The sequence below is a fragment of the Pyxicephalus adspersus genome, chromosome 3 (genome assembly GCF_032062135.1).
Source record: "Pyxicephalus adspersus chromosome 3, UCB_Pads_2.0, whole genome shotgun sequence".
NCBI lineage: Eukaryota > Metazoa > Chordata > Amphibia > Anura > Pyxicephalidae > Pyxicephalus > Pyxicephalus adspersus.
This window is the reverse complement of record NC_092860.1, coordinates 48401018-48473106: the sequence shown is the minus strand read 5'-3', so window position 1 is coordinate 48473106 and position 72089 is coordinate 48401018. Positions and strand designations below refer to the sequence as shown.

The window sequence follows — 72089 nt, the reverse complement described above, 5'->3', positions numbered from 1 at the left end:
TGTTGTATGTGGACAATGTGCCTATGTCAGACAACAATAGAAGGAAAATTACTCTAGGAGGAGAATAAAGTCCCCATTGTTAGCATCCTCAGAATTAAATAGGACTGATGGTGAACATTGGAATAGTACAAAAATGGGGTTTTGCTGAAAGTAACAATTTTTTATTTAGTCAGCTGGTGCAATGAAACAGTTTTTCTTGTTGCTCTGGGCAATGCCTGCAGTTTTATAGAGACAAAATAATACAATATGAAGAGCTAGCCTGGATGTCTGAGCAAAGTCCCAAGAGTGTAGTAACAACACTTTGTTTCTCACAACATGTCCTTTGTACTATGAAATCACTTGTGCTTACAGAGTATATTTATTTTAGTGGAAAATTTTCAGTTCTATTTAATAGACACAATTAAAAATGCATTTGAATGTATGTGCGTTCTAAAATTCTGGTAGACTTTGTCGCTTAGCATAAAAAAATTTGCCTAACATTTTTAAAGTTGAAAGCCTCGAGCTATTCTATGTTGTACATGTCATAGATCTCAAAATGTATTACATATAGATAAACTCTGAGAGTTGAAAAGATTCCTTTCCAGTGTTACTTAGCAGAAGACTTTACAATGAAAGCTCAGCAATTATGTTTCTTTTTTGGTAACAAAGTGGGGAAAGTAAGAGTAGGGTCTTAAATGAGAAGAAATGCCACCTGAAACATCTGGACAGGAGTGCACCCTGGGAGTCTCCCCTCACTTCCTCTTGTAGTGAAAGCTGTCAGTGGTAGGATTTCCTATAATTTTCTATCTATGTGCACCAAAAATTAACACTAGATGGAGAAAAAATACACTGTCCCTGCCTTCAAAAGCGAACTTTAAGTTTTTTGCTTGTCCATGTCCTACATTACATACAATTCACACTTACGTATTACCCTTTTCGTTAGAAGACTTTTATTTTTGTTTGGGGTACAAACTGCAAATATAGTTTGCACTTATACTATTTTCTACTTTTCCTCACTTTCTCCCTATTTAAGATGTAGGAAATAAAATGTATAGTATGTTGTCAGACCTGCTTCCAAATAAAATTCCTACTGGTCCTGAAAAATTGCAATAAAATAGGCAACAATGGCTAGAGGCTAATAAATCTAAAAACAGCACTTCTGATATGGGGGAAAAAATAAAACCTTGTGGAATTTAATTGGAGAAAAGTCCCTGGAACTGAAACGATGCAGTACACCCAGTTACCCAGTTGTTCTATTGGAGAGGCTGCTTGGGAGCAGTTGATAAGGTAGCATGTGATGGCTGGTTACAATAAAGGTCTATACCATGCTGCTAATGTAAGTATGATTTTCTTGCCAGTTTGTTTTTCCAATGCTGGCTTGTATTATTTTTGCTAATGAGGTTTAAAAATTGTGTAAAATAATTGTTAATGTTTCTTGTTTTAATCTGTTTATATGCTCACAATTTATGTATTTTACCAATATAGATTTCTTGTTAGAAATGTACCAATGTGTCCTTTATTTTAGAGCTCTCTTCCTTTGTGTCTTGTAGTCAGAATCGTACCAGGAAGACATTTACCCAATGACAGCTGGAACACAGCCAGCCCTCACTGCACATGAATGGCTGAGTGGAATTAATAGAGGTCAGATTGGGATATCTTTGAAAGTCTTGCCTGTGCTATTATCTCAGCACTTACTTGATTTCATTTTTATTCTTGCTCTAGCCTTTATAAGTGCCTGCCAGAAAGGTTGCTCCACTGAGCATTTATCAGAGAGAATAGAAAACGAAGAAAATGTGTGAAACTAGTCTGAGCGTTCAGACCCAGATGTTAGTGCAATTATACAAAGTACCAGGAGATAGAGGAAAACTTGGTGGCAGGATCTACTTTAAAGAGCAGTCCTCATTAATAATAAAATACATCATGTCTGAAAGATATCCAGTGAAAGGCCAAGCTGGGTGCATATTGCAGCTATCTCGGAGCTGATTTTTTTGTCTGTCCGTAAAGCAGGATTTGTGATAGTAGAGAGTAATTCACCTTCAAAACCCTTTATTTTTATTTACACTGTCTAAGAGCATTTCTGAGGACTATTGGTACACCAACAGTGTACAGAATCCAGGTACATATATTGTATTTTTACAGTTTTAGAAAATTACAGTTGATGTGGAATAAAATGGAAAGGCAGTGTTTATTAACCTTAATATATAAATGGTTGTGTGTCAACTTTATATGTATTAATATTTTATTTTTTATAAAAGGTAGTGCTTTTGTTGAGATGTTTGTTGGCTTGGTTTTATGCAGTGCATGCATACGTCTGTTATATATAGAAGTATATGTTTCTGCTGCTAGCAAGACTGCATTCCTTTTATAGAAAATATCCCTACATTTGGAAACACGATTTGTCCTGTTATTTGCTGTTCTGTTATGATGTATTTAGATTCATAATATTATAATATAGATGTAGGTTAAACATGCACAGACAAAAAATAACTTTGGAGATGCACCCAGCGTGGCCTATTGCTTGGTAAAAGAAGAAGGCGTTGTAAGCACAGACTTCAATGACAGAGTTCAATCACATTATACATCACCTTTCACCATTCTCCTTGTTGTATGTGGACAATGTGCCTATGTCAGACAACAATAGAAGGAAAATTACTCTAGGAGGAGAATAAAGTCCCCATTGTTAGCATCCTCAGAATTAAATAGGACTGATGGTGAACATTGGAATAGTAGAAAAATGGGGTTTTGCTGAAAGTAACAATTTTTTATTTAGTCAGCTGGTGCAATGAAACAGTATTTCTTGTTGCTCTGGGCAATGCCTGCAGTTTTATAGAGACAAAATAATACAATATGAAGAGCTAGCCTGGATGTCTGAGCAAAGTCCCAAGAGTGTAGTAACAACATTTTGTTTCTCACAACATGTCCTTTGTACTATGAAATCACTTGTGCTTTTATAGTTCACATGATAGGGAGGCAATCAGTAATGTGTTTATTTCTCTGCTATTATTAAACTTCTATTTTTGATTCAGACATAGGACATTTTTATTACCTCTCAATACTGACTTCCCAGTGACTGTTCTAGAACTGGGCAATTGAGTTTATTATCTTTTCATCTAATCTATATATATATATAAAATTGTTTGTGTGTGTGTATGTTCCACCATCACTGAAAAACGCATGGAGACATTTCAACCAAACTTGCCATACATATGATTGAGACTCATGTGAGTGCACCAGTCATCTTTGTACAGCGCTGTGCTATGTTTGCATGTATGTTTTATGTGAGTATGTCATCACTAGGGAACGCATCGACACATTTGAGCCAAAAGTGCTAGACATATGACTCAGACTCATGTGAGTGCACCGCTGATCTTTGTACAGCGCTGTGCTATATGTCAGAGGTATTTTTGTATGTATGTAAGGCAATGAAACAACACCGTAGACAAGAAAATCACTATAGCGGTATTTGATTCTTTTTCCTGTATAATATAGGATTGCAATAAATAATTACCCGGGCAATGCTGGGTAATCAGCTAGTCCTATTAATAAGGAAAATAGCAATTTCAAATTGTAATAACATTTAGCAACTAATCAGAATCTCAGATTCAATAATTAGAGTTTGTTGTATTCTTATTTGTTGTCACGGGTTTTTGTTTAATTACATGATAATTTTGTAGCCACTGAACTGCTTGTTATGTCCACAGAGCTTTTACTTGACTTATTCTGCCAACAGCCAGTTAACATCTAAAGCCTTTTCATGCATTAAAGATTTCCTCTTTCTCTGTCATTTTCCCTTAAGATCCCATTCTGATATCCTTAAAGCCTGGAGTGAAAACATCTCAGACATCTGTACCCAGTGAGGAACCCAGATTTCCTGCTAAAGAGCCAAAGAAAACATATGAAGAGAAAGCTCCTACAAAGACACTCTGGGAAATTGAGTACAAGACAGAGATTATCAGAGAAGACAGAGTAAAGAAAAGGAGCATAGAAAGAAGATTAGAGTCTAGGAACTCCTTCATCTCTAACGGGCTGGACTTGTTTGAATGTCCACCACCTAAGACAGAAAATGAGGTATGGGTCTATTCACATATTTGGGTATTAAAGCTGAACTCCAGCATTACCTTCAGTCTTGCACAGTTGTACAGGCTCCTGTCATGCACTGCACTCTGTAATCTTCTTATCAAGCTATTTTTATTGTATCTGCATCCAGGCTGAGGGCTCCTGAGGATTGCTGAGGGTGCTGCTCATGGCTTCCTGAAAATATCACAGCACCCTTCTGGCCCCCCTCCTGTTGGCTATGTCTTGCTTCCATTGCATACAGAAGTTCAATGAAACATTGATGATGTCAATTGCTTTTTAGGTTTTTTGTTTTAAAAAAAGTAAATCATGAAAGGCAAAAAAATTAGCAATTTAAAGTTATAAGTTGCATGGAAAGTGCCTATAGAATGTGATGTATGGGTTTTGTTTTTTGCTAAAATAATGAAACCTCCCAACACAAAGATGTGCTCTTCCTCTAACTCTGATATAAATGTGAACTATTCTGATGCTTTTTACAATACGAAAGAATTTAAGAATTATTGCAATTATATTATTAAGTTGTAATGAAACTTCAGCAGCAGTACATGCTCCTGTATACTCAATGATTGCACTAGCCCTAAAAAATTCCTTTAGCTTTCCCTATATTTGTCTTAAAACGTGCCTGCTGCAAAGCCGTATTCCTATTGTTACTTGACACATCTGCCTAATAATAATCTAGTGATGTTTATCTGCGTATGGAAAGTTTAAGATGGGAGCCTGGTAATATCTTATGTTTTACTCAGTGGTAATATTGTGCTCCATCTTCCTAACACTAATATTTTCTTTTACTGTAGTTATTGCAAATGTTCTACAAGCAGCAGGAAGAAATCCGCAGATTACGTGAGCAGTTGAGCCAAAGAGATATTCAGATTCGACAACTCGAATTAGAAATCAAAAACGTTCGCAACAGCGCAGCCTCGTATTGACTCTACTCCACTTGCAGCCAATAGAATGTAACTCTCAAGAATGCCTACAGAAAACCATTACATTTTATTTTTTATGTACAAAGGAGAAACTTAGCAATGCTACATGGTGCACGAAATATTTATCGTCATTTGTTACCAGTATTTTTAATATATATATAATATTTTTAATTCCAATCATTGTCAATCCTAGAGGACTCCTAAGCCTATTCACCAGAGGTTAAAATAAGAGGTGAAATAAAATGTCATTGCACAGATGTATCCCGAACTGTCCACTGAAAACCCAGTAGAGAAAACATGGAGAACTTGTATAGTAATAGATAGATAGCTTGCTAAGCCTGAATGCTAATGGGTATTCATTGACAAAAACCCATGATTTGCCTTCTGTAACTGGAAATGTATTCCTGTGCCCTACAGTTTTCATGGCAAGAAGAGGAAGGTTGGTCACATCGGTAAAAGGCTTACCTACCTGACTCATAACCTTATTGATTAAGTGATCAGGATGAACATAGACAACAAACATAGATGCAATGGTTGTATCTAATATATAATTTCATTGAATTTGAATACCTGTTTTCAGGTCACTGATGCTTATATTTTTGTTTTATTTGTGCGACACTTTTTATGATTTTATTTATCTAAACTTAATTGCACTGTATACATAGAGCATGATTTAGTAAAATACAAGACCCCCTTTACAAATTAGCACTTTGTTGCTGTGATACAACACACCCATTAATTTGGGTCCTATCACACATTACACGGTGTATTGGAATACCATTCAAAAAAAAAAAAAAGCACAGTACACGTATTACTGTATGTTGACTCAACGCACACGTGCAAATAGGCGTTAAAGCGAAATTGGGCCTGGTTTATCAAAGGGTAAATTAGTACCAAGAAGAAAAGATTCTGGGCCTGATCACCAGTCAGTATGTAGCTAGAAGCAAATGCATATCAACCCCTTTTTAGACTTGATGAAATTGTTTTTTTTGTTTTACCTTCTCCTATTTTACTAAAATCAGGCCTTTAGTTAGCGATCTGATAATCCAGGGCTTGCATTATTCCTAAATAATTGTATAATTTTCAGGCAAAGCATAAAACCACAGAAATGTACAGATTTATTCTATCCATGTCTGTATTTTTTTTTTTTGATGCACTGCTTGGAATTAAAGAATTATGTTTAGTAAATATTGAGCCTTTTGCTGGAAGTGAAACATGTCTCAGAAAACATCTTTTTTTCTATAGCTCCAGTTATTAGGATGACGCTTTAACACAGTGCAGTACTATACAACCGTAAACCATTTCCAAGTCATCTAGAAGATGTGGGCTTATTGGAACATTTATGGAGGTGTATCTGTGCAGCTAGCAATTATATATAGGAAAGTGACAATCAGTACCCATAGCTGGCTACCATACATTACTAAAATACTTGTGTAATTGTATGTCAGTCCACATATAAATATCCTTTAGGATTGAAGTCCGGTATAGTACATCATCCTATTGCAGTTACTTTATTAATAATAATGATGATTAACTTACATTTACCACTATAGAACTTAAACAGGCTGTCACTCACAGAACACCAATATACTATTTGCTAGCATTCGCTAACATAATGATAGAACAAAATGTATGCAATTTCTTTTTACTATAAATATTGTTAGATTTTAAAAATTACATTATAAAACCATTTCTATGCAAACTGTAACCATAGAAAACATTTGCAAGTTATTTATTTGTAACTCCCTATAGCATGTACAGTGATAAATTATGCAGTAACAGTCACTTTTGATGGCAATCTAAGTTTACGAATTCAAATGCTGCATAATCATATAGATTGAATACAAATAAACCATTGGTATAACTTTCACTTTTGTTGTAGATGGGCTTTTGTAATCTCCTTCAAACCTATGGGAACACAAATTCCACTTGATAGAGCGTCAGAAGGAGGTCTGCGAATTCCAAATGAGCTCAGAAGTATCCAATACGACTCCATCAACAGAGCCCAAAGCCTGTTGACTCAAGTCCATATAGCAACAGAAGTGAGCCATTCTTGCTCATTGCATGTCCTCATGTCCCTAGTAGTGTATGTGACATGGCGATAATTCAGGAGCACAATGGTTAGACAGTTGTACCCTCATAACCAGTCTAGTCTGTGCGAATACCTCTAAAGCACTTTCACCTGGTATGATAATAATGTAATGTCAAATGTTTACTAATGCAGCTTTCACTAACACATAATAGCCTGTATTCGTCTGTTTTTATTAGATTTGCTTGATTTGTGGCATGCAAGCAGATGGGATGTTATCTGTCTGACAAGTAAAATAAAGATTTTACATGGCTGTAGCAAAAAAAAAGTAAAGATATAAAATGTAATGATGGAGAAATATACTTTTTAGAGGGTTTATTACTACTTTATTCAAAATAAAGTAGCACCTTTAGAAAATGTGTAACATTTAATGACAAAGAAGTTGAATAACTCCTTTACTGAGAGATTATGAAGTCTGCCATTATTGTCCTTTTGAACGCTAGTTGCCTTACTCTCATGTTAGTATGCAGAGCTGGAGTTCTTCATTAATTCTGGCTTTCTAATCCATATGCTTCCTTTGGGTCAGTGATAGTAATAGTTTATGAAACCCCAGATAGGGATTGCTACCCATTTCCGGACGGCTGTGATGTGTTGGGCAATGAATTCAATTAATGAAATGTGTGGTAATGAACTTTAGGAACTCGCATCTACACAAATACTTGCAGCAGCTCATATATGTAAATTGGCCCTAAAGGTTAACATTGGCTGTTTTTAGCACTTTTGCAAAACCTTGTGTTACAGAAAAACCCTGTTTTATATGGTGTAGTTACTCATTGCTTATTGAACCGATATTGTTTACAAAGCAACAGGATTTACAAGCAGAGCTTCATCATCCAAAACCTACAGAACAGTCAGGGAGTTAATGATTATGCAAGAGCCCCGATACAACAATCATCAGAAAACCAGGGAAATGATTTATTGGGTCAGAATTAAGCACTTGCCCTTTTAAAAAGTAGGATGTACTTGTAGGCATTTTGTGTTTAATGGGCTCACATCACTACCTTGCCTAGGACTCCTTTCCCCTAAACCATGTATATACTCCCAAAACAAAAATGTACCATATTGCAGTTCACCAGTCAGATGACTAGATTAGATTTGTTTCCCTTTCCTTAACCTGGTACTTGTTTGAACCAATATGTCCTCTCCCTTTGTTCATACACTATATTCTCCGCTCTATATGGATATAGCCATGGTTGTCACACAGTCTGGATACGTTCATCCAAAAGGTTTTAGTGCTTTCTATGTCCCAGGAAATGATCAGAACACTGCAGTTCAGAAATAAGTAACAGTTATTTTTTATGTACTTGGTGAAATCTAACACACATCTAGGGGATAGTAAGCTGCAACATATATCAGATTTTAGTTTTTAAGGTTTAAAACACTTTATCATTTATCCTATGCACGGTGTAGACCTTTTTATCAAAAACAAATCCTGGGTGGTAAATGTAATTCCAGCCCACACTGCCCTAGTATACTTCTGTGTATTCTTGGATCAAATTTTTATACTTTGGTAAACTTATTTTTTCATAGTGCTCACTGTAGTGCATTGTGTTTGGCTGCTGGTTGGTGCAAGATGGTTGTTTCTAATGGTGAATTGACGGCTTTTATGCCTTTTTATTTAACAAGCTGTTAGCCTAACACTACAGATCTGGATTGGAAAAATATTACTATTTAGCAAACATACAATTAGCTATTTTAATGCTTTCTGTAATACTTTTCCAAGTGACCAAATCAAATGTCCTATCGAACCTATGGTTTTACAAGCTTCTCGTAGTTGTGATAGCATTTTCTATGCTACATTGATGTTTAATACTTCATTTATAAAGTTCTGTTTTCCATGGCCTATCAATCTATTTGGCTTATCGGCCTTACAAATATACTGCAGGAGTGCAGTAACTAGTTACAATGAGATTATACTTTACTGAAGTCAGACCAGCGAAGGAGAAATTCTGATTTCAATAGATTAAAGGCCTCAAATAACTTGCCTTATTGGATACACTTGTATCTAAAGCATTTCCAGTTTACTTGGAATAAAATATTGGATGGAAAGGGAATCCATTTTCATTTTACATTGATATATATATAAATAAGAAAAATCGAACCATTCTGTGGGATTCCTTATGCACGTTATAGGCTTAATATCAATATGCATGGACTGCATAGCGGCAAAGAGAAATGATTTTATAAGTAAGCAAGCTTTTATATTTTTTAAATTCAATTAAAGGATTAGCTGTAGACATTACGTTCCTTAGCACTATTTGTACAATAGAAATCCTAGGAATTTTTGAGTTGCATTTCTAAGCAGATAGTTCAGCCTGAACCTTTTTAATAAGTTTCAGTAACCTGCACTGCACTTGACAATGGCTGTCCCCAAATTGCCATTTAACCCTGCTGATTCATTGTACAGTTTTTTTTTTTCTTTCAAGCGTATCACTGTATGACATGAAGCCTCACTCCTTACAATTAAGGAACTTTAGCTATGTAAGAAGACAGTTTATATATAAAGCATGGTATGTTGTCTTTATATCAAATGAATTATTTTCTTGTAGAATATAATATTTAAATTATTCCTATTCTATCTTGAAATTACGTATTTTTTAAGATACATCTCTATAGAATGTCTTCAAAATTCATTACTACATCAAAGTAAAAAAAAATAATTCAATACAAATCCAAAAATCCATTCTCAGATGTAATACTTGAAATGTAAAAATCTAACATTGTTTACAATGTAAGCTTTGCAAGATCAAACAGTTAGCACTTGAACATGAAATATACATTATATGTCATACATTACAGCAAATGTTTATATACTGAACATGCAGAAAAGCCAATGTTTATATATGTTTGAGTGCACAGACTGTTCTCTTTTATTTTCTGGTTATTAACTGCCTTTTCAAAATTTGTTAAATTTTGTTTTATTTGTATAAAAGAAATATAATTAAATAGATTTTTTCTGAATATGGTACCGTTGATTTTTTTCTGAATACTTTTATTAAATGTTTTATGAATATTTTCTAAACATTAAAAGAGGAGCACTATCTTTACTACGTCAATTATAATTTTGTAATGCTCAGAGACACATAGGGCCTGATTTACTAAAGTTCTCCAAGGCTGGAGAGGATACACTTTCATCAGTGAAGCTGGGTGATCCAGCAAACCTGGAATGGATTTTGTTCAAAGTCTTTTGCTATTTCCTAGAAAATGTTTTGAATCCTGGACCAGATCTATTCCAGGATTCCAGATTTTGGGCTTGGGTCTGTTTTAGCAAAACTTAAGCAAATTGATTTTATGGTCCCTTTCAATCTGAATTTAAACAGCAACTCTACTAACAAGTAACATGAGCTACTGGTTTTGTTTTTGCTTTATACAGAATATTGGAATATAATTACTCAAAGCCTTTTTTAGAAGAAAGACAGACTTGGCATTTAGTAAAATAAAATACATCAAGTCCAGCCTGATTTCAATTAATTGGAGACTAAGACTAAATTGGCTTTTAGGATTGTTGCGATTACCAAAATCATACAAAGATGCCATATCCTAAAAGTATAGCTGAGAATGCAGAAGTGAATGCCAAAATGTCTTTTTTTTCAAGATATCAAAGCACAATACCTCTTTGATACCAAAAGACTTAAAGCATTTTAGGTAGAAATTTCGGGAGAAAAACTCATTGGTTTATCGAGCTGAAAAATGACCGGACCATGGCAACTGTCTCAAAACCACCATTTATGACATTTTATTTTATTACCTATAAAATAGCTTGATTTTATGAGAATCACACATTTATGAACAACAATGAATACAAAACAGGAAAACTCATGCTCGATATATCACTACCTTTTTGTCACACCATGATATCAATAAAATTCTCAGACAAGATATGTACAAGGTATTTGTCAAAAAAAATATACATCGAGCTGTGGGATTACAATATGAAGGTTGAAAATTAAAGGCCTTCGGGTTTTGGTAGTTTATCTAAATTATTGCATGCTTTTGAAAGATGAAAGCCATTTCCCTCCCTATATGGCAGTAGCTTGAACTTTCTGCATTTTTGGAGTACACTCTTTTTCTAATAGTTTGATTTCCCTCTAGCCTTTGAACTACTGCTAGGAATTTCTTAAATATTTTCAGACACTGATAGACCAACTTGGAAAGTTAAGAATTTACTAGTTTTTATTTTCAAGTACAAGCAAAATAGGATTTAGCCATTTGAGCATCTCTCTTGATCTTAAAGTTCCTTTAACAGGCAGTCCAAGAAGAGTGCTATTTCTTCTTTCATACTGGTTAAGTGGACCTTAGTTCCCATTTTGTTAATGCATATCATATTTTTAAGACCTCCGCTGTCAATGGGATATCATTCTTTGCTTCCCAAAAAAATTAAAACTTGCTTGCTGTTTTAGCGATGAATAAACTGATCTTTATGTCCAGATCTCACAATAAATGCAGCCAGTTTTCATCAAGCTGAGGTTTCAGAAAATTATTCCACTTAACAGAACTGGTAAAGCTGGTCAAATAATTTTGGACCAGTTTACCATTTCACTGGGAAATAACATAATCGCATCATCCTGGCTCACTTGAGCTCCAGCTTATTTGGCCAGTTTGGTAAAGATACAACTATAGGTAGTTTAGCAGAGGCCATTTGTGGGGATATAGTATATAATCACATCATCACAAATCACATACTTCATGAATAATACCAATACTATTTCATAACATGAACATTAGGTATGATATTTTCATGTTATGATCTGCAGTATCATGCAGATCATAACACACACACATATTTTCATAACCAAGATATAGGATATTCCATGATTAAATATAGCTCACTGTTCCAATCAAGTGACCAAACTTCAATGGTGTCTAAAAGCTATACAAAAAAAAATGTATATAACAAACCCTTTGTGTAGTTTCACCCTGCTGTATGGATGAGCAGTTACCCAATTGTAGACCCCTCATTTATAGAGTAGGTAAAATTCTTAGAGGACTGAATGATAATCATTCTCAAACACTACCTCCAATAAACTAGATAATATGCTCTCCCATTGCCACCTAAACAATATTCATTTATCTGGAACTAAACAAATAGCTTTATATTAAGGAAGGTTAAAAGAAGTCCAACTGGGATCCAAAATATTATCAAGTAGGGTTATAACACAAAACAGGCTATAACAGCATAGCACAATTTATTTATTACAACATTGTAATACCCACAAGGCTAACATACTACCATGAGGATTAGATATTCTTTATGTGGAATCCTAATTTGTGTCTTGCTAATCAAATAATAAAAGCTTACAAATAAGCACTAATTATGCAAAAATGTGTTAGTTTTTCTGTAATACTAACTGGATACCAATGCATATGCTTCTTTGATTGAATAAAGCACTCGTTGATCAACAAGTGTTCCTTGTATTTGCTTTATTCACAGTGGAACCTGGTAAGGTCTGCAGACCATTGGACTCCCCAGCAGCAACAGAAGTGCATTTGTATTCAACATCAGGAGAAGGATTCCTTGTTTCAAAACAACTTTATAGGTATATTGGGATTTTAAAGGTACTATTCAGCTTCAAAATTGAAAATCAGAAGGATACTTATTTTGCTGCTGAGGGCAATGAGAGTTAAATAGTAGAGTCACATGGCTTAAAAGTTCATTTGCCTTGTACAAAGTGAATTAGGCCTACCGTGAGTTCTTGAATACTGTATAAGTCGCCATGTTGTTTTATGTATATTTTTAATTAATAAATGTTGCTGATGAATCAGTCATTGTTCATCTATTACAGATAAATGACTACTAACATCACTAAGGTTATTCAATAAGTATAAGGTAATGAAAACCCCACCTTTACAATATAAGGGTGAGGGGTATGTAAATTAATTCAGATTGTATTGCCCACAAAATATGAGGATAGCCTTTTTACCTATTATCACTAAGAAAATTATTTTTGCTACATTTGATCAAAGTAAATTGTATGCCTATCGTTTACTTGATAGAAAACCCCCAGTTATGTAGAAATGGTATCTCCACTTTATCTTTTTGCACCCTTTCTCTATGGAATTATGTATAGAGATAGATCTCACATTTGTAAAATCTATTAACTGTAATAATGTATATAATTTTGTATTTTATTTAAAAAAAATGAAAAAAAAAAAAAAGAACATGTTTGTTGGTAGCTCTAATAAAAAACACTTGCAAGTACTAAAAGTTTTAAGCTCCATGGCACTGCAGCCACAAAAGAAAAATTGACCCAAGAATGGGCAGACCAATAGTGACAATGGTAGACCAAAGGCCATGGATAACTTCTAAAGGTACAGATTGAACTCCAAGGTCACCAGAGGACTCCACGGTGCAGGAAACAAAAAAAATCTCAAGTGTATGCATACATTTTAGAGTTAAACATATTGCCCTGTGTGAGAAAGCTCTTTTGCTGTGGTCCATGAGCTCCGAATTCTATCAAAATGTACTGATGTTTTGAACTGAAACCACTCAGGAAAAATGGGGCAAACTACTAGCTGACTGGTACAAAAGTGTAATTAGGAGCTACAATGGCTTTTAAGGTGGCGCAACAAAATATCGGGTTAAGAGTCCCATCATTATTGTCCATGCTATTTTTATGTGTGTTAGCATTGTAATTCAACAAATATTTCAAATAGGTGATTTTTGTAACACGAACAAACAATGAGGGGTACCAATTACTTTCAGCAGTTTCAGAGACAAGAGTGGGTTTTTCCAACATTTGTGTCCACACTTGTCAAAGTTTTTTTTACCAAAGTCGTTTGAAGCTTTTTTGATTCATTTTTTTTTTTTTTTATTACTAGACACTAGAACGTTGTTTTCTTCCACAGTCTTTCTTGTAGAAGAATCAGTTATTTTCATTATAGACTTAAAATAACTGAAACCTAATCAAAGAAAAAAAAATCACATACTTAAAAATAGGACTACATATTTAAGAATTATTTACTTATTCAGAAATGTAAACATACAACTAGGATTTACCAAATAGTAACATGTTTATTTCACTCATGTTCTTAAAAATAGTTCATCTGCAGTTGTCGCAAAAACATCCTACTGTAAAAAAATATTGAACTGTTAGGAAAAAAGCAAAGCATGAAAAACAGACCCAAAAATGTTAAGATTTTATTTACAAAGTTTTTTTTTTTTTCTCTTTTTGCTGTTTGTTGTACAGAAAGTAAAAATGGTGCTCCAATGTCTATTTAATAGGTAGCCATTGACAATCATGACTCACCAATCACACCCTCAACTTAACCCTTAAGAACCCCGAACATAATAGTAAAAGCATTGACCCAGTTTGTTTAGCTGGACATTTTGAGAATATATATATTTTAATCTCTGTATATATATATAATTTTTTTTTTTTTACTTTTTGCGACTTAATTATAAACCATGATGTAAGCTTCCAGTAGGGTTTATAGGCTGTAGGAATGTCACAGTAACGACTCTTTGGCTCTTTTTGGGTGTTCAGGGATGGGGCTTGTTTTCATTGTTACAATTTATTTGTAGCATGTTTTTCAATAATCCATGAATGGGGCCAGTTCAATCAATACTGTATAATCCAAAAAGGTCCTTTTTTTCCCAATTTTTCCAAATTACTTTAGTCATCCTCTTCATCACCTTCGTCATCTGTTTCTCTCTTTCTCTTTTCTCCTTTTCCAGTTTCCTCTTCTGTTGAAAAAAACAAAATCATGCTTAATTAAGCATCCCACACAGAAAATCATTCATATAGTTAATTTCCAAAATCCAGCTCATCACACTCCAGCTTCTTACAAATGTAAGCACAAAACATAAATATAAAAACTAGACTGATTATTTTTTTTCTGCTTTTGGGCATAACCCAATACCTATGTATAGTTTTTTACATTGGGTTTGTACATTTTTATTGATTTTACCCTAAAGAAAAAACAGAATTGTTTTGGTTGAATGTTAACTGTATCCATATGTCCTGTTTTCCTCACCATTTAAAAGTATGTGTGTGTATACATATGATTTCCCCCCCATAAACTGCCCGATTTGTAGTGCCTCTAACCTAAATTCTAAAAGTCTGTATGAGCTGGATTTGGCCTCAACAAATTAAAGAAAACTTAGACACAAATCATTACCTTTTAACATTATCTGAACAAAATGCATAACTTGCCATTGCCAACAACCTTATAAAAATTATAGTTGCCTGGCTTTCATGCAGATGCTCAATGAATGTTGCCTGTAACAGGATTTATAGGAATAGGAGGGATGAATAAGTGCTATAGTCAGGGGCTGGGCAGACTATAGTCATGAGAAAAAGAAAGCACATCTTCATATAATACCATTGCTTGTCACTTCTGTGATAATGGACCCGTCTCCTTACATTTATTTTTACTTTTGGTTTAGCTTTAAATTTACTCTTCGTTTACATGCAGCATTCTTATCCCTGGTCATTGACTGCCAAGCAACTTATTCTTCTAGGAAGATGACTTATTATAAATGTCTACACGTTTACCATAGTTTATATTATGGTATAGAGATTATTGAATTATTTACAATTTTTACTTATTTATCAATAACCTTATATTCAACAAAATCTAAATAAAGCCCTTGTAAAATTATCAGAAAGTTAAACAGACTTGGCGCTAAATTAACAAGAAAGCTGTGCCAAAGCTAACTAACCCCTTTTAGAAGAAGATTTTCCGCCTGGCTGTTATGCCGAGCCACAGACTTGAATACTAACCAATAGAAATACGCACATCACTTGAGCTGCACTACTTTATAAACACAAGAAAACTAAGGCACCCTAACTAATTTTTAAAGAGGTTTATGAAGAAGCCACAATTTTTTTTAAGTTGTTTGATTGTTTAACATTATAATTTAGTGTACAGTGCTGTGTAATATGTTGGTGCTATTAAAATAATAATACATACACATAACATATATTGTTGTATATACAACAATAAAAAAAAGTGTGGTGTCCATGATTACAAGTATTGAACATATACAGATAAAGCAAAATATGAGAATCTTTACACTACACATCTTTGGTTAAAAACATAGCAATTAGAATGCTGTAAAAACAAAAAGCTAATTGTTAGTCACATATAATTTAATCATGTTTGACTAGATGATTATAATCCACTCAGGTGTGAGAGCAATACTGCCAACAGGGTGTACAACCCTGATTTGAATGCAGTGATACCAGTCATAGTCAATCAGGCAATGGAAACTTCAATGGCTATGGATGCATTTAAACTAATCCAAACTGACAAATTAAAAATCCTATAACAGTCTTAGCTAACTGAATACCCAAAAAATTAAAATGTAATGAGTACTGCAGGTTCTTGTAGCATACAGCCATAACTTGTGCTGGTATAATAAATATGCCAATGTGATATAATTAGTTTTTAAAAGGAAGTTGTCAGGTTATATTGGCAGAGCTGGCATTTTCACATGCCAAGGGCTTAAGCCTGGCTGACTAACAAGTATTTTTTTTAAATCACTGCACTCAGTCATTGTACATGTTATTTAATAGAGCTTATTGTAACACTTGCCTTGTCACCTGCTGAAAGAAATCCAAACAGTAAATTGGACCAAGGCTACGTACACACGTCAGATAATTCTCGTCCGATAATCACCGCAAGGCTGGTGTGGGACGAGAATCTGGCAAGTGTACAGCGCTCACCGTTCATGGATCTGTCCTGGCAGATACACGAACGATCATAATGGAAGAAAAGGGGAGAGAAAACAGCGGGGTGCTACTCCGTCGTTCTGCAACCCCCCCTCCATAAAGCAGAAAAGCGCTCGTTCATGCATCGTTCAGTCTTTTGTTGTTGGAAAGGATTGTGAAAGATCCATTCCAACTACAATTATTGAATGAGTGTACGCAGCCTTAATGTTTAAGAAAAGCGTTTTAGAAGAATGTCTGACAAACAGAGGAAATGATTGGATTTACAATAGAGGCTAATATTTAATTGCATATTAAATGTTATCATTATCAATGTTAGAAGCCAATATTAGTATTGCGGGGGACAATTATGAATAAGACTAACCGTCATCATCGTCGTCATCTTCATCATCTTCCTCGTCTTCTACCTCATCATGTCCAAAATCTTCCTCCTAAAAAGGGACACGTTCAAATAAGTATTCCGCCAACTTCTTAAACATATATTTAGATCAAAAAAGTTAAACCATTCAAATAGACTTCACTGACAAAATAGCTTGAGTTTAGTTTGAGTTAACTGCACTTGGCTTGATAAGAAAAAGAAAAAACACTTTACTGGCATTTAAGGAGAAGTGATCAGAAGTGGTCTGTAATAAAGGAAAGAATAAATGTCTGCCCAGTTACTAGACTCTAGAGGGGCCATTGATATGCAAAATATTCTATCCTCAGTGCAGTTTACAAATCAACTATCAATTACTTGTTGGTCTTATTAAACCGTCATCAAACAAAGCCCAAAGTCCAAGGTTTAATTATTCCACTAATGGAAGTTTTAGATCACACTAATATTAAAAAGTAAAAAAACTAAAGCAATCAGGTGACCACTTTAAAAAGATCAGCAACTGCAAAACGTTGTGTAAATAAGATAACGTGTTGAATCAATTTAAATTAAACCCAAAATAAAATACATGGGCTTTTAAAACACTGCGTTTTTACACTGATGTAAAATACGCCTTAAGGCTGGTACCCTAGACTGGTAATATACTGAATGTAAACTTTCTAGGTAAGTTTCAATCAAAAAAATTATAATTACATCATCATCTCCGCTTGCATCTTCTTCATCTTCATCCTCCCCCACTTCATCATCATCCTCATCATCTTCTTCATCTATATCTTCTTCCTCCTCGCCCTCTTCCTCTTCGTCATCATCTTCTTCTTCCCCTTCTATAAAGCAAAATACAAGATTTAAGATTACAAAATCCAGAGGAGAATGATGTTTTTCAGTAAATCAAAGCTAAAATAGATCAGAAAAAACTGATTTAGAAAAACAATTTAGAATTTAGCATGTTATAAGGAGACTTGTTGGCTGCATATCAGGGAAAACATTGTGACACAATTGAGTACAAATCATCACCTAAACTTATGGAACGCTAAAGCTGCATGTGGTATATATTTATATTTAAAGAGTAATCCATATATTCTACAAATATATTGCACTGTGGTATATTCATAAAACTGTTTTATTTTTCCCCATTTCAAAGAGACTTTTTTTTCTTTTTTAACAGAGAAGCCTAGAGTTGCATGTATTTGCTTAAAACAATAGAAAGTTAAAAAAATCCAATAGGACCTATCTGTGTATATAAAACGTACTATATATATTCATTTTTTTCTCAATAAAACATACCATTACTGATTGAACACTTTGCTTTTTCTATAAAAACATGAGATCAATATAAATATACAGCATCACCTTTTCTTCATGAATTTACCATTAGTTTTAATATTTGAATTTACAACTCAAAAGGTCAAAAAGATCTGCATTTAGAGGGGACACTTCCACCATCACAATTAAAACAGGAGCTGGTCATCAAAGAAGAGGAGACGTCATTATTAGTTTGGTGATTACAGGCAGTAAGTGGGTGGTTGTCAGGTGGATGTCAGACCTGATGTATTAGACCTCAGTAAGTTTCCAGTTACTCTACTAATGAACCCAGGAAGGGAACAGCCTGAATATTAACTGCATTTATAATAATGGAAGGGAATGCATCTTGAAAATGTGAAAACAATTATTTATTTGAATTTAAAAAAAAAAATGTAGTTAATTAAAAAAAAAAAAGTCAGATCCTGTTTGGAAGTATGTTTTCCCCCTCGATTTGATTCTTGAATATTGGCACATATGCAGGTAGCCATATTGGGTACGTACGTTCAAGTTTATTGCAGTGTTTAAAAACACAGAACTTAAAGCACCTGTTCGTGTTTTGGAAATCTTCGGCCATCTTGATTGGCTGGGCTGGGGTGACGTAACTCCAGCGCAGGCATACAGTTCATTTTTACCCAACAAGCGTAGAGAAAGCTGGGATTGTTGAGTATCCTGATAACCAAAGCTAACCTATACATGCGCAGTTCAACTTTTCTTGACAGTTTTCCGATGCCATCAGGTGGATAATGTCCTGCCTGATGCAACATTTTGATACAAGTGGAACTTTAATTCTGCTTAGGCTTTAATGAGACTTTCACAACAATGCACATCTCCAAAAACAGATTGGGAGCTTTCTACTAGACAGCTCTATGGGGCATTCCATGGCGTTTCAATCACAGTAATTGATTCTCTACCAGAGAATGTTTCAGGGAATGTTAGGGTCTATTTATAAAGCATTGAATCTAAGTGTCTCATTGCAAGTACTTTACAATCAGAAAACAAAAACTATTAGGGTGCACTTACAAAGAGTTGAACAGTAAAGTACAACCACTGTGTAGAACTAGTATGCAGGAAGCAGCGCTTGCATATGTAAAGTGGAAAGGTTTGCTGCACCTACAGTCATGTAATAAAATACAAATACATACACGGAGATGCAAGAAATCAAACACACGGAGATGCATTTTTCAAACATTACACAAACAATAATGATTTAAAATGAGCTAAGTTTTAGACTAGCCCTACTGCCTTTCCACATATAAAGTTATTATAAAACATATTACAAAGTTCAGTCATACTACTAACAGTCCTTCAGAAGGGCTCAGTCTAATGCCCCTACCATAGTCAATTTACACAACTACAATACAAATGTAAAGTTGCATCACACACCTTCATCATCTTCCTCTTCATCGACACCATCACCATCAGCTTCAGCGTCCGAGTCTGGGGCTTCTTTATCATCTCTGTCATACCCATCCAGATAAGTCAGCTGAGGAAGCAGTTTAAATACACTTTCTCTGTAGTCATTAAGGTTTGTTACTTCACAGTTGAAAAGGTCGAGACTCTTTAGATGCTCCAATTTTTTCTGCAAAATAAAAAACATTTATCAGTGGTGAAACATCATATTATGAATGCTGATTGAACAGAATGCAGAGATGAGGAAATCTATCCATCTACAGAGCGTCCGATTTCACTCTATTACATTGATTTGTACCCAATGAATTTTGGGGAGATTTTTAATCTGTTGTCTTAAAAATAAATAAATAAAACCACAAAAAGTAAGAACTATTTTGTGCATACATATTTCAAAACTAACCACAATTACTAAAAAGTATTAAAAGAATAAATGAAGAATGAGAAGTTCGTTACAACGCACCTAATTTTTTAGACTGATTTATGTTTGAGATACTTTGCACAATATAGATAAAGGTGGTGTAACTTCAACCCTAGAGGGGGTATTATAGGCACCCTATACCTATATAGCCAGCCCTCTTATTCTGTAGCTAGTTGTTGGTTCACATCAAGTGAAGCAAATAGATGAGAATCTCAGACAATGAACTGGATTTTTTCAGTATTGAATAGTGCTCACAGCATATGACTGCTTAAACATGAATAGAAAATGCATACAAAGATGGAAACTGAAGACCATTTCCTGGTAACCCATTTCTAATAAAGTGGTGAAGGTGCAGACACATTTTAATAGGTTTTTGACAAAGACATAAGTTTGGCCCTCTTGACTCCATATTTGGATAATTTTCATGTTCCTTTGCATGACTTGCAGAAGAAATCTTTTGCTAAACACAGCTGAGGTTGGGTGATCTTAGGGGGGTGAGCTCTTTCTGCAGCCTCTTGTAACTCTTTAATGACCAATACAAACTCTGCAGTTGTTTCTTTCTGCATAGCAAAGCACAACTTGCTGCAGAGAATAAATGAATGTCCAGGCTCCATAAAGATTTTTTTTCTTTTTTTTGCTTTGGTTGTGAACTCACAGTGAGGATTTATACAGTAACTAAGACCACGTTGCCTAATATGTTGAGAGAAACATCTGTGCTAATTTATTAAAATAATGTACCAGTTCCGACTTACATACAAATTCAACGTAAGAACAAACCTACATTTGTCTCATGTAGAGGGTTGTACTAGTTTGTTCAAACCACTGATTACATTTCACCATAACGTTCCTATCGAGATATTTATTTTATGAAACCATGTTTGTTTTCTAAATACCTCAAATCTCTTTTGGTAGTCCATGAATGAAGACAATGCATGAAAACACAGGAGTTATGCTACTTGAAGTATGTACAGGAAATTATCAGCAATTGGACTAAAATTCTTATCCTTATTCCTAAATATTATCCAACTTACAAAGATTAGATGTATGCTCAGCACACAGAGAAGCTTATTTTAAAGCAAGGTAAAGCCTAGTAATACAGTCACTAAACTTTAGTTCACTATAGTTCAGAAATGAATATTCACTGATCTGTCGTTATGAATTATCACATTTTACTCTTTGTCTGTTGAATGTCCTTTATTCTTTGGGAAACAAAACATTTCACTATATAAACATGTACTTTTGACCTTACATAATTGATCAAACCACTGTAATGCAAATGCAATGTGAAAACGACACAAACACACTCAGAAATCTATCTAGACTGATAGGGCTGTGTGTGCGGCCTCACCCATACTTTGCATTCCATAACCTTGGTCTAACAACATATTTATGTGTATTTCTGTGACCCAGCTGGGGTAAAGTTCATGCTTGATGACAACAAACTGACACAGGAAAAATTGTAGTTAGTCACGATTCTAACAGACTGCCCTTTTCACCTACATTTCATGATCATCCTATACTAGTTTCATCCCGATACAGAATGAAGGTTCGAAGTAATAAAATGGTTTGATTTGATTGGAGGGTAAATGATAAGAAGTGTTGTATTTTTACAAAAGGAATCACAGAACAATTTTTGACTTCTAGAAAATGGCTGCTGTATTAGAAAGATTCTGTAGTATAAAGGTGGTGGAAGGGTTTGGTTTTCTAATAGCTTCTAATGTTACACACACACACACACACACACACACACACACACACACACACACACACACACACACACACACACACACACTCTTGTTTGGAGGAAATCACCATAACAGTCACTAAATGCCAGGTCAACCTTGGGGTAGTGTATAATCAAATTGAAGTCAATATCCGGTGCATACACAGTAAAGCCGAGAAAGGTAAAAGTGTTTGTCGCTACTACATATATGTGGTAGCATCAACATTTAAAGGTAGCCCAGTCTCATGAACAACAGCCATACCCAGTGAAGCACATTTATAATGATGCAACAGGGGAGAATGTCTTCCGAATAGACAGGACCTTTACAATTCTGGCCTTACTGGTCAGCCTTACCGGCCTTACCAACCCCTTACCTACTGCCTGCCTCCCTATCACCCCCGCACCATACTGCCTGCCTCCCTATCACCCCCGCACCATACTGCCTGCCTCCCTATCACCCCCGCACCATACTGCCTGCCTCCCTATCACCCCTGCACCATACTGTCTGTCTGCCTATCACCCCTGCACCATACTGCCTGCACTGTAACAATGCTTACTTCTGAGTTCACTCCCTACAATGAGTCCTCCTGTATTCAGCCCTTCAATGAATGAGAACACTTTTGCTAGGTTTACTAGCAAAAGAAGTGTGTGTGTGTGTGTGTCTCAATGCAAAAAAGAATAAAAGAAAAATAATGCAACACTTTTATTTCTCATTTAGCCATGCTGTCCGTAAAGCATATGTGCAGCCTAAAGTATATACAGAGGGGTTAAAACCCCCCAAAAATAGAGTTTTAATGTAAGCATAAATATGTTAGAACTTCATAATTTCTATTAGTTCAACATACTCTTCCCTAATATGAAGCACACTATATTTGCCCACTCTGTTAAGCAAAGAGAAAGGGATATAAAAAGAAATATAAAGAGTGTGTGGGCTAAGATTAGCTTTCTGGGTTATGAAAATACCTTTCTAAGCAACCTAAAATAGAAGCTGCCGCTCCTCTTGGACTGCATAGTAGCTTTGTGTCAGTGATCGTAAACATGAAAGGCTTCAGCTGAACTTCTTTGGAGCCGAGGAGTGAAAGAAAGGTGGCTTCTATCTAAATGTAAAAACACGTTTTACATGCTAATAAACTATTACTGTTCCAAAGCTACCTTAGATGTATTGAGCTTTATTGTTTTTTTGGCCAGTATAGGGTAATAAAAATCTTTTCCAATGTTGACCTACTTCATATCATGGAACAATCAATTTAACTTTACACACTAGGGGGCGATGTTGTAGTGTTAAATTCAATATTTTCAATTAGAAATAAGAAAAAAAAATCCCGATATAAATCGTTCTGTGAAATTAAAACCTATTGAGTGTATTGGTATAGTATATAAAAATAATCCCCAGAATACCATTTGCCAGCATAACCAGTTTTCATTTACTAGAATCTTTTGAACACAACAAAATTAGGGCAAATACTTTGATTCTCCATTTACGTTCCTTTTTTGTATAAGAACTATTGCTAAAGGGATATTCTGTTTAGCCATTATTGCATGTTAAAGACATAAAAAGGACAAAAAAGTCTGTTTTGTATTTTTCTGGAACTCCTCCCCTGCATGCCTATTATAAATATAAGATGCATATTATTGATAGGTTATATCTTCCAGAATTTGAGGTCATTTAAAACCATTGACCTATTTTGTAGGTAAATCTTTTACACTACTAGTACAAATATGATAGTTATGTTAATATATGCAATAGATTACACTGGGAAACAGTTTTCTTCTATCACGTCAGGTTTTTTTCTCTACCGCTTATATTAATGTGATTACTGTAGCATGGATTTGTATAAGCTATTCATTTACACACAAGACAGCGTGATCAGAGGTTGTGCGCTGCTCCATGTAGTGAATAAGCAAAATTTATTTTTCTACCTACACACGTATTTCCTTTCTTTCAGATCATGTCTGTCTCTGCTTTTTCTCGTCGTAAGTGCCTAAACAACCCTGATTCATTTTGTTATATCTGTGGCAGTTTCACCATTCCCAGTCAAAGGACGAACATCAGCACAATTGTAGAGCAAGCCTATTTGGCATATTTTAAACTTGGTGATCAAGAAGTCTTGGGCCCCTCATAAGGTGTGCAAACAGTGTGTCAAGGGTTTACAGATGTGGACAAAGGGAACACGTGTTAAGATGCCATTTGGTATACATATGGTTTGGGGAGGACCAGGAGATCATTTCAGTGACTTACTTCTGTCTAGTGAAAACTTCAGGAGATAACAAGAGAAATAAATGTAACATGGAGTATCCCAGACTACAATCGGCTATACGCCCAGTGGCTCATTCAGATGAAATCCCAAGGGATTTGATCAGCATGAGTTGAGTGATTTGGCACGTGATTGGGGACTATTGAAGAAGGCTTCAGAACTCCTAGCATCAAGACTGCGTGAGAAAAAACTTACTCGAAAATGGAACGAAGGTATCGTACTTTTGAACCAGAGAAATTGCAATTCTACAGTACTTTAGAACTGACAGTGGCTTTGTGTATTGCCATAACCTACATGGTTTAATGGAGGAATTGGGAATTCCAATCTATATTTCATCTGAATGGCGACTTTTCATGGATACCTTAAAGTGGAGCTTAAAGTGTGTCCTCCTTCACAATCGCAATATATTTGGGTCAGTGCCAATTGGCCATTCAGTTTCTCTTCATGAAGAATATGCAGACATACGGAGAGTCATTGAGTTGTTGCAATACCACCAACAAAATTGGGTCACCTGTGTTGACCTTAAAATGGTATGTTACCTTCTTGGTTAGCAATGCAGATAGACCAAGTATCCCTGTTATCTGTGCATGTGAGAGGCATTGGGTAGATAGGAATTGGCCTCCAAGATCTGCGCTAAAACCTGGTGATCCAAACATTCTACATGAGCCACTTATTGATAGAAAGAATATTATATTCCCGCCTCTGCACATGAAACTGGGCCTGATGAAGCAGTTCGTTAAAGCTTTGCCAACTAAAGGAGACTGTTTCAAATACCTCATTTTGACATTTCCTAGCCTGTCATTTGAAAAAATAAAGGCCAGTGTGTTTGAGGGTCCACAGATCCGAAGCTCATCAAAGATGAACATTTCATCAGGACAATGTCAGAAGTGGAAAGAATGCTTGGTTATCATTCAAAGCCATTGTCAATGATTTTCTTGGAAACACACGGGCAAATATTTACACAGAAATTGTCCAGAAACTCTTGGAGAGCTACAAAATGCTTGGTTGCAATATGAGCATCAAGGTTTATTTTCTGCATAACCATCTTTCTAACTTCCCAGAAAACCTTGGTGCAGTCAGTGATGAGAAAGGCGAACGATTTCACTAAGATTTGAAGATGATGGAAGGACGGTATCAGGATAGATGGGATGTACAAATGATGGCTGACTATTGTTGGAGCATCCGGCGGGATTGTCCTAACACTGAACACTCCAGGAAAACAATACGCATACATTTTTACCTTAACCGCTTACCCGATTAATTTTCAAATGTTTTACTGTAAATAAAAATGTCAGAGTAACAATAAATCCTTTGTATGAACAAAAGAAGTTTAAAAAAAACAGTACATTCAAGTTATTATATAAATATTTTTCATTGTATGTAAAATTTCTATGTTTTTTGACTAAAATAGAGGGTATCCTGTATCAAAAAAACTGGATGTGATAGCAAAAATCTGGGGTCATTTCTGAATTCATCGCCCAAAATTAGTAAAAAAAAACAAAAAACAAATGTAGGGTCTAACTGAACAAAAAATGCATTCTCCGGTGTTATATTTATAGAAGCAGTTGTGGTTGAAGTGTTGCATTCATTTTTCAGATTGTATCTGACCAGTGTGCTAAATCACCCACGTACTCTACAAAAACTATGTTTTGCAGAATAGTAGAACTTAATTCCAGCAAAAATTGAGCTTTAACAAAGACCCATCAGCTTGAAACATGTATCTGTTTTCCATTTGTACTGTGTGGTGGGTATACTGTATTATAATTTAGAGAAATGAAGATGAATTCTGTTGATGATCAGTGCTGTCAGTTGTAAGTTTTATCTCTTATTCATTAGTTTTGATTTTTGTACTGTAATACTGCAATTTTGCACATTTCCCTAACTTTTCTCTTAAATGTAATAGTGGTAGGCTGTGTGCAGAGGACATGCCTTCATGCACAGAGAGCTACTGTTCTCTATACATTTCATACTCTGCACGGTCTCTCTCACCCATCCCTGCCTCCCTTCTCCTTGAATTTCCCCTAAAAATGTGTGGGCAAGAGGAATGAGGAGACTGCAGACATCCATATAAAACAAGGGTTTAATTTAGCAGTTTTTTTTTAGAATGGAAAACACTACTCTTTAGAATAGATGAATCTTTGGGATAAGTATTTGAAAGTACTAGTGAATACAGTAGGGTATCTTCCAAGTAATATTTTTAGAACGTCTGATTGTTGGGGGATTAGGATTCCCCTGTTGCTAAACCTATATCTAAGATGACCTATAACATAAACCCCTTACTATCATTAAATTAAGGCAATACCTTAATATAAATCATACCAATCAACCATTAGCTTTATTGATAATTTGCAAATTTCACCAACTTTCAATGATTCAGTTTTTGAAGGTAATGTAATAAATATGATATATTATGGGATTTATGTTAACATGTAAGATTCCCTTACTTCGATATCTATAATTATCAATCAAATATAATATATATAGATAACATATATTCTATCGCATGCATTTACTTTAACCACATGATACTGAAATATAACAATATACATTATAGAACATGCACAATGGTCCAATAAGAATGTTTTCATTATAATAGGGTCTACACAAAGAATACATTACTTACCAATGGTTCCAAGGTGCTAATATCCTTTAATTTATTTCCGCTGAGATTTAGATGTGTGAGGTTTGGGAGCTTCTCTGCTAGTACATCTAGACCTCCAGAAATCCTATTGTCGCTCAATTCAAGCTAAACACATAAACAAAAAAACAAACATGCTTATTTCAGACAAAAAAAATCTTTACCAGGCTTAAATTTTGTGTAATGAAAGTCACCATGCGGCTATATGCATTTTACCCTGTCAGATGTTATATGTAAAAGTTGAATGAGTACATTTGTGTCAATAAACTCATTGTGCCCTGGGCACCAGGGACTGCTTAGCAAGTTACACTCATTGAGTGACACTGTTTGGGATGTGTTTCCACAAGTCCTGAAACCTTTTCTCGGCTGTTTCAAATATTTATTTTAAGTATTTATTGTACATGACAAATTCACATTCTGTATCAATCAATCTGCATTTGGACAGTGTAAGCACTAGTGCAGTCAACACAATGAACAAGGAGAAGATTTACCAGATGTGCCACACAGCAAATCAGAACTTTAAAAAAAATCATTTTTTAACACACCATGGCTGTGCAAGAGTACATTACACAAATATAAACCATGCATCTAATCCCTTCTAACAAGAATATGTTTTAAGCAACAAAAAAAAAAAAATGTTACAAATCTGTTTTTAATGTCATTAAAAACCCTCACATCACCACTGTGACAAATACTATGTATTCCCTTTGATTTGCAATCTTTAAAAGGCAGACACAAATGTTCTAAAGTTTTTTTGTGTTTTATTTTTTAAATCCAAGTTGGGTTTTTTTACACCACATTGTGAATATACAACAAATCTGTTCATGTAAGTTCATATACATATTGAAAATTAAATCTTGTGTTAGGTGCTTGTCAGGCCACAATACTAAAGTGACAAAAACAAGACCTAAAAAGACTTGAACAAGACCTGAAAAAGGGTGTTGCAATTAAATTATTTTCAATCAATTACATTTTACTTTACATAAAAGGGTAGATACCCTTTTATGTAAAGTAAAAATGTCGAGTTTAGGTCTGCTTTAAGTGAAACGCCCACTTTAAAATTTGACATCAAAGAATAGTTGTATATTTTGTCAGATTTATTGGGAATAAATTTCCTGTTGGGGTCATTTCATTTCCTCTCCGTTCCTTATGATTATTTTCAGGGAAGAAAGTTTGAGTCCACATAATGTCCACAAAAAATCTAATGAGAACATCTATTTCTAATTAGGATTTACTTTCACCTCCTGCTTGGTCCTTGGGACATAGTAATGGAAAATCCAAAATCTTACAGTCAGCATTTGAAGAGGCTTTAAGTGGAAAATCTCTCAAAGGGGAAATCATTTATGGTAGAAAAAAACTGTAATTCTTCTCTCTGCAGTTTTCATAAACCAAAGACCCTCTTCCGGCAGAACATTAAATTATCTATACAAGTTCAAAAGTTGTAAAGTAGACAAATTGAGAGATACATGGAGACATTTGTACAACAATTGAGCAGAGTATTCTGAAAATAACCTCAGAAGGCCAGCAATGAAAAGTTTAATTAGGGAAAACTCTTGTTGTAATCAACAACCTATGTTAGCTCACATGCACTGAATGGTGTAAAGTAGGGATAATAGCTTTACTTTTAAATTATCAATATAGCCTCTGCTGGCTCATAAAGGTAAAAAAATGCAGGCATTTTTCTTTTCCCTGCTATCTTTACCAAAGTACTTGAATATTCCTCCAATATGCAGTTTATCCCTACTGGAATAATTAACAACCAGAAGATGCCTTTTATAAAAGCTGCTAAAAAAATGAATATGTGATAATCACTTAAACACTCCTGTGAAAATAATTGTGGTGCATGTCCTTACTTTTATCAAGGATTTTTTATCATGAAACCAATATATGAACTCTAAAGTGTAGCAAATATATTACATGTTCATGTGCAGAATACTGATAGAAAACTAATAGGCAGATATCCATGTTAGTAAGGGCTGCCTGGCAGAACCCTGTAAAGAGATTTTAACTATTTGATATTTCCTTTCCAACGAATGTGTTTTATTTCAGAATTCATAACTGCAAATCTTAGATTAATTATCCTTACAAAATGGTTGTATCCAAGGGCAGTTCAAGCTAGAAAAATCTTACCTTTTTTAACTTGGGTAATTTTGGAAGATTTGAAACAGACATCAACATAACATTTATAAGGCTGAGGAACTCTAGATTGACAAATTCTGCCGTTAGCCCTTCGATTTTGCCATCTTTTGCCCTGCAGTTGTCCAGAACCAGTTCCCGTACCTGTGGAGGAGCAATAGAAAACCTTTAAAAAGCAGAAACGTAATTTGAAAAGTCCTAAAATGACAATAACAAGTAGAATATAATTCACAATTTTCAAACTCCAGTATTTGCCCCTAGAAAAATATAGTTCTGTTTTTTTTTCTTCTCTTTTCTAAGTTATAGCAGAAAGCATATTGCAAAAACCAGGGTGTGTAAAGGCAAATAGGCAGTAGCCACAACCAGAACTCACATGCAAACAATGAACCACAGAAAAGGTCTTTACAAAACTGCATATAAGGAAAAATACTTGCACAGTTGGCAGTTGTGTCTTTAAAAACAATGTATTTCTCAAATAAAGTCAAACTTCAAATAAATTGCTAGCAGGAAGGCTTTTTACAAAACACATACTATGTTCCTTATGCAATAAAAGCTGCCTACCCAGAAAATAAAACTATTTTTTAGAAAATGTGCAGCATAATTAATGCATTTTACATACAACCAGCCTAGGTATCAGAAGATTTTTTGGCATCCCCTGCCAAATGGAACCTGGACTTTAAGAGAAGGAGGCAGCACTGGGATCTAATCAGTCTCTGCTGCATGTGCTGACACATCAAAGGAGAAATAGAACCGGATGGCTTTATTGTGTTTCTACTTTATTGTCCATTCAGGTGACAGTAAATGGAGAAGTGACACTCCTTTATTTTTTTTAAATTAGCTAAGAGTTTACATTTTTTATAAATCTTTGCATTAACTGAATTTCTAGAGCTCTAGAGTTTGTTTAAAAAAGCCAGAAGTGAATGATGGGCTGCGACACACCTGGCTCTCCTCTAATTTGGGAGAAGATTTGTTGCTTGTACAATCTGACTAATGAACTGAAGAGGGAAATACATGTTTATGTACATCCTACCCTTTTCTTCACTCAGGTTACAATGTTGGAAACCTGTAAGCAAAAAGGAGTGTTTCTAACAACTGGAAGTGTTCGTCATTATCCACTGGGGTAGCTCTATACAACTAGATCCTTGCTTGATTGAGTTTGGCAATTTATGGCCATCCTCAGCAGAATAAAATATTTGACCATCTGTATTGAGAAAAGTACTTGATTTGATGATCTTTATGCTAAAAAATGTCACTAAAACACCACAATTTGAAATGAGGGCCTTGGAGGTCATTAAGGCTTTTTCCACAAAAATGTCAAAGCTGTCGTGCAAATAAATGGATGCCTGTTCTATAACCAATACAATATGTTATATTCTCTTGCGATGCCATTAGCACAAGAAAGAAAAATGTTACATTGTCTCCTATGAAGGGAAAAGGATAGGGATAACATTGTATTGTAAGGCAGTCAGTAAACTGACACGATGGAGATGTTAGAAAAAGCTAGCTTCTCAGCAATTACCTGAGCAAATTAAGCAAATTAAGGTAACGGGGACAACTCCTGAAATACCCTATTAAGGTATACAGGAAGGGCTCCTGCAAGAGTGGAAGCTGCATAAAACCAACACATGTGGAGCATCACTCCTGGGCGGATCAAAAATTAAATTGTGTTGCTTATGGTCACAATGACAGCAAAAACTATGACATCTATCTGCTGCCTAAACTGTTGCTAGTAATGTGTTCAAAAGGGAGTACATATTGCAGTAATACAGTCTAGTGTTATAGCATTCCAGCTCAACAAAAATCTATTGGCCAATGGAAACACTAAGATTCAATAGAAATATCATCTGATGCCACCGAGAAAAGAGGAGGACTTTTTATTTGCATGAACATTCTTGCTATCAAATGCTCATGTATAATCCAGTTTTGGCTATTCTTTCAAGCATTTTGATCTTGAATATTTTAAATTACAGATATGGAAAATTAAACTCGAGTAGCGGCTTCTAACTCTTGCTGCTCTGGTTTATTTACTTGGCTGAGCGTTTCCTCACAAAGGCATGCAGCCTTGAAAAAAAAATTACATTGGTATTTTAATTTGTATAAAACTCAAGCACACATTTAAAGAACACTATGTAGTACAAAAGCACTGAACTTGTTGCCTGGATGACAAGCCTTACAAAACAATGGCTGCAAAGAGATATTGGGTAGTTAGAGATGACTTTCCTGATAGTTTGCTGGGGGGTATTCAATGGTAGTGGTAGGATTTACAACAGCAGAAGCACAAAGCTTTGTTTTAATATACATATGTGGACTATACTACCTTTGTGATATCAGTCATTTTATGTATTCAGTCTTGCTATGACAATGATACCATGATTTAAATCCCGCACCTTTGGAACTTCCTGCTTCACTTTCTTGTCTCCAGTGTACCTTGGCAGTGTAACAGCTTGCAAAGGGATATTGCCACACAGATTAGTTCTTTCCTTTTTCTTTCTCTCTCTTGCAAGATGCTTACACATCACTCCCATAAACCGCCAGGTCCTGAAACATTTCAGTATGACAGCAATGCACAATACAATCGCTTTTGGCTGGCTGACAAGGCTGTCATCCCCACCTTCAGCCTAATGCCTAGTTTGTAGGAAAAGTCAGATTTTTTTTTTTTTTTTAATTATTCCATGTCATATGAGAAACGTGTGGGCTGCTATTGCACTTCTTACAATAAATAATAATAATTCCCTTGCTGTGATTGTCTAGTTTTGAGTAATTGTAATGAAAAATAGCAAATTAAATTCACTTTAAAATCAAAATGACTGATCTCAATGTTCGTTGTAGGTCAATACCTCAGCCAGCAGTGAAGTATGACATAAGGGAAACTCCTAATTTCACACAAAATGCATTTTCTTAGCAGAGCAATGACTGCAAGTTAGTAGCCCAAAACATTACAAAAACAAAAATTGCCAGACGTATATTATTTTTAGATGAAGAAAGCAATGGATGCATGCAGGTTTCTCTTAATGGGTACCCATTGATTTTAAAGCAGATCTAAACTAATTATGTTACCAGTATTTTGATGGCTGTATTACATGGATAAGCTAAAGGGCATGTTAAATATGTCTGGCTGCAACACTTGTGGCCTTTTTTGTTTGATGTAATTTATATAATAGTATAAACATATATGCAAAAACCTTTAGAGTTAAAAAAGCTGGAATTCACCGATATACATCAGCTTAGGCTAGGGGAAATTAAGGGTGCAAGTCACACTGTTCAGTGTCTATAGTTAGAACTGACTAACACCTGCATTAAGCATGAACGAATGCTGTACATACAGCACCGTTCTGCTATATGGAGAGGGGAGAACGACGGAGCGGCACCCTGCTGCGCTGTCCTCCCCTTCACTTTCATTACGATCATTCGTTGTCCGTGGATCCACCAGGACGGTGGTTCAGAAGATGAGCACTGTACATGACAAATTGAAAAAAATTGTTCACATTCTTACTAAATGTTCTAAAAATTCAGCCTTCAAAGTCATGTACAGTAGTTATAGTATTGATATTATCTTCATATCATATTGTATTCATACAAAATAAAAGCATAAGGGCAGATTTATATGCTTTTCAAGAATCCTTTGTTTACTTGACATGCATATATATTTTGTGCATTAGTTGATTTCTCCATTTTTGTTTACGAGGCAGTAAACAAGTTTAACCTTCAAATGCAGGAAACTGAATGTCTTCCCCAGGAGCCAGTTCCAGCTGACTCAATAGATTACTTCAAAAAGCTTGGATATGTTTCTATTAAACAAAATATCAATGGCTACAGTACATATTTCTCTTGAAAAGCAAATTGTAAAACACATTATAAGGTTTTTTGCATCCCTCCGGATCAACTGAACAATATGAACATATGGAGATGAACTTAAGAAAAGGACAAACAACCCCATGCAGGTTAAATGTTTGTTTTTACCTATGGATCAGTTAAAAAGTATTTTAATTTACCTTATTTCTCAGTTTACCTGGCTTCCTCCACATACAACTGGTCCATCAAAGCCTCCTTTTAGTGCCTAATCTGTTGTAGCCCTATGATGTTGTCACGTACAACCCAGGACTAGCAATTCTGCATTGTAAGGGAAGACATTGAGGGTCCACCACAACACTGGGCATCAAAGAAGTGCGCCAGCTGCCAAGGCACTTGGGTTAAAGGGTAGGGATTTGTAATAGGTAGCCTAGGCGAGAAAGAGTTTTTTTACCTTTGCAGTAAAGTAAAGGTCCCACAGCAAGAGTAGTGCTTTAACTTCACCAACCATTTACCAGGCTACATTATTACATGACTTGTATTTTATTATATACCCTCACAGGCTTCTTAAATGTGCTACCATCATGACCCATTGATGTTGGAAAGCACTGACCCAAGTCAGATACCAGAAACATTTTATGTAATGCAGCACAAACCCAATGCACACTCGTGCATTACCATGCTTATGAAGGTGTCTTGCAGTGCCATTTACTGAACACCTACAGGCAATCGGGGTTACTGCAACGCAACAGCGTGACTAGGCCCTTAACAGTATGTTCTATATATATATGGAAATCATTTGTAACCATTTTATCCTTCAAAGATTCCATAAGAGCAGTGAGTCATTGTCCACTCCCTAAGGATTTGTGAAAGGCATTTAATGAGGTACAATCATTTAATTTGGCAAGAAAGAATATAGAAATGAAAACCTTAAAATTCAAGGAGGATTAGCATCTGCTTATTGTGTGCTTCAGGATTAATTCCTGATAAAAGTCTATTCAACTAGAAGTGTAGCTGTGGTAACTAAATGCAACAAAATGACATTTTGAGTGTAGCAAGTTGAGAACCCAAGTTAGAATACTCACTATTACAGTCTCCTTGGGTAACGACCTAATAGCTACTAAACCTATAGCTTATTACACATTCTTTCAACTTGAAATTGCAAAGTGATGCAATTAATAGGACAATTCAAGTTGATAAAAGTAAGCATCATGGCCATAACAATAGCTGTTTTCCTAAAAACACTAGCCATTTAAAAAAAAAAACCCTGAGAAAACTTAAGCCAGAACATTTGCCTTTTGTAGCAGCTGAAAGTGAAAAAGTTAAGATCTGCAGAAAAACAGCTTGGGCTTAAGGAAATTTCAATGCTACTTGTTGTAAGTACATTTTGGTGGAGGAAATAATTGGGAAGGATAAAAGATACCAAGGAAAAAAAAAAAAAAGAAAAAAGAAAAAAGCTCTAAGTAACTATGAGCAGACACGAGTGCCAGCTTCTAAGTGGAAAACTAAAGTCAGATCCACACACTTCCAAAAGGGCCAGTGGCGTACGTGTATGAATAAAGAAAGCAACAATCGTGCAGTTTTTAAACAGATTTATCAGACAACAGTAATGTATACCACAAAACACAGCATGATAAACCTCAAAGGAAACAACTCACTTCTAAACTATGAATCAAGTATCAATACGATAAATTAGGACATTACTTAACTCTAAGTTAAAGAACATAAGATCCTAAAAAAAAAATGTTATAACATACAGACGCATACATATATATATATATATATATTTTTTTTTTTTTACATATTTGCTAAATTTTCTGCCTAAATGAAGCAATGCAAATTGAATTAGTAAATCATTTCACAATGTTTATACACAAAAGGTTACATCAATGCGTCCAGGTGCTATTATTTCCCCATTAAAAAAAGTTGAATTCATTTAATTTCATTCATTCAAATTCTCAATTTTTAAACGTAAGGAAGCATAAGGGGAAAAAAATGCTCCCATGACCTTGCATTTGGAAGCTATGTACATATGCTTTTTACCTGTTCATACTAGCTCAATGGTTCACAGATACAGAATCTTTAAACATGTGTACAAAACACAAGTATTAATGCAGCTAAAGCTGCATTCAGATCTGAGAACACCATGAGCCGGTTCCACATGATGAATGGACTACTATACTATGATATATTGACTATACACTGGCACATTTATTTATTATCTATGGAAAAGTAATTGTTTACTCTGTGAAAGATACAGTAAGGCCAGGAGTTGAAAGTGTCTTTTAATGTAAAAAAACATGCATGTGAAAAACTTTTATACTAAAATAAGCTATTGGGTTTAGATACGTTTTTAAGAACGTCCATGCCCAAAATATGCACGTTAAAGTTTTTACATATCCTTACTAAGCACTTAGCTATTGTTCATATGGGGGCCTATGAAGGTCACTTTCCCAGCAATTCTAATGTCAAAAGGAATACTAAATAGGCACCATAGTTCAAACTTAGAATAGGAACAAATGAAGAAGTTGAGACATTTAAAACTGGTGTCTCATTGGTTGTGTGTCCAAATTTAAGTTATTGAAAGCACCTTAAAAACAACCCACTAAATGCTATAGATGCTAAAGAGCCAGATTCACTGCAAAAAGAAAAAGAAAAAACACCTCAATTATAATGAAATAGTTCATTTCATGTTTACCTTAATAAATGTACCGGTTGAAGAATCTTACAAGATCTTTTAGATAAAAAAAAAAGGAAATCAGGATGCAACAAACTGTTAAATAAAATTAGGGTTGTGTTTTAAATGGTTTGTCCTGGCTTATGGTATAAAAAATATTACATTTACCTGGTTAGCTAGGATAAATTCAGTGATTCATTGTCCAGTAAGAAGTAGAAGGATAATTACTTTCCTAACACTTGAGATACAGAATTAAAGGTGTGATTTTTTTTTAATTTCGCTTTAAGCATCTATAGGACTTTGCATTATATATATATATATATACATACATATACACACACATACACACACACACACACAGGGTGCACCACCCGACACTTTTCAGCACCCATCTGGCTGTTTTTGGGTGGTTACTAAAGAGTTTGGTCACAATACAGGGGCTGCCACCCACCTGAAATTTCTTCCCACCCGGCTTAAAAAAACTTTCTGGGTTGAGCACTGATACATATACATAAGGATCTATAGGACTATTTTACTTGTACATGTACTGAGCGTATGTGTGCAGTATATATCAAATAAGCAGGGTCACACTTTCATCCATAAAGCCCTTGAAGTAATTTGCATTGTTGATATGACCACATTCACTACTCATGGTGGCATGCTAAGAACACAACAGATGATGAATGGGATAATAATAACTGGAGCTTGCATTAATTAAATCAGGAGTGGCAACTTTCAGATCTCTCAAAGGTTACCTTTAAAAAGACAACGGGAACAAAGCTATAGCAACTAATCCCCACTTATAAAGTCACAGTAATAATTTCCAGCGTTGACTTGCGGTGCAGTTTGCCGGTCCGGATTTACTTGATGCAAGCTCCAGTTACTATCATCCTGCGTTTGCCATGCGTCTGGGAGCAACAACCCTAAGGTGTGAAAGAGGCCTAAAGCTATTCTACACTACAGCTTAAGGAGATTCTTTTCAGACACAGCAGAGCTTATTTAAAGCAGACAGTATTTACTGCAGTGTTTACACCAAATTGAACCTGTATTTTGAAAGTAATGGGAAATGGAATAGTATACATAAAAATACAGGGTTATTTTTGTAAAACATACTATTTAGGTAACAAGTCAGTTTTTTGGTAATTTCTAGAACAGCCCATGAGCAATATGTAGAAACCATCAATCACAATTCATTTATTCTGTCAAAGGGGGAAACTATTGCAGATACACAATTCCTTAATTTACCTGCAGCAACCTTCTTTTGGCCATACTGACAGGAAACTCAAACATTTCTGGTTATTGTCAGCGTTTGCCAACCCCTACCTCCATATATTTCTATTGGCCTTCCACTTCGATAGGCAGACTTCCTTGCCAACAAGAATGCACAGAAGTTTTTAGGTGCCAATGCTTGGCTTGTTAGAACAACCCGAGATCCTGTCATGGTAACATGGTTTTGGAGGCTGCTGTGGGAATGGCAGAATAGCTCTTTTCTCCCGAGTCTGGCTCTGGATTCTTTCAATCCACAGCGTCAAGTTCCATTCAATTCTCTATATCCTATTACTTATACAGAGTCAGGAAAAATAAGTCTGCACTCATTTGTCATTGAAAATAAATTAGCAGTAACAATAAATAGGGATAAAAATGATTTCACAACTTCAGTCTATTTTAAGACACAAACCCAATTTAGAAAGTGAGGTGCACAAAAATGTCAATTGTGGTATGGCTAAAACACAAGGTGAGACGCTGTTTAATTTATTGCTGCTGGCTGTACACACTGGTGCCTATATATAGTCTTTAAATGCACTCCAGAGACAAAGTAGCCTATATGTCAGTCATTCTGGGGGGTGATTGATGACAAGAGAAGTCACTCCCAAATAGATGTACTGCAGTAGTGTCACACATGGGACCTATCCTTCATCTTGTTTGTAATGTGACACACTTACTTTAAATCTTTTTTTGTCAACATTTCAAAGTCCATATATGAAGGACCTGTTCACGTCATAATGTTGCAGAAACACGTGTTGCCACAAGGCATTTTTGTTGTGATGTAGTGCCGTTCATGCTGAAAATTAACAATGTATGTGCAAACTGACAGGTGTTGAAGAATATCACAATCCATTGTAACATGCTATCAAATGTTGCAGAAAGCTGAATTACAAAAAAAATAGTACACCCCCCTCTTCCCCCACACCCTATTTTTTTGTTTAATGAAATGTATTACATGTTAGGCATGGCATAACACACATTTGCTAGTGCTGCACAACAGTGTAAAAAGACCTATTAGTTAAAAGTTGTCCACAAATCTGATATTATTTGGCAGCAGCTGTATAGGGTAAGGGATCCTCAACCTGACAGCTGAGCCACGAGGGCACGGAGACTAGTGGTCCCCAACCTGTGGTCCGCAGACCCTGCTTGGGGGGGACACCAGCCAGAGCAACAGACCATGTCCCCTGTATGTATCGCAGGCTCAGGGTGGTGGGTTGGGTTGTGTCTCTGGACAGAGAATACTCGCAGGGAGTCGGCAGGTTCTGGCACTATGACGTCACTATGGGGAAAGTTTCTTCCCCTGAGTGACACACAGCTCCTCGCGCATGTGCGGTCCGGAGTCCATAAGTCCAACAAGGCCATTGGGGACCACTGTTTTAGAGGATATCAAGCTGTCGTGTTACAGGCCAGACTTCCGGCAGACTGTATTACCATCCCAACTCATTTAAGGATTTATAGAGAAAAAAATTGTTAAAAAAAATTTGATTTTTATTCTTAGCAACCAATAAAAATTCATGTTTCATATTTACACTATAAAAGCTGAAGCTAAAAACCTGATTTTATGCTATGGACAAAACATTCTTGCGAGCACATTCCTTCCCAGAAAAGCCCCTTAAAGCAGAACTAAGCCCTCCTATTCTTATTGGTTGAGAAAAATGCCATCCTAACCTCTGCCTAAATCTGCAGTTGCCATGGAGCGGCACGTGATCAGCTATGGCACCGGCTATATGAAGACTTGAAAGTTGGATTGAGAACAGGCATAATCACACCGCAACTGTGGCACATACTACCAAAGGCATGCCATGGATTTTTTAGTAAACAATGTAGTAAGAATGATGGGTTTTGTTTGCACTTTATTGGCCAAGTTTAGTTAATTTGCAGTTTAACACTCTACCTGACCTAAGAGACATTTCCAGAAGAATGGAAAGCACAATAAAAAAAAATTAAACATATGATCCCATTTACTGCATTATGAATTATTTCAACAGTAATGGAGGTGGGCAAAACCATGTCAAGGCTGCATCCTAGGCAAACAGCTAAATGTATGGTGTTAAGCCATATATAGGACTATTTAACCAAACAAATTACTTTTTTAATTGTGTGCAGGCAGATTTGGAATCCTGGTGGAACCCCTGATAGACTGAAAAGCCAGATCTTCGACCCACACTGCAGCACAGCTTAGTCAATAAGAATAGACGGCAGCGACACAATGATTCGGTCACCCCCTTTGCTTCTCTCAGAACGTGTTCACTAAGAAAATTACTGGATTCTAATGCAACCATACAGCAGGCCAAAGGAACCAAATATCAATATAAATTATGATACTTACACTAATTGCATTACACGTAATACAGAAATTATTGTTTTTATGGAAATACTTGACTGAACTTACCGATATTTTTTTTGGTGTAGTGAGGCGAGTTGGGGACACTGCATTGGGAAGCCCATAAACATTAATGGGCTGAGATGCAGAAAAACGGGTCGTGTTGTATTTGTTGCAGTGTAGTGCAAATGGTTTTCTATCAGCAGGTAACGCAGCTCAATAGTGCCAGTGGTCCTTTAACTTGTCCAGAACTTCCTACCTGCAAGTATGTATGGACTGGCAAGATAGCACACAAGGGTAAGTATGGACAATATTCCCATTCATTTATGTTAGTAGGAAAAGGGGAAAAGGCTTGGAAAGAATGATCAATGATACAACTCTCAACAAAAATGTTTTTTTCAATAAATCCACTTTAAGGAAACCTTTTTTTTTTTTTTTTTTAAAGCATGTTATTGCCCATCTCATCTGCAGGCAGATATGTAAACCATGCCACACGTTTTGTTCCCCGCATTGGTAAACAAGATATAATCACCTATAGCAGCTGCCCAGGTTTCCTGTCTGAGCCATTTCAAAGTGCAGAGGACAGCAAATCCAGTGCTATAGATGTGCCCACACAGTCCACTCCCGCTCCTTGAACTGATAATTACTGCTGAAGTCTCCTCTTCTAGAGGATCCTGCCATAACACAACCAGTAGGATGTGTCAGCTGCACATGTTCCCCATATACATAAAAGAATATTTAACCCTCCTGTTACTTCCACCTCTTAGATTGTAAGCTCTTGGGGGCAGGGTCCTCTCCTCCTCCTGTGTCACTGTCTGTATCTGTCTGTTATTTGCACCCCCTATTTAATGTACAGCGCTGCGGAATATGCTGGCGCTATATAAATCCTTTTTTAAAATGCAGAGGTAGCTCCAAAACTACAAAATACCATCAATTGTACCTACGTACACAAGAACACAGATCAGAACTCTACAGGTTATGGAAAACACGACAACTATTGATGTCTTTGAACTTTGGTGCTAGAAAACAAATCAAGGATATCATGGACAGTAAACAAAAACAGATCAAGCCTTCAAATCACTATTACTATGGGCACTTTAGTGAGGAGCCAATTTAAACTTTAAAAAGCTTAAGAGGGGGAAAACCAGCAATGTGTCTGGAAACAGAAGAAGGTGCCATGGCAATGATGGACGGTCCAGAGGAGACAGAAGGTTGTCCATGTGGTGGGCAGAAGATGGCTGTGTAATGATATAAATACTGTACATGTTGTCATTGCCATTCGGGGCATTATTGTTGGCTTGTTTTTGTTTCCATTTATAAATATAGGCGATATGTGTAAAACTATTCACATGAATCACCATCTTGAACCTCTTCCCATACAGAAGTCTCACAAATGAGGCCGGACTATAGGATGAGGGTTTTTTTATTTATTGTACATCGCTGTGTAATATGTTGGCGCTATACAGATCCTGTGTATTATTATGTGGGTGAGGAGATGACACAATCCCTATGTGAATGGAGGGAGGAGGGTGCTGGAAGGAGCAGCAGGGAGATGACACCTCACCAGACAAAAGGGAGACAAGAAGGAGGACGGGGAAGACAAGCACAGCAATAAATGCCCGGCCACTGCCATCCCCGGTACACAACGGGGCAAGATGGAGGAGGAAGGCGGGCACTGCAGCTGTCACCAGAGGGGGAGAGCACCGACAACTCGACATATTCAACATGGAGAGTGAATGAGGAGGAAGACGAGAGGACAACATGGCGATGTCTCCTCCTCTGACATTGATGGGGGACAGCGCTGGATTACATAGAGCACACCGACTAATGCTGCGTGTACCGGGCGGGAATGTATTCGCCCGTGAATGTTCTGTATTATGGCGGTGTATACATAGATTTCTGTGTGATTAGGTCGGGGCTCTCCTCCCCCACTGCTGCTTAGCGCTTTCCCGCCCGAGCAGCAGAGGAGGAAGAAGGGGAGGAGGGGAACATGTCTGCCGGCCGCTCCGCGTACATTCCCCGTCACACCGTATACACGGGGCACACAATGCCAGGGGGTGAATGTGGCGGACGATTGTCTCAGTGCCTGCATTCACACACACAGGGAACGACGCTGCTGAGGTAAAGTGAGACCAAAGCCCTACGAGGAGGACATGGGGGGCCACACAATGGGAGCGCCCTAATGGGCAACCTCAGAGACCACCCGGCCTCATAATGCCCTTTGTGGGGTCTCTGTACACCGAGCCTTGCATGGCGCCATACAAATAGCAACACAAGTCACACAGCACATGTACAATGTTACCAGCACAAGGGCCCCTGTGCGAACCCACTCAGGGGCCCCATTCGGGCACTTATCTGCTACTAGCAGGCAAGGACTTTGTCTAATACCAAACAGGGTCAGACATGGGCCAGGGTGGTATAAATGTGGCCCCAGGGGCAGCTGGGCATGATCTGTGAAGCTTACAATGTAACATGGAGGCATGCAGTGACACTGAACCATGTGTGACACAGCCGCACATAAACATCTACAAAACTTCCAACATGTCTCCCCTATCACTTTATTCTGCATGGCAATCTGCCCCATCACCCAACACAGGGCTTCTGCTGACACCCGGGGGAAATAATACTGCTGCATGCCCCGGGAGGGAGAGGGCACAAACCTACTGCAAGGCATGGACGTGCCCTTTATTCACAACCAGGATGGAAGGCTCCTTCCTACCACAACACGTTTTATTTAAACCTTGTAAGGGCGGTAAGGTCCCAGTGTAAAGCACAAACATGGCTTCCAGCATGGTGACAGAGTGGGAGAAGCTGTACAGAAATCACACAGGAACTTCAAACTCTGCAAACCAATCACACCATCCTTGTAAATCTCCTTCTCCATAACGCCATCCCCCCTCTGCTACACTCATCACCCACATTGCTCAATAAAAACAAGCAGGCAAACTTTACTTGGTGTGCCCATGTGTGTGTGGCCCCTGGGTGTGTGTGCAGCCCATGATGTGTGTGGCCCCTGGTGTGTGTGAGCTGCCCATGATGTGTGTGGCCCCTGGTGTGTGCTGCCCTATGTCTGGGTACAGACATGAAATGACAGAGCAGGCAGAATACATGGGTGAGAGCAGGCAGAATACATGGGTGAGAGCAGCCCATGTGCTCGCCGGTGTGATCCCAGGCAGGGAGAGGAGCCGAGCCCATACAAGGCCGGCGTGCAGCAGCTACAAGGAGTGAATGGCAGCAATGTCAGCTTACATCAGACGGCGTCCTGTTCCTCAGCTCCAGGTGAATTCTTTTTTTCATTTCCATCCTGTTCGTCTCTCTCTGGTTCTCGGATATATTGGTCGTCCCCCCGTCCTGGCTGTGTCTCTCTCTCAATGTGTGATTTTGTTTTTGCTAGGTGATCTGAGCGAGAAATAAAAGTTTGGAGGGGAGGGGGGAGAGGCTGCACTGTGCACAAAAAAAAAGAGCAGCTCGAGGTGTCCCTAATGGAGGCAGAGAATGTGAGCGCTCTGTGTATAGGAAACGTGTGGAAGCCGCTCAGACCCAAAGCCAAGTTACTCACAAGAGCGAGGAGGAGAGACCATGGAGGGAAAAAAAAGCACTGAAATTAAAAAAAAAAGACATTGACACTGCCCCTGCTGGCCACAGGACGCCACTGCAGCTTCAGCATGCAAACGCTGCAGCAAAAAAAGCAGAAAAGGACAGAGTGGAAAAAAAAGGTTACCTAAGAAAGCTGCTTGTTTTACACGGTGTGGAGATGACACATCCGAAGCTGCGTTTAGAAAAGGTGTAAGACGGGGCTCTGTCTGCAAACGTGTTGCATGTAGCCAAAAAAAAAAAAAAAAAAAAGGAGTGGCCCAGAGGGTTCAGCTAAAACTGTTCCATGCAAAGTCAAGTGTGTAGCTTTGTTCTAGCATGAGGTTAGTATATACATTCCAAGTTCATTTATATAGCTTTTACAGTTACAAAGTGTGATGATTTTGCTTTGCATTGTTAATAAGATCTACTGAGCACTAAGATCCTATTCCACGTTGACATAAATGTGTTTAAATGGTTTTGTAGTGATGGGGTGATAATGCTAGGAAGGCATACACTATCGATGGTGTTTTCAATAAGTATTACAATCAACAAATAAATCAATACTTTACAATCGACTACGAGTATTCTATGTATCATCCACATGATTGAGGAACTGATGTACATCTGACAAAACACCTTGCCCCAATAATTTACAATCAAAAATGATTATTACAAAAGCACTTGTGTGATAATTTTTGTCCTATCAATCAGCATTATTGCACAGTCTGTGGCCAGCTATAGTTTTATATATACAAGCACATATGTTGTTAATACAGAGAAACATCCTGTTTTTAATGAGCTCTCTGTATGGTGTACACTTTGTGCCTTCTGACACTATTTGATTTTTTTTCTGGCTAAACATTACATGCCAGGATTATGTAATAATAATATGTTAGGCATCATTTTTATATAATGCTATCTGCTCTGCTTTCTGAGCACTTGTCCTGAATGGCGTGATTTGGATGGTGTTGAAGCTATATTATAATGTTATTATATTATATATTTTATTTATATTGTAATGTTTACTGTCGTGTCACACTGGAGATTTTGCTGCTGGTGACTCCTCATCAGAGACTGGATCACTGAGCTGTAATCACCTCCTTACTGAATCAATGCCAATGACAGAAGTAGAAGTATGGCATTGGCTTTATGCTAGGCATAGACAGATGTGTACTCAGCCTGCTAAATAATCAATATTGCCCCGAGTAAAAATTTATTAGGAATATCAACTGTTTTGGCACCTTGCACCATTCAATATCAAAAACTGTTTGGACCCTCTAGCCTTCGGTTGGCACAACACAGAGCTAAGCCCAGTGAACAATGACACTCACACTGAGCTTTTATGCTACAATCTTCTAGCAGTGGAGGGCAGAGGTTGGAAATACACTGCAAGGGGTCTGATTATAAAGCAATATATCCCACACTGAAACATTCTCCGGTGAAAAATCCTCTAGGTCTGTGTTTTTTAATTGCAGTGACTAATTCTCCACCAGAGAATGTTTTGGTGACAATCAGATTCACTGCTTTATAAAGTGCCCCTAACGTGTTCACTCTGAGCACATAATAAATTAAATAAATAAATAAATTAAAAAAATAAATAAATAAACCTAATAAATTCTAATCTGTGTATGTTTTTGTTTTTATTAAATACATAGGACCAGCAGCATATCTGAAAATGTGACATTTATTTGAACAAAAGCACACATTTCCATTGCTCATGGTATCAAAAAAACAGTTCCAAGTGTAGTAGATAGTGGGATCAGCCCAGTATATTCATTGAAGTTACTGGCCTAACATACTCTCATGTGACATGATTGTATGGCTTGGGTCTCACAGAGCTTTTCCATTAGTGTGATTGCATGCATGTATTATGATTAGGGTATCTTCCACTAACTTCCAAACTGAGTCAATGTAGTAATCGGCGCAATAAAAGTTTGTTTACATCTTTAAAAACATATGAAAACTCCAGATGCTTCTAATTGCTTGCATTGGTCAATAGTGTTTACAATGCATTTGTTCAGGCAGTGGACTAATAGACCAACCAACTGCTAGGTGCTGCAAATAAATTCTGAGGATATGTGGTCTAGGGCAAACATATGTCACTATTGTCACTGCTGTAATAATAAATGCACTTATTTGTTTTACATAAAATAGAGAATGTTGTGGCAGTAGATCAGTGGCTGACAGACAGTGCAACCACCCTGCCTGGATGGATATCTGTACTTATGTGTAAACAAAGTTACCAAAATGCAAAGATGTAATGTCAGATCTCCAGGCAAGAACTATTTCTCCTCCACTTCTACCTTCCTTTAACCCATCTGGCATGTCCTACAGTGTTGCTTGTGAAGCAAGGAATAGGACTGTCTAGATCTCCGCACAGAGCCATTTCCTCTAATCCACAGCCATTCTTTTACCTGCACCCGCTGGTCTCTCACCGCCCCACTGCCCTGGTGTCACTGCGCCTCACGCTTCCCATAAACCCCCATCATTCGACAGCAAATATAAGGTTTTCGTTTGCTTTTTCACACTGTCCCTCCTAATCTGCATATTTATCCAGAAACTTTCCAACAGTAGAGTGTAGTGCCCAGTCAGTATTACTACTGCTAGCTTTATTTTTATTGATGGACAATAAATTCTTGAAATGGTTTTTGCTATGGACACCTTGTAAGGTTGACCAAGCAGCCTCACCATTTATTGTGTTAAAATTTTATACACCATTTCCTGACTATAAAGCATAAATATTTTTCCAGCCAAAAGGGAGTTTCCATATTACTCAGGCAGTAACATATAAATCTGAAAAAAACACTCTCATTTGTAAATATAGTAAGATAAGAAGCTAGAGCACCATGTTACTGAGGCTGGTGATTGACTAAAAGGGAGTTTAGATTAGGCTTTAATAAATGATTGCTTTGGCATTGCACCTCACTGAATGGGCTGGCAGTATACTTTATTGCATAAAGAAACTTTTTTCAGTGCATAATGCAGCAAGTGGTAGGTACATTTTTTGTGTAATTCCGAATGAATGGCAACACCAAAAGCTTAGTTTTGTGCTTTAACATGCATTGGAGTAAATTAAAGTGTGTTTTAAGCACATTACCGCAACACATCAGTGTGAATACGTAGAAAACCTGTAGTGTGTGTAAGTCATGCTTTTTAGTAATAAGCTCAAAAAAGCATGTTTTACCACAATGCCTAGGCTGTAAGTTTGTTTTAATCTCTGTGATTTCCACAACAGGTACCATACATCTGGAACAGTAATGACGTGCAGACACATCCTTGGAGAACAACGGGTTGAGAACAGTACAATTTTCATAGACCCTTTCAGTGACTGTAAACTGACAGCACATATTTGACTGTAAATGTATTTTTTTCCTTTACAATTAGCTTAGTTTACACACAGCAGCACCCTACTACTGATTCATTTCAGTTGGAAAACCAGGCTTTTTCTTTGGTAGATTCAGAACAGACAAATACTTTTTTTATCAACGTTAATAGGCTTGCTTTGACAAGCAGAAATTTGGCTAAGGCTGTCCTTGTTTTATCACAAGCAAAGCAATCCTTTCATTCGCCATTTCCTACCAATCTTTTAAATAAGAAAAAAGAGGTGAACAGCAGTTTCCTGTATGGCCATTCTGAGCTGACATCACCTGCAGTCCTGCTTTGTACAGGTGGACTGCAAGGGCCCACCCCCTCTCTGGAGTGTCAGATAGTGGAGAAGAGAGCTAGCTTCCAGGGAAGTAAGACATTACATGGTAAACTCGACTATTCTAATATGGTTCCTGTTGATAAAAAACTGTCCTGCTGCTGACCAATTCCAATCAAACTCTTATCACCACCAAAAAATATACAGTTATATAAAAAAACTGGTCATCAGCAGAACATTTTTAATGAGAGTTATTTGGCTAAATTTTGTTAAAGACAGAGTACAGGCAGGTGTACTAGAACTTATGAGACTGCAAGTTACAAAACAATATAGTATTGACTATCAGTAAGACAATGAATAGAAAAAGAAATATACTTTCCAATTGTGACTACATTACTATATATGATGCCACATCCCCAATTTTCTTCCCATAATTTTGTTCTCATCAGCACAACAAAATTACAAACCAAAACTGGGCCTAAGACAAGTTTAACAAGCAAGACTAGGCCTAAAACTAAATAGACAAAGAAAGAGGAAGACAAAGAGCACAGAAAGAGGTTTTACTACACAGTAACAGGATAGTTTTAATCAGGGACATTGGGCCAAAATGTACTAGAGACAAAGGGCCTGATTTATTCCTGAGTGATCCAAAAAACCTGAAATGGATTTATTATACATTATTTGCCATTAGCTGGCAAATGTTTTTAATCCTGGACCACCCAAGGTCTCCCATGATCATGCACTAGAAGCCAGTTTACTTTTGCTAATCAGCCAGTTGCAGGCCTCTTAAAGAAGAATCTTAAACCTGCCAGCTTCCTCCTTTTAATATCCAACTCATGAGCCTCAGGAATGCCTTTAGATACCTGGAGGGAAATGGAATCTCTCACACTCAGAGTCTTCAATAAAGGAAACTCTGGCCATCTGGAATACTGTGATACTCTCCATCAAAAATCTTATCAGGAACCTGAAGATTACAGGGAAAAGGCACAAGCCGTGCTCAAGGTGCAAGGTGCCGTCAGGGCATCTGCCTTTATCACTTAAAGACGGGAACGGGGAACAGATTGATGGGATTTTCCTGTACTGGACCAATGCAAAATCCACCTCCAGAATAATTAGGCCCTGTATGAGAAAGAAAAATGCCATTTAAAAAAGGATTAATATATTACTATTATTTATATAGCCCTGGGCAGCACGGTAGCTCAGAGGTTAGTGCTTTGGCCTATGCAGCGCTATGTCCCAGATTTGAATCTCAGCCAGGACACTATCTGCATGGAGTTTCCGACATAGTGACATGACTATGGACTTTGTACAGCGCTACGTAATATGATGGTGCTATATAAATCCTGTATAATAATAACCCTGAAATATTATGCATTTGTCAGGGTGCTTTACAAAGTCCATAGTCATATCCCTAACTGTCCCTCAATGGACTAGGGACTGTTTTTGAAGGGAAAGCCAATTAACTAACTGCATGTTCTTTTGGGGGGATGTGGGAGGAAACCAGATTACCTAGAGGAAACCCACAAAGACACAGGGAGAACACACAAACTTCTTGCAGATATAGTCCTGGCCCAGACTTGAACCTGTGACCTAATGCTGCAAAGGGAAGAGTTCTAACCACTGAGCCAACCATGCTGCCCAGGGAATCAGTCATTGTTGTCTATTTTGTGGTCAAAAAGTAAAGCTACATACACAGGTCCAACGGTTCTCACCCGATAATCGACTCAGTGCCAGTATCGGACGAGAATCTGGCGTGTGTACAGCATCAGTCGTCCATCGTCCGAACGACCATCCTAGCGAATCCACGGACGATGGACGACTAATGATACTAATGCAAGGGAAAGGGGAGAGCGCACAGCAGGGTGCCATGCCTTCGTTCTCCCCCTCCCCTCTGCATAGAGCAGAATGGTGCTGTCTGTACAGCACTCGTTCATACATTGCGCAATAATAGTCGGAAAGGATTGTGAAACATCCTTTCCAACAACTATTATTGCACGTGTGTATGCGGCTTTAGTCTGCTTTTATGTCAGTCTTCTACATCAGAGATCCCAGCAGATACACTGCAGAAATATACAGAAGATAACACATAATTGCTTCATAATTGGGATAAAATCCTTGAACCTCCCTGCTTTTTTACATATAACTAATATTAGAAAAACGGATTTTCTGCACTCTCAACTCCAACATGTTTGATTTAAGTAAGACCTCTCTAAGCTATGCGCTGCCCAACCTCAGAATGGTATCTCTTGTAAGGGGGTGTAACAGCTGTGCCATCTGACCCATTTTGCCATAAGCTAGGTGGTGACCATGGTCCCCACTATCATCAGACACTGGTATGCTTTTAAACTGGAGGCAACCAGGGTGTTTCAAATCCTTTTGATCACAGGTAATTTATTTAGCAGAGGAGACATTGTATTCTCCAAGGTGTTGAACATTGCCCTAGAAAAACTAATGTTTTTGTCAGTGACAATTGACTTTTGTTGTCGTTGATGATCCATCTGAAATCTGCGATCAACTCCTCCCTTAAATGGGCTAGGAGAAGGAATTCGTCCAAATAGTAGGGAATCCTTTCCCCTTTGGTGTGAAGGACCTTCGAGAATGTTCTCAGTGAGGTAGAGAGGTTAAAGGGTGAGGCAAAAAATTGAAAAGGAACTGTGAAACATACTATAGGTATTTCTGGTATTCCTTTTGCCACTGGAATGTGTAGGTAGGCAACCTTTAGGTCAATAAAAAGTAGCCAATCTCTCCTGAGAACTGTCTGAGTTTTTGTCTGAAAGGACTCCATCTTGAAATGATCCTTGCATCTATTACAAATCTATTACAGGGCGCCAATCCCCTCTTTGTTTCAGAACTAAAAAAATGGAGTGTGGAACCCACTGCATTCCAATCCACAATACCATCCACCTGGTTAATGAGCAGGATAGAAAAAAATGAAAAAGGGCAGGTATTCTAACAGGACGTTCTCAACTCCAAGTGGACCAGAAGCGAACACCCCCTCCTTTAATGACTGATCTCTCCACCAGTCCCCTGGGTAGAGCAACAATTTAGGCTTAAAACCAAGGAGACATATTCTTAATAATGCTCCAGGGAGACCAGGCAATAAAACACCCCAAAGCTACTAACCCAGACACATATGCCCAAACAGATGGGACATTCTGGCATTATGGCTTTACCACAGCCTGTGGGGGGAATCATGGCCCCTGAAGGATAGGAGTACAGAAAAGGAATGTTGGGGTAAAGGGTCAGGTCCTATTTATTCAAATTCTGTCCTGTAGGGTTCTGGAGGCAGAGCTATCCTATCATGATAGAGTGGTCAGGAAAATATTTTTCGTTTGTGTTCATTTCAGACTGCAAACAAAATGTGAATATTTTTAAGGAAGGTATTCTTTTCTATACTTACTGTATACATTAGAAAATATATTGTTTTTACTTCATGTATATAGTCTTTGTGTTACAGATAAACATTTATTATGTGACAAATAATTGGAAGAGCACTATGGGTTACCTACAAAGGTGAAAAAAAGCTGCTGAAGGTTATCTGATAATGGAGAGTTAATTTTGCATGCAAGTGCCATAACATCACTGGTGTAGAGCATGTTTATTACATCAGAATTATTGGCGATGCTACTATTGCAACATATTACAAATGGGCAAGTATCATCGGTTAAATCTGTGCATTCACAAAATTTGCAGATAATAGGGGGTAACAGTCAAAGTGAAGTAAGCTATGGCCCCCGCCCAGAGTACCTGCTAAAAAGCATAAGGGTCACATTAACAGAACAAATATGACAGACCAATTTTTACAGTAAAAGCAGTACGTTTCTATGATCAGGAAGCCACATGAATGTAATAGGTAGCTTTATTTTATGTTATTTTTGCAAAGTTTAGGTCCTCTTTAAATATTATTGTAGGGGGGTGGCTTGCGCATGGCCGGGTAGGGATGCACTTCTTGGAGCTCTGTGCCGAGCGTGACTATCAAATTGCTGAATCTATCTACTATCCTGGCGAAAACACCTAAAAACCCTACATCTAAGAAGGGGTACAACTCCCCAGCTTGCGGAGCCCAGGCGTCAGCGAGTAGAGATATCGCAGACTTCTTTTCTCAGCCTTCACAGCACCCTGTGGAACCTAAGATGGTAGGCGGGACACGTGTTTCCACCGCCTCACCTCACTTCCGCCAATCCACAGAAGACTCTGACATGCCTTCCTCGCCACTTTCTTCAGGTGTGCCAGAATCCCCTACTGCCTTGAAAGAAATAAGAGCATTTTTTACGTTCTCTTGCTACCAGATCAGACTTGGAAACACATACATGCAGGCTGGAAGCATCATTCAAGCAAGAGCTAACTGAGCTCAGGCAGAATATCGAAGCCACACAGACAGCCATATCTGCTCTTCAGACCGATTATACTGATATCTCCCTTAGGCTACCTAAAGTGAAGGACCATGTTCTAGATCATACCCACAAGCTGCAGGCCCCAGTTTTTTCCATCAATGATTTGGAAAACCGCAACAGGTGGAATAATATTAGAATTCGGGGGTTTACCCGAAGCTACCCCCACTCCTGACCTTATGGCAACGGTCTAGGGTAATTTTAATCTACTTTTGTATCGCCCTGTATTTACAGAAGTACTTCTTGACAGAGTAAATAGGGCAGCTATGGCGAACCTATGGCACGCGTGCCAGCTGTGGCACGCGAAGGCCTTGCAGCTGGCACGCGGGAAGGTCTGCAATTAAGATATGCGACGCGGCGGGAGGCGAGTGTGCCGGTGTCTGCTTTGCAGCTCACCTGGCAACAGGGCCGGACTGGCCATTGGGAGGACCGGGCATTGTCCCGGTGAGCCCATCCTCCTGTACTGGCTGCAGTCCTGTGAGTGGATGTTTAGCCTGCCTGTCTTCCCCTTAGTATCCTATGAGCCAGGCAGTGTGTGAGGGGGAAGTGGGGGGAGGAAGAGAAGCTTCACATTGAGTCTGTCACAGGAACTCAGTGAGGCTGTAGTGTGACTCCACATGTGACATCTGTAATCAGGAACAGTTCCTAGTGCTCCCATGCTAGAGAGGTGAGGATATGGGGGGATGTTATGTGTCTAATAATGTGCTCCTCTGTAAAAACCTCTGTATCTTCCATGGGGGACATGCTAAATTCGAGGAAATAAAAAAGCTGCTTATGATGATTGCATAGAGAAGTTCAGTAAGCTGAGAGGAGGGCTGGGCTCTCTGTGAACAACCAACACACTAATCCTCTGCGCTGTACCTTATGGAAAACTCAATATAGCAAAAAACAGTAAAGTGTATATGTGGTCCTTCACAGTGCTTTTGTAAACATCATAATAAAATAACAAAGGCTCCAATAATGAAAAATAAAAGTCCGTTTCCCATACACTCAGGTCACCTCTTAATTAGTTGTTATTGTGATGAATCCAATGTTGTATAGTCATTAATGCGATTAATCCAGTTTGCAGGTCATTTTATTTGGGGAATCGCAGTCACTTCTCCAATACATCAAGACTACAAATAAAAAATCTCTTCTTAGTCCTCTGCTGTCACATAAACCTCCAGATCACTAAGGTTGGACATTGCTGAGCTGCCTCTTGTTATCCGGATTTTTCATTGTAAAAAGCGCGGACCCCGTGGTTTGGTTTTATTGATAAGCGCTTGTCATTTTTGTTTCAAAGGTGAGAGTCTGTTATTGCTTTTATAGAACATTAAAGTTTGAACATATCACACGATTATCTTTCCTGTGCATCTTCCTTTAAATTACATTGTTTTCTGGAGGATCTTTGGGTGTTCAGCATTCCTTTGGGAGTTTTGTGTGACAGCAGAGGATTAAGAAGAGATGTTTTAGTCGTAGTCTTTATGGATCTTCTCTCCCCCCCCCTCCATGTCCCATCTTCTCTCCCCTCCCCCATGTCACATCTTCTTGTGTGTTGGCTATTGCACTCCTTACTTATTAGTGGCTGGCCGTGCCTCTCAAGTGTGCTTCTGCATTTTAGCCCTGCCCCTGGACTTCAATGGGCGGGGCCTGCGTGAGGTCATGTGATTGGGCTGCTCAACCTAAAATGCCCGGGCCTATTTTTTGTCCCAGTCCGGCCCTGCAAGAAAAGAGTTCCTTGTAGGAAAATTAAAGAAATATCACTCCCAGTCTCTTAGTTTTAGCAACTATCTTTCAAAAACTAATCATCTTACAGTTGCCAGCTTTCAAATTTCACTGTGCATGGCAAAACATGGTAAGCCCCTCTCTGATGGAGATTTTATCAAAAAGGCAATTTTGGCTGGGAGTAATTCACTCTTCCATGATTTCCAAAACAAGGATAAAATTGTGCAGTGCATCTCTGAGATGCCGCTAAGCAGAAATACTGCAAAAGATAGGGTTCTGCAAATGGCTGCTGATGTTAGTCAACAGCTTACTTGCGACTTACAAAAAGCACCCTTCTACTCCATGTGCTTGGATGAAAGTACAGATATTACTAACTATTTTAATCAAATTGATTCTCTGACAATACAAAGATTCCAACCTTTAAAAATGATGTTACATAGTTCAGGCAACTTTATAAAGAGTTTTTAGATACTAAAATCTTGTTATTAAGGTTTAATTGACGTGCTGGCACTTTGAGGAAATTCTTTTTTTGAGCAGCAGTTTGGGCACTCGGGCTCAAAAAGGTTAGCCATCACTGAAATAGGGCATAGCCCGAGGAATGTGCTATGCCGGGTCCATTACTTTCAAGTTCGGGAGGAGATCATTGTGGCAGCTCGCCGCAAGCAAGTATTGGATTTTGATAAAGCACAATTATCATTTTTGCCTGATTTATCACGCTGCACACTAGTCCTGGGTAGAGCTCTAAAACCGCTGCTGGAGAAACTTAAGTCACAAGACATTTCTTATAGATGGGGCTTTCCATTTTAACTGCATATTCGGGCCCAAAAGAAAACCCTTATATTCAAAGATGTCAGTGATTCGCCCAAGATTATATCTGAGCTTGGCCTACCACAGATTGCTCTACCCCAATGGCAACATGCAGTCAATGGTCAATGAATTTCCACAAGCAAATATATGGGGCCCCCTTTAAAGATCTCATCCTACTCGCTTACTTATGTGTTTCTGATGTTTCTGATACTTCAAGTGTATCATGTTTTGTTTTTTTTTCGTTTTTTTTCTCTCTTACTGAGAGGACCTTGCTACATTATGAATGGGTCTCTACGTCCTTCCCCATTCACCCACATGGAACTTGGTGGACTGAAAGAACTTGTTGGTTCAAGAAATGTGCATGTATGTGGCATTCCTTACTCACTTCCTTTGGGTTTATCTAGATGTTTGCTTCTCTTGGATTGCACTCATGTTTTTGGTGGTTTACAAATGTGCTGTTTGCATTGCTATTTTAGATATGATCTATATATATATATGTATGATAGCATTTCCACTAATACATGCTGATTGCTACTTACTATGTAAGTCTTCATATCATTAATAGATTTGAAGAGATATTGTTTACAGTAGTAAGGACTTAAAAGCACCTACATAGGTGCTTGCTTTATATAGGTGCATACTTGCTTTATATTTTGTTCCTTTCTCTATCTTTCTTTCTGGTCTCATTTTTTGTATTGTATTTTTGGTAGGGACTGACTTCTCCGATGGCGCCCTTAACAAACAAGTTCATATAATGTACAAGGATTTAATGTTTTTTCTAAACAGTCTCAAGTTTTATATGTTATGCGTAAGCGAAAAGTGGGTATTCTATTTGTGCAGGAAACCCACTTATGTGACGGACATGTACCAACACTATGCAACCGTTATTTTTCTTAATGATTTCACAGTACTAATGCACATTCTAAATCCAAAGGTGTTTCCATTGGTTTTCATAATTCAATCCCTTACCAGTTACAGGACCAACAAATAGACCCGGTAGGGAGGTTCATTTTTTTAAAAGTGACCTTATTTGGTAAAGCCTACACTAGCGAATGTATACCTACCAAATCAAAACCCAACCTCACTTGGTATAGACATAGTTTTTTGAGTTTTAAGACAGGTCAATTAATCATCGGGGGGATTTTTATTTTGTGATGGACTCATCAATGGATTCTTCTTCCACTGGTGGCTCCCATCCCAGACATAGAATAACCCGATTCAAACAAGCTCTTCACCAACATTCCCAGGTGGATCTATGGCGAGTAACACATCCAGGAGACAGGGACTTTTCATGCTTTTCTCCTGCTCATAACTCCTACCATAGATTAGTTTGTTCTTGGTTTCTACCATATTTTACTTCTACCTCATGAGACTTTTATCAGTAAGATTTTATGGTTGGATCATGCCCCTGTTTTTCTCTCCTTGGAACTTTCTGATATACCCTTTTCTTCCTTTAACTGGAAACTCAATGATAATTTGTTATCTGACCCGGTGTGTATATCGGAGATTTCTCAAGTCATAAAAGATTTTATTGCTGATCATGGGGCTGATTCCACTCCTCTCCCTATCCAGTGGGAAGCACTCAAATGTGTTGTTCGTGGACATTTGATTCAATATGCTTCAAGACAAAAAAAAGCAAGTCTAAAGCCATAGTTCAGTTACTCAAAATTATTGCCTCTTTGGAATCTTCCCATCAACAAAACCCAACTGTAGATGTTTTACTAGTTCTGTCCAGAACCAGAATACAATTACGATCCTTGCTGGATGAATTTTCTCTTAAACTTTGTGACAAGACCCGCCAATTATTTTTCCAACTTGAACCAACCAAGATGGATATCCTACCAAAAATGTTGTATTATTTTTATACATTAGCAACCCCACCACCAAGCTCTTTTTTTACCTTGCTTAAATCATATGGTATACTCATTATTATGGGGTGGCCAAGGAACTCCGATATGCCGTTTCATACTAACTAGGAAAAAATCGAATGGTGGCCTAGCTATACCCGATTTTAATCTCTATTTTAAAGTTACGACTTTACACAGAATTGTTGATTGGACCCATAATAGAGACTATAAGTCTTGGATTCTTTTGGACAAATATATGACATCTAGCTATTTGGCTCTAACTCCTTGGATTCCCTCATGTTCTAGAATTCAATCCACAGGTGGCATGTGGGATGACATGTTTATTTATCCATAATTCAGAATGTCCTCCTGCCCAGCATATCTCCACTTTTTTGGGTGGAATAGAGAGGATTATCCTAGAGTCAGCCAGATACTTACCCAGGGGGAAATAACCCCCTACATGCCATAAACGTGCCCCAAACTAGAAGAGGCTCCTCATCATTAACATATTTTTAAGTGAAAAAATTTATCCAGTCCTTGGGATCTTAGATGTTCTTAGGCCCCCTACCGCTTTCCCAAGACTTATTCTACAGAAGGACAGGGTTTTACATGGCATAAGTTTCATTGACAATATTTTGCTAAATGAACTTCCCCCGGGTACCCTTCATTTTTTAGATCATGGGAACAAGAACTAGGTCATGACTTAGCACCTGATCAAGTTGAAAAATCATTCTGTTATGTCCACTGATTGTCTAGATCTACCAGGGACCAGGAGAGGTGCTTTAAGATTTTGAGTACATGGTATAGATGCCCCAAAGATATTCATAAATGTTATCTATCTTACTCTCCTAAGTGTTGGTGATGCGGTGACCTTAACAGGTCGATGTTACATATTTGGAGCTCTTGCCCCGATTACAACATATGGAGGAAAATTATAACTGTGTATAATAAGGTTACAACTGACAACCTAGACCCACACCCAGAACTTGTTTTATTAGCCATTCTCCCAGGTTGAAACAAAGCAATTAAGTGAGAATTACAATTGCCATTTTATCACTGCTGGACATAGGGTGTTCGCACGTCACTGGGGATCCCCCAATCCTACTACTTTGGTGGAATGGCTAAAAGAAATGGATGATACAATAAACATTGTGGGAAGTATAAGGCTCCGAAGACCGAATGTCCTCGGACATGTGGCAACTGTTTAGGGCAGGGGGTGTCAAGCTCTGGCCCAGGGGCCAAATCTGGCCCCCAATGTCCTTTTTTTGGCCCCCAAAGGAATCCTAAATATGAACTGCAGCTGGCCCAATGTTGCATTGAAATAGTGCCGCTACTACAATTCCCGGCATCACTCCTGTCTATAGACCAGCGGGCTCTCTGCCTATGCGTGGCCCCATATTGGACTGTTTTATAGGCCCAAATAATGCCAGGAATTTTAGTAGCGGCGCTATTTCAATAAAGAGGGAGTTTTAGCAGCAGGCCATTCATAAGATTTAGCTCCGCATTGGCCGCTTCTGGCATTTCCAGCACTCCCCCTCAGCTGTACTTTTCCTTGCCACTCCAAGGCATGGACTTGATTGGTTGGATTTTCATAGAAGAATATTGTTATTATTATTGTTAGCCTGTACAAAAAGGTTAACTTTGAAATTTAACTCAGAAGACTACAGAGAAAGAGGCATAAGATTTTTTCTTAAATACAATTTAAAAAAAATGTTATGCCTCTTTCCCTATTATAAGCTTAAATGTGAAGCAAAACCTCTTTGCTTCCATATAAAAAGGGTTTATATCCAATAAGAAGGAAAAAATTCCTCAATTTTTTCAATAAATTTCAAGAATGGCCCGCGACTTTGTCTAAGTTTTTAATTTTGTCCCTTTGTGTATTTAAGTTTGACACCCCTGGTTTAGGGGTTCAAACTATTTGAAATCATATCTCACCTAATGGCACATAATATTTGATTTTTCGTCTGTTTGAGATAGCCCAATGCGCAATGATTTCATACACTGTGTTATTGGAATGTCCAAATAATGTAATGGTGATTGATAGTCACTATTTATTTATGTACAACTGTTAATATATTATGCTACCAACCTGTGCTACGTGCTTTGCTCTTCCTATTCCTTTTTCTTCCTACCTCTTTTCCCTTTTCTTCTTCTTTTTCTTTCTTTTCTTCTTTTTTCTCCTCTCCAGTCTCTCCTCTCTCCCCTCCCCCCTCTCTCCCAACCTTGCTTTCGTTCCTAAGTGATTCAGAGGAGTTTTGTTAAACATGTTTATTTCCCACCCCTTGTCTGTTCTGTGTACTTTTATGTATCACAATTTTCATTTTTTTTTTTTGCAATATTCTGTCTCTGTTTTTATGTATATTTGTTTGTAAAACCTTTGTTAAAAACCAATAAAAATAGATTATACATAAATAATATTGTATTCTTTTTAGGGATGCAATAGCATGTAAAAAAAGAAATAAACTTCCAAATCTAAAAAGGAGTTTAGTGATTTTTAAGCCCTTGACATTTGCATACATTATAGGCAGCCTAATAAGCATGAATATTCACTGACACTCCAACCATGATATAATAATTTTAATTTGTAATTTGACTTTGCTAGTGAAAATGTTTTTTTCAAATGATCATACATTTTTTATACAAAATGTTCAGTCTTTTGAAATGTTAAGAAAATATACTTTCATTTCACAAAAATATATCTGCAAGAGGCGATACAAACAATTCATATAAATTAATTACTATGTACCCAGTAGAGCCGTAAAAGAATGCAATTTGAAATGAACTGGTATCACACTCTGTAACATTATAGTCACTTGTTTTCAGATTCTGAGCACCAAAACTGGAGGCAAAGACTTGACACAGAAAATGCTTTAGGGGTTTTGAGGATGTGGACAACAAATTCTGTAAAGCAATAAAGACATCTACTAATGCTAAACTGCTATCCTGAGCATTTATAACAAATGTATTTTTTTTAAAAGAAGGTTTTTACAAAACACAACTCTGCTTTTTTTTTTTTTGGAGAGTCAATCAACTACGAGTCTCATGTTTATATCCATACTCCAACTGTACTTCCAAAGCTTTTATCTCTTTTGGATTTTGAAATAGAGCTCAAAAGGATGCTGCTAAAAAAATCACAAAAGGTTACCATACACAAGTCAAATGCTTACCTTATATAGATGACTTTAACATATTTAGAAAACAAACTGTACTGTCTGGTACAATGTTAGTACAGCATAAAATCAGTTCTTTGGGTTATACACCCCAGAGTGGTAAACTCTTTACCATGCTAAATATGCTGGCTTTATCCAGTGGCTGTATGTGTCACAGCACCTTTTTACAAATCATGGTATATATATATACAATATATTTTTAACAAATCAAAAAATGCATCTCCATGTATACAACGCATAAAATCTAATATAATTCATTTTAAAAATGTCTAAAATCTAATGATTTTTTTTTTAGTTCTTCATCTACTTTACATGTGTACCACCAACAATTACTCATTTGTTTCTGACAAAACTGCCAAAGAGCTACAGAATGTGGCAGTAAAAACTATAATGTGTTTAACTCTTTCATATGTGCTCTAACATTAATTCAAGTATTCAATTTTTAAGAAAGGCAAGAGAGACAACCCCATTGTCTTGTTTTTACACTTTTATTAAAGGTAAATTGAAATCATAGACTGATGCTAAGAAGTAATTATTTGACAAGGGACACCTAATTCTGTAACTGGTAGCATTTGGTTTCTGAAACATCTTAAAGTGAACCTGGGTCAAGTATATACATACTAAAGTATTCAGAACAAGCAGTAAGTGCACTTGAAAGAACAAATCCTTAAATATGTCTGTAGCAATAAGCATTGTAGATAACTTCTTATTCAAAGTTCACAACAGAGGCACAAAATCTCTGGTATTTTCAATGAAAATCAGGGTCTTGGGCATAAACCTGCCAGCCTTCTAAAGTAAACTGCAGTGCTGCTATTTAGATTCAGGACAATTAACATCCTACATTCAGTTCAGTTCTAATAGAAGAGAATAATCCCCTTGTTCAAACTAACCAAAATTAGCTTGTTTTTATTACCCGGCTGCTGTCTGTTGTATACAAAAAGGCTCTTACTAGGATGGACCCTGACGCCACCAATTAAGAAAAATGCTGGATAAGCATTATCATTAGTAGTGGTGTCAGGGGGGGCTTATCCCCTAACCTCCCCAGCCAATGAAAACATTCACTACTGGGATTTTTCTGTTTGTTAGGAGTATGTAAATAGTTTGATGTCCTTTATCTGGGCACAGGTGCTCTTTAAGGTTAACATTTTAAGTTTTGACCTACTTTTAAACCTTCAAAGTAACACTGTCCTTATAGATTTATGCAGTCTGTTTCTCTTCCTGTCCAGTCTTTTAAATGTCTTAATAAAAATGTTTCTACCATGATAGCATCATGAACTGATAATTTTGCTTCTTGAGACTGGACTGCCTTCCAGAAGTATATTACAGAAATAATTTCTTATTAAGGTTCTGTTAGTCAACTGCATGCTGACCTTTTTTTCGTTTTGAGCTTAAATCCATTTTCACCCGAGCAATAATCATCACAATATGCTACATTTAGAAAATACAAGGTCATTCTCATTACTAATTCTAATATGGAAATAATATGAAAAGGGATAAGTATATTTAACAAATCCACTGACCCTCTAAAGCAGGGGTCCTCAAACTACGGCCGGCGGGACGAATACGGCCCGCTGAGGTTGTCCATCCAGCCGCCGGCCGCCGAGGCTGCTTCTCCTGCCTGAGCTCTGGCTGCCTGCGATCTGCACTCCAGGGAACCCGGTCACGTGACACCACTGTTGCCGGGTTCACGCTGGAGCTGTCGGGCGGAAGCCATCAGGCAGAGAAGGTATGACACTTGCATCACTTGTTACGACTGGCAGTAACAAATATGGAACCGGACATTGACTATCTCATTAGCCAAAAGCAGGCCCACACTTCCCATTGAAATACTGTTAGTTTATGTTGGTTAAAATTGTTCTTCATTTTATATATAGTATTGTTCCTTCATGTTTTTTATATAATAAATACATTTTGTGCAGTGTGCATAAGAATCTTCTCCTGTTTTTTTTTAAACTATAGTACAGGCCCCCGACAGTCTGAGGGACCGTGAACCGGCCCCCTGTTTAAAAAGTTTGAGCACCCCTGCTCTAAAGATTCTCTTAAGGCATGTTCAGACTAAGGCTACACACGTGCAATAATTATCGTTGGAAACAAACCACTAATGACAGTTCAACCGATAATCATTAACAAAAAAATTGCCCAACAATGTCGATGAACGAGCAATGTCGCTGGAAACGAACGACCGTCCCGGCAGATCTGATTGGGTGACGATTGTTTGCTATCTATTATGTACAGTCGTTCATTGATCGTGGATTGTTCTGCTTTATACTTTCTCCTGTACATGTCACCTCCTGCATCGTTCAAACGATCCTATCTAGTGTGTGTACATTATTGGTGGATTATATTTGAACGATCGTATCATTACAGCATGTACAAAATTGTGCACAATACGATTGTTCAAAATAATCATGCATAATTGTTGATCAGTCGTTATTCGTTGTTTTCTAATAATATTTATTGCAGGTGTGTACGTAGCCTAATGATTTTTGCCAGTGGTTTGAGTGCTGTGATTTTGCCAGGTTATCATTAGACTTAATAGGTGAGTTTAATATCCTTTATTTAACTGGCAGTAGAAACTGCTCTGCCAAGCTTTTGTACAGCTTGCAAATGCCTGAAGCAATCCAGCGGCGACAGCTTGTTACTGCTCCTTGGCACCTACTGTTTAACAGTAGGTACCCAATGGCAGTAAGCAATGTGGTAACATACTGTTAGTCTGAATATGCCCTTAAGGATATCAGGCTATCCTTGCTTTTTATGATGTTTAGTGTGTTTAAATGTTTATTATGATTAACAGTAGTACAAACATTACAAAACTGTTACCCTTTACCTACACTATCCCAAACTGGAAAAAATGTCTGGAATTACAATTTAATGAAATATACATATTAAAACAATAAATGGATACAGGGATTTCATATATATATGTACAGATGTACATATGTATATGTACAGATATTCAATATTTGTAGCTGTTAATTGTCCACAACATAGTGGGACTGTTGTTCTGAAGCTAGATTTTCAAACAGAAACTCATTTTTGACAACAGAGTCTATATAATGTTTTAGAAAGGAAAATAGACTAGCATATAATTTTAACTGCACATATCATTTGATCTTGACATTTTTGGGCCTTCACTAAAGGTAACCTCTGTTTAATTTTTTTACCAAATGATCAGTATGTAAAAGTTTTATGTAAACTCTAATAAACTCTAAATGTTAGAATTAGAGTTTAGCTGTAGTCAACACCTTAAAAATACAGTTAATGTGTACCTAAACTCAGAAATTTCACTTTACATAAAACGATAGACCACCCTTTTATGTAAGGTAAAAAATCTATTTTTGAATCTCGGGCATGGGCAGAAGGAGCCTTTGTGCGCAAAAAGAAAAATCCAATATCACGCATGCACAGTGAGATCAGCAAATTTTTTAATTCATCCTACGTCATCTCGCGCCTGGGTCGGGTGACGTAGGATAAAGAACTAGGAGAAGAAGAGGAGAAGATGGCGGCGCTGGCTCTGGGACGATGCGGGACCAGATGCAAGACGCCCCCTGATGAATCGGACTGTCCTGCGGGGTTGAAGGTAAGTGTATTTTTTTTTTTTGGCAGTTTTAAGTTTAGTTGTCCTTTAATCAGGATACTGTACTCTCCCACCTCCCTCTGTGATGAGTCCCCTACTTTTTTTATTACTTTAACATTTTACTGTGTAATTCCTCTTCTTAGCCCCTATTACAGGGGCTGCAAATGAGCTATAGGGACTAGGGGACAGGTCCTAGAAACATTGTTTTTTTTCTAGGTTATGAGATGTTTTTTTGAATAACAATGTGGATCATACATTTTTTGATTAAACTGCTGACCTCACCTCTGCCTCTTTTTGTGGGGATGCATATGAGCTGTCAGTTTGAAGGGATTTAGCTATTCATGAAATTGATCGGTAACAATTATACATCATACAACATACTGTTTGATATATATATATATATATATATATATATATATAATATGTATGTACACAGTGGTACCTTGGTATGTCCTTCATCTGTTCCAGATCCTTGGACTTATACCAAACAAAATTTTCCTATAAGAAATACAAGGAAAATGATTATTCCATTCCCATGAAACAAAATCCTATTGTTATTGGCATAAATATACTTTGATGGGGTTGTAAAAATATTTTAAACACTGCTTAATACAAAAATACATAAATACAAAAGCAATTAGATAAAATAAATGAAAATTTACCCTTACCTTGCTGAGAAGAGTGCCTACTAAGATGGTGCTGAGAAGGGAGGAAGAGATGTTATGGTATGGAAGAAGAGTCAGCTTCCACTAAAACTTCAGGAGTCTGAAATTCTGGTGTTTTTTCTCTTTCTCTTCTCTGTCTCTTTTCCCTACTTGGACCTGGTTGAGGATCTCCAGGTTGCAGACATTGCTATTACGGCTTGTTTGGGCTTTGTTGGTGGTGGTACTTCTCTGCAAAGTTTTTGACATCCATCCATTTGGCAAAGATTTCCTTGATTAATAAAGTAGGGGCTTCCTCTATCTTCTCCTGATCCGAGCCAGAAGAGAGTGCATCCATCTTAGTCCTGTGCTCCTCCTTCTCAAGTTCCTGCAGCTCCTAGGTGGTCAGCGTCTCCCTGTGCCCCTCCACTAACTCTTCCACATCACCATAACTCACATCCAGACCCATGTACCTGCTCAGAGAGACAATATCCCTTCACTATAGTCACAGCCTCAAAGCCCTCAGAAGTTCACTGGCTGCCTCTCCATGCCTCACAACACTGTGAATGCCAGTCCTCTTCTTAAAATTATCAAACCAACCATGGCTGGCGTTAAACACTTCACTTTCTTCGCTTGTTCCTACCTTGTTTTTCAAAAGATCAGCATGCATCAATTTTGCCTTTTCACAAATCATTGCCTCCGATATGCCAGCAGACTGTTTATCTGTTATCCAGATCAAAAGCAATTTTTCAACATGCTCTAATGTTCCTGATCTTTGTTTCATAATACATTTCACCCCCTACAAAACGTTAGCTGATTTAATAACGTCTTTTTTTTTCACAATTGATACCGTCGTTTTCCCCATACTGTTTTCAGCAGCCAAGTCCCGGATACGCATGCCACCTTCATACTTTTCAAAAATCTCTTTTTTCACCTCCATGGTGATCCTAACCATTTTCTTCATTGCTTGGCTCTTCCCCTTAACTTTCTTAGAACTCATGATCAATGAATTCTCCAAAAAGCATAAGAACAAAACACAAAATCACTTGATTCACAGATTCACAGAGAGCAGGTTCTTCACTGAATGATAGCATCTGACATACTGATGCTCGTGCAAATCCAAAATGAGTGAAATGAAATTGCACCATTTGACATTCAACAAACATTATAATTCTCTCCTTAACTCCTCTCCTTAACTTACTTTGAAATCATGGTCAATAAATTCTCTTTAAAGCACAAGAAACAAAAACACAAATTCACCTGATTCACAGAGTCACAGAGAGCAGGTTCTTCAACGAATGATAGCATCTGTTGTACTGCTTGTGCGCAGTCGCGGCTAGTCTCGAGAGAAGTCGCGAGTCGTATTCCAAACAAAGGTTTTATACCAAGCAAAGTTTTTCGTGTCCAGGCAGTACGTATCAAGGTCTCTCAAGTCTCTGCAAGACTCCGTGACCAATCACAAGATGAGGCAGGGGGCATGCTATGCAAGGAAGACAGGGACAGATCTTTTTTAAACTTTTGAATAGCACAGGAAAGGGTTAGAATTGGTTATTTAGTTTTTTGCTTGGGATCTTGCTGGGGAAATTACCTTTACTTTCCTGCTCTAGAGACATAACAGGAATTAAGATGATTTTTCCCAAAACGAGGGACGTCGTTTTTTAAATAGTTGTCTTCAGAACCAATGTCTTTATTTGAAAATATCCCCTCATCTATTGTTCTAGTGACATAATAAAATTGTGGATTTCTCATCACTTTTAGTTGAAGTGGTCACCAGAACAAATTTGCAATATACTTTTACTGCAACAGATTTAATGACAGTGGAAATTGTCTTATTTTCCTTTTTTACCTTGCTGGATTGTATGATATCACATCCAGTAAAGAATTCATACTCCTGCTATTTAATTTTACAGCAAACCAACTGAAATCCTTAATTCTGTGGATAATTTATAAATAGGATATATGAAATTGAAGAGGAGTTATTATGTATCTCAGTCACAGAGAGTACTTATTACTGTTATTGTTTAACTACATATTATTAAGTGGGTTGCTTACAGGTGAAAAGATTGTTTTCTCATATTCATTGCACTTGTTTTCAAAAATGTTTGAAAACCACAGGGTGTCAGCCACCTGTTTACCACTCAATTTAATTTGATATCTATAGGAAACGTAACATCTGCATCAACAGAAACTATGAAGTAGCGCTTCCAAAAGTTGTTTTATATTTAATCTAAAGATTTTGGTCATTATTTGTTTTTACACTCTTATCAACTGATATTTGACAGCGTTTTAATATATATAGTGATAAAATGTAATTTTATTTAGCAAATACACTTTTATTAAAGGTTGCCTCCATTACTGCTTGTTTGCAAAGAATGATGGGCATTCCAAAAAGCAAGCCCTTCGCTGCTGGCTGTTGATTAACCAGAAGAAAAGATAAGCGGAGGGGGATGTTGTCTCTTCCCTGCCTTTTTAAACACATAGATATTGTATATATAGATAGCATTAGCTTACATTTTGTCAGTGCTGCTTTAATTCGGTTGATGTAGTTCATGCAAAACAAGCATTCTGCATTGGAAAAGGGGGGGGGGGGGGGGTGTCATTCGTTTACTATAGAAAATGTTCCTTTACAAATGACAAATGAATGTTCAACACTAAAACATTAACAAAAAGCATCTCATATTTTTGTAGTAATCTGTTTTTGAAGGTGTGGTGTGGTGATACTGTCAATATGAGGAGTGGACCTATTTATCAGAACAAAAACAGCTGTAAATACAAGTTTATGTTCTAGTTTAAGCAATATATTTAAGTAAGTTCTTTATTCAAGTATTTTAATTAAGTGAATCACATAGTGAGAAGTATTATTTAAGGGATAGCACATAATAGTGAAAAGTATTTAGATTATGATCACAATTAACTCAGTATGCCTACTGTCTGAATATGACACTTTTTCATTCTCTTCATAAAAAGCATTTGTTGGAGGTGGCTTTTTAGATAAGAAAAAAGGTTAAGCCTGCCTTTACTGATAATATGTGCTGGGAGGACTGTTCAGTAGAGAATTGGCAAGTGGGGTTGTTAGGTTAAAAGTGATAAACATATCCTGATGACTGGATGTCATTCGTTTTTTACAGTGCTCTGTATTGCACCAAACCATTGATTTGCAGTCCAGTATGTCAGCATGACTATATAGCAGGCTGAATACTTTCTCTGACTAGGCAGATGTGTTTGCACAGGATCAATGGTAGTTTTGGCACTTTCTCTACATGAGGATTTTCACAGCATATAGTGGTACTAATACAAACAGATTCTAGTGAAATCCTTGGCTAGAAATACTCAGGTGCAGTTCTACATATCATGTTTGTGTTAAGTATTAAGGTCTGTTGAAATTGAATATAAACTATTTTTTATTAATACCCAGATATGTTTTGGTGGACATATATAAAAGCTGAAAAAGTTACAATTACCTTATTCATTACCAAGAAAATGGACTTACATTATGACTGTGAAGAGTTTGCCTTTTTCCTGATTTGTTTATATACTCCCATGTTTATCTCCGTGGGTTAGGAGCAGGCACAATTGTGAACAGGAAAAAAGTTCAGGTAATATAAACCCAGTGCCACTGTATTTTGTGAATATAAACCCTCTGTAGGCAACTGTTGCAAAGAACAATTTGCAAAATACAAAGTACCTTTTGTTCTTAAATATGTTTTCTGCATGGAGAATTTGCACTAGTAGCCCTGGAGCAAATACATGACGTGAAGGAGGTAATCCATAACAAATTTGGTAGGCCAACCTTAGTATATGAAGCATGTTTACCTTTTACACCTTCAATTTCCATCTCAGTTTATTTTAGGGGAAATGGCATTTTCCTTAAGAGTTACTTCCGTGTGGCTTGCCTATCCATGTTCCAGCACATGGCGGCACCATCTTTTTTTTCTTTTTCATGCTGCAGACAATCTTCAGCTATCTTAACTGTGGGAAGACATAACTCCTGCCCAAGAGTTCAGGACTACTTTCATCCCGGCACGTGGAAGGGACGTTGGGATTGCCGGATTTCCCTGACAACCAACACTGATGCTGTGCATGGGCATCTCTGCTTTAATGCCAGAAACCTGAAGTAATCAAGTATTTAGGACACATTATTGCAGAAACGACATTTTCTGTCCCTTTCTGCAATAACGACCTGCCAGATCATGCACATTTAAAAAGGGGAACTTAAAGGCCACTTTAACAACCAGGAAAAAGTAAAGACACATTATGACACTAGATTGACTTCACCAGCATGGGGTCCTTTCTGGCTTACATGGGACGCCAGTCTCATTCCAAACACTGACGATCACATTCCTAAACCCCACAAAAATATGACATACCACATTTAAATGATGTTGTAATTTAGTAGTCCTGCAGAAGATCCTGTCCTTCCTGCAGAAGATCCAACAGTTCTAGATATATATATGTTTGTGTGTATAAAAAAACAGGTCAGGGAGAAAACTGATATCTGGGCTTCTGCACTGGGTGGGGGAAGGGGTGAAAAAGTCTATGATGGCAAAACAAAAGTTGGCCCAAACTAAGGATTGTAGCATACTACCTACCAAACGATTGTACCTAACTTTGCTAATTTAACATCTGAAGTTACAGATCTCAACAAACGGCCAAAAAGCCCACCATGGTAAAATGGAATTAATCAGCAGGTGTGAGACTGTAAACGCACCACAACCTCACCGCAGGTCTAAACCTAGCCCTAGGAAAAGTATTTAATGCAAATGTTTACAAATATAAAGTTCTGTAGTTACCTTATTTCTATCCTCAGTATCACCTGTAACCAGTAAAACATTTAAATAGGACCAAATATTTAGATACTATATCTATTTATGCAGACAATACCACATGTAGAACAGTGCATGGCAATACCATTAGAAAAGTTCTTAACTATTCTTTAAAATAAAGTATTCAATTTTTCCCTACAAGCACATTTCTTTCAAGGGGGATTACTTAATGTTTACATGAACAATTAGTAAGTAGTGTTTGCAATGACTGGTTAATTGGATAATAGTTATGGTCTAGTACTTTATAAATAAGCTAGCATAAGGAATGGAGAGATCTGGACATTGTTATTGACATAGATCCCTGGCATTTCCAGTAGCAAAGCACCACAACTGGTAGATTGTTTTAAAAATAAAATGAATTGATTGAAAAAGAAAATGAGCTGGGGCCTAAAGAAATGAGCTACTTAACCATTAAAATACTTGTCACAGCTTAAGTCCATGCTTGATTATTACACAGTGGTCCTTCTAATTTTAAAGGGTTAGTATATTTTTGTAAATTAAAAAATTATAACAAATGAAATTTAGATACAAGTCATTTTGTAATTTTAAGAATATTTAAAATTCCTTTCCAAATAAATCTACAGCATCTGTAATCTTCTAAAAATTTCCAAAATGTAATCCAATATGGAAACCCAACATGTATTGTTTTGCTTGATTGGTTTACTGCTTTTTCCAGAGATCTGCACTTAGGTACACAGCAAAGGGTTAATTACTAAGGGTTAATTACTTCTAAAAGGTGCAGAGACTATAGCTTTCCTCATTGGAGCATGGAAAGTGCACCCACAGATTATAATGATTCCCATTCAGTAATTAATTTTGCAAAGGACAAACAGCTATTTCTTCAGGTATAAGTTAATTAGGATCCTTGCAATTTATATAGAGCATCCTGAGGGGATTGCCTTTTTTATCTTTAACCAAAGTGGAGATACACACAATTTTATCTTAGGTAGTTAGGTTCTTAGTAATGAATGTAATAAAGGTTCTTAGTAATGAATCTTAACTAACTGACACTAGTAAGGTCCATAGACCCCCACTGTAAATCAGTAAAAGTTAAAGATCCACAGATGAACTGCTAGAGCAGCATACTTGCTTAGTGATAAGCTACGTACACACTTCCAATTATTATCGTTGGAAAACGAACGACGAACGTTCATGCACGATATATACGAACGATCGTATAGCACCGATCCTGCACATAGAGTTAACGACACGATCGTTCGTAGATATTGTACACACAACAGATACGATCGTTTGAGCGATAGAGGAACTATGTGCACGACAGGAAAGTGAACGGACGTTCGTTCATCACGCATGCTCTGAACATGGACGATCAACGAACGACCGTACACACGAACGATGTTCAACGATCGTCGTCCAATCCGATCCGTCTGTCCGGTCGTTCGTTTCCAGCGACTTTCCTCGTTCGTCGGCGTCGTTGGTTACTTTTTTACAAACGATTTTTTGCCCAATCGATCGTTCGTCGTTCGATTGGAACGATAAAAATTGGAAGTGTGTACGCACCTTAAATGTAAACTGTGTACTATCTTTGTGATTATATTGCTTCTAATTCTTGCTCTAAATTGCATCTAAAATCTTATACTAGTAGTTAGAAATGTCTTATCATAAAATCATAAAATGGGCACTAGTTAATATCTGTATGACAGTAGGGTGTCATAAGGCATAAAAAGCTGCTCCAGGGCAATGGCTTGTGTTAATAGATTGCCTTTTCTTATAAAGTATTCACAAATCTTTTTGTATTTTATGAAGTGAAATTTAAAAAAAAAAAAACATTTCATAAAGAAGTAGTCTACATGACATGCTAAATATATGGCACAGTGGTCAACAAGCTTACCAAAACAGGTCAGCCTTTGTAAAAAAAGAAAGGGAAATCAAAAGGGGGAAATATTTCATATGAGGAACAGATATGTTTATTATGTATTCCCATCCCACAAACACGGGTAAACCTTTCTTGTTGTAGAAATGCAGGAGTGTCCTACAAAGCCACAAAGCATACTAGAAATACATCTAATTGGCCCAGAAGGCCAACCTAAGAGGGGAAATTTAAAGTAAGGGAATTGGTGGTGAGTAGTGTTGGTTGAATAGCTCACTATTCGATTCAACAGCTATTGGATCGAATAGTGAGAAATTCTCTGGGTGATCAAATGCCGAATTCGAACACCATAGTCAATGGTGTGAAAATTCAGGTTTTTTTAGGGGTCTTTTGAGGGCTGCAAGAGCAATCAGATCAGACAAGTCCCTATTCATCAATTGTAGTGCCCGGACATTGTAATGGAACTGCAGAGGTTTGCAGTTCAATAAATAGTAGAAGCACAGTGCGGCAACAGCTATTGCTGTTGCAGCGCTGTACCATGTGTTTTTGGATAGAGAAACTCTATCCAACAACACAGGTCACTACAGGTGACCCTATTCATCACCTATAATGCTCAGAGATCCTGCAATGACAGCTGTGCAGCCGTGGGAATCATAATGTAATTGTGGGAAAACCTGTTAACCGTTTTTTTCAAATCCCGTGTTTTCCGGGTCGGGTCTATCCAAATTCGAACAGCCATATTCAGGTCGAATATTAGGACAACCTGAATTCGAACACCAACACTAGTGGTGAGTACATGGACAGCTAGATTGTTTCCATGTTTGGATTCTGCAAGTTAGTGAGTAATTAAGAGACATTCTAGATGGAATTGTGAAGCAGCAAAATGATCATTGCAGTTAACAGGGATTAATAGTTCACATAGGTAGCATAAGAAAAGAAGGATGATAATGTGTTTAGGGTACTGAAAGAAGACAAGACTGAGATAAATGTGGATGTTAAATTATTGGCAAGCTGTCATGTATAGCAATGTCGTAGAGAGATATACATGATCACACAGTGTGTAGCACTTTACTGTTAATTTTTGTTTCTGAATTGTTTCTTGGTGCAGACCCTTACTATCCTATGTGCCTCGTCAATGGATTTGTGTGATAAACAGCCTTTGAGTCTAATAATAAAGACAGTTACCCAGCAAACATAAATATTTGCTATATTTAGCTTGACAAGTAAGTAACGTTGAAAAAGTAAAGCCTAAACTATCTTGTGGCCAAAAGGAACCAAAGTATTAAAGCATCTATTATAAATGTAAATAGTGGAAAAAACTAGGTAATATAAATGTCCTGTGAAAGTGAAGAATAAGAAAATGGAGGCCTAAATTAGAAAAGAGAAAATCAACTGAACAACAGAACATAGAAAGATAAAACTGCCAAATGGAACAGAGGAAGGAAGGACAGACTGAAAAACAAAAAGGATGGAATTTATGCTATATGAATAAAAAATGCTGAGAAGAAACTGCTGGACAGAGGTGATTTGTAGAGCAATTTGAGAATGACATATGTAATGGGACAATTAAGACAAAATTATGTAGTCTTGATAGTATAGCTGTAGAAAAGTGAGAGTGAATGTGCACAGAAAAAAAAGTTTGATTGGTGGACAAATAAACACAAAACTGACAAATGGCGTTGGAAGATATACAAAGCAAGTCAGACTTATAGGGCTAAAAGAGGTAAAGAGGAAAGTGGAAGGGCAAGATAGAAAAGGAATAATGAAGGAACAGATTGTAGACAGTGTGAGAAGATGTAAAGGAGAAAAATTCAAATATCTTTGGTCAATAGGAAACTGAATGACTAAATTAAATGATAGACAAATGTAGCAATTTATACTAGGTAGGGTATAAATCATACTGTCCGAATAAACTATCTCCATACCATCTCAGTTACCAAAATTATCTAAAATAAGAACTAACCTAAACCACCGATTTAATTAGTGTATGGTTGGCCTTATATAACAAAAATAATAGCTCATGCAAAAATAACATAAAGAAAATGGTACTAGAAATTTAAATAGCTTTATGGACCAAGAAAACAACAAATTATGAGGTCTATACTGACAAAAAAGAGTAATGACAACACAGTTCAACAAAAAAAGTTTTTTTTCACTTGCCAAGGATTTTTCAATATATTTAGTATATTTCAGGTCTGCTGAATCCAGAAATGACATCAGTTTCATTGAATTGGAATTAGTTCTTGTGATACAAGAATCGGAATAGACAATTTTACCAAAAACAAATGTTAACACAGCATATTATTATCGATCTTTATTTACACCAATGTTTTGCATTTTATATATTAAATGTAGCATTATGTTCATGAAACTTTCATTTGCCTTCTTTTTATTCATACATTTTCTTTTTTTACAGAAATATGAGTTCTTCAAGAAGAAGTTGTTTAAATGACCCTAATGTATTTTGCTACATTTGTGGCGATTATTCTCAGCAAAAACAGAGAAGAAACATTACAGAATTTGTGAAACAAGCATATCTTGCATATTTTGGTATTAAGCTGGGGGACCAAGATAAGTTTTGAGCTCCCCATATGGAATGCAAAACTTGTGTAGAGCGTCTACGTCAGTGGATGAATGGAAAGCTGAAAAGTTTGAAACTTGGTGTACCTATGGTATGGCGAGAGCACAAAAATCATCATAAGGTTTGTTATTTTTGTGCTGTGAATGTAAAAGGTTTCAATCGTTACAAGAAAAACAAGTGGGAGTACCCTGATTTGGAATCAGCAAGACGACCTGTGCCGCATGGTGCTGATGTTCCCATAACAGTGTTCAGTACACCCCCTTAAATACCTGTATTCCACATGGAGGATATACAAGGATTGGAATGTTATTAAGGAGTTAGCAGTGGAAGTGAAAATGAAGGAAGTGTTTCATCAAACCAGCAGTTCTCCCAAGAAGAGCTTATGGATTTATTATGTGACCTAAGTCTGTCAAAACAAGCATCTGAACTTTTAGCATCCAGGCAAAATAAAA

The 72089-nt window shown here is 37.1% G+C and overlaps 2 protein-coding genes and 1 long non-coding RNA gene across 12 annotated transcripts in view; 2 read left to right on the top strand and 1 right to left on the bottom strand.

The window, feature by feature from the left end:
* The window catches only part of CORO2A (coronin 2A), a 62801-nt gene extending 52770 nt beyond the window's left edge, over positions 1-10031 (top strand). For all 8 annotated transcript variants that reach the window (XM_072404466.1, XM_072404472.1, XM_072404471.1 and 5 more), the window contains 3 exons: positions 1530-1620; positions 3776-4047; positions 4848-10031. In XM_072404466.1, the coding sequence (XP_072260567.1) occupies positions 1530-1620; positions 3776-4047; positions 4848-4979 (495 nt within the window). In that variant the 3' untranslated portion in view covers positions 4980-10031. The remainder of the gene's footprint in view (positions 1-1529; positions 1621-3775; positions 4048-4847) is intronic.
* A 4026-nt stretch (positions 10032-14057) lies between these two features.
* ANP32B (acidic nuclear phosphoprotein 32 family member B) lies at positions 14058-42783 on the bottom strand. Of its 3 annotated transcripts, none has more exons than XM_072404482.1 (7): positions 42768-42783; positions 28986-29135; positions 26841-26963; positions 19795-19990; positions 17803-17933; positions 17101-17167; positions 14058-14749 (listed from the first exon to the last, which is right to left on the bottom strand). In XM_072404482.1, exons 2-7 carry the CDS (start codon positions 29031-29033, stop codon positions 14679-14681), a joined length of 636 nt encoding a protein of 211 aa, XP_072260583.1. In that variant the 5' UTR covers positions 29034-29135; positions 42768-42783; the 3' UTR covers positions 14058-14678. The 3 variants fall into 3 exon arrangements, with proteins under 3 accessions (XP_072260583.1, XP_072260581.1, XP_072260582.1); XM_072404480.1 differs by lacking the exon at positions 42768-42783 and adding an exon at positions 42296-42597; XM_072404481.1 differs by lacking the exon at positions 42768-42783 and adding an exon at positions 39116-39271.
* Positions 42784-42844: 61 nt separating this feature from the next.
* Positions 42845-50776, top strand: LOC140326138 (uncharacterized). Its single transcript, XR_011919787.1, has 2 exons — positions 42845-42963; positions 45858-50776. It is a non-coding gene; the product is annotated as an uncharacterized lncRNA (long non-coding RNA).
* The last annotated feature ends 21313 nt before the right edge of the window (positions 50777-72089 follow it).

Excerpts from the sequence above, each read along its gene's own strand:
- ANP32B (XM_072404480.1), bottom strand. The coding sequence starts at position 42,349 with ATGGAAATGAAAAAAAGAATTCACCTGGAGCTGAGGAACAGGACGCCG. Across the intron at positions 26,964-28,985 it reads AATTACCCAAGTTAAAAAAG|CTTGAATTGAGCGACAATAG; the intron begins GTAAGATTTTTC and ends TTATGTGTTTAG. Across the intron at positions 17,168-17,802 it reads ATGCAAGCGGAGATGATGAT|GAGGAAGATTTTGGACATGA; the intron begins GTAATTATAATT and ends GTCCCTTTTTAG.